Consider the following 72,089-nt stretch of genomic DNA (forward strand, 5'->3'; position numbering starts at 1 on the left):
CATTTCAAGTAAATTTGAAAAGCAATGCTTATTCATTTTTACAAAATGTTAGACTCCACTTGTGACTTTTTTTTGTCTTACTATAAAGCAATCTGTCTTTCTCTTCCTGATTTCCTACCAAATCTGACTAAAGGCATTATGTTTGTATGTTATTGTGTTTTTTGTTTGTTTTTTGTTATATTAATGTGACAAAATGCCATAAAATGCTTACATACATTACATTTAACAGTGGAGAAATCACATCTTTATGCGTTAAAAACATTTTGTCTGCACCGTACCAACAGTGAGAGCTCTAAATCATGACATATGTTTCCTGAATTTCTACAGAAACACTGAATTGTTCACCAGTCTTACTGAGTCAAAACAAATCTCTAGTATGTCAAGTTTCTCAGAGTAAAGAGTGGTCCATGAGGATGAGGTTTGTCTGGACTCCAATCTCTGTTTAAATCATCACAACTTCAAAAAGAGAAGAGTGTGGCTGACAGTTACCAGCTCCATTTTCCCAGGATCAGAGAACATAGCACACTTCTTCAAATAATCTGTTTGGTTTTATTATCCTAACTTTCAAACCATGTGATAAGGATGTTTTATTATTTATCTGGCCTCTAGATTTATGAGAGATGACATTCACACTGTTTACTTTGGCATCTGGAGAGCAAACAGCCATGCACATGTATTTTTTGCCTTGACTTCCCTCTCTGGTCATCCTAAAACTCACATCAAACAAACTCCTTCTATCAAAAGTTCAATATCAAGACATTTAGCAGTTTAGCATCCCTTCACACTATCTGCTCATGTTTCATATGAAATGTGCATAAAATAAAGACAAACCTCTATTTTTATTTCTTTTTCTTTCAAAAATACTACACCAAATGCTCATTTTAGGGGGCGCACAGTATATTTGCTGCCTTGCATCCAGCTCAACAACTTGTCTGCTGCCATAGCAACTGCGGAGGAGCACCGAGCAGCGCCGCCTGCTTGTGCAATGGATGTCACTCGTGGCAACGACCAATCAGAAGTTCCCATCCTTTTGTACGAGCGGTGTGAAGATGGAGGGATGGAGTGGGTGGGCTTCCAGCATCATGCATCTGCCAGTAATAGGACACACGGATCGTCAGTCTTAGTCATTCTGGTCGGGGATTGGTCGAGGAGCTTTACTTTCCAATAATATAGTCTACTGCTTGCCTGGCTTGAACCGAGGCTTACAAGGGACTATGCAGTTCTACATCAAACTGTATAAAACTCTCATTATGCATTTGCCTGTGTTGTTGCAGGGGTAAATCTTTATTATTGGTAGAGAATATGCACATAGCTGCACGTGCACGCGTGAGGAAACGAGGATACCCTGCTGCCGCCGCTGCAAGAAAAAGAGAGGGGACTCTGCCGTGCTTTCATCATTATAATCACCATCCTAAGTATTAGCTCTTAACATTTTGTTTTTCGGTGTTCAGGCGAGAAGTGACAAGAATATAGACCCCTCCTCTGCAGGGCGGAGCGTGCATTTTCATTTCGTATTTGTATTTTTTTTTCTTTTTTTCTCTTTTCTTTTTTTTTTTACTCCTGTTCCCTGCTCTGACACGTCTGCACTGAGTGAGTGGCATTGGCACACTGTCAATCGCTCACTACCGCTGCCATCAAACAACATAAAACACACACAGGCAGAGGCTGGAGCTCATAAATTTCGGCAGGGCAAGATATTTTTTGCGCATCGCCTTTATACAGCGCTGTATCCTAATTAATTTCTTCTCGCTGTTGCTTTTTTTTTTCTAAACAAAAATCTCCCAACTTTTTGTACATTTCATATTTTTTTATAGTGACATTTGGACACCTATGCCGCAGATTGTGTATTTTTTTTAAATAGGCATACTGCCATTTGTCGCGGGAATCATTTCTGCACATTTATAGTTGGCAACACCTGCAAGCCTAAGATTTTTTTTTTTTTTTTTTTTTTTTAATTTGTTTACACGTTTTGGATATTTTGTTGGCGGTGCTTCACGCAAAGGATTTGGACATTTGTTTTGAGAGGGAATGCGCCGGGAATCCCATGAAGAGCGCTGATAAATGAGAGATCACCAAGGAGCGTTTCTGTCTACAGCCTACCACCCGTCAAATCCCAGAGAAAAGACAGATTGGCATGAGGATTCGCGTTGGATACGATGGACAACGACCGTCAATTTTGACAGAGAAGTTTTAAGAAAAAGATCCAGATTTATGCATTTTTCTACAAACACAATTACGCGTTTTGGCACTTTGGACCGCGCGTAAAAAAGCGAGAGGACAGCGAGAACTTGGACATCAGATTTACGCAAAAACATCACTATAGTCTGCTTTTAAAAACAACAACAACAACAAAACAAACAAACGTGTGTGCTCTTCACCGCTGAAGAATCACACCACCGTCCATCCCCCCTTAATCTACGGCACATGCTCTAGCCGATTTCGTATATGAGTTTTTCAATTTGTGTGGCTCAGTGCACAGACTCTTTAGCGGCTACTATGGACGATCAAGCCCGGATCATGCAGTCGATCGGCGGTGTCAGTCTGGCTGGCCACTCGGTACAAGGAGGCATGGCACTGCCGCCTCCACATGGACACGATGGGACAGACGGAGACGGAAGAAAACAAGACATTGGTGACATTCTTCATCAAATAATGACCATAACTGATCAAAGTCTGGACGAGGCGCAAGCAAAGTTGGTTGATTTCTATGTTTTATTAACTTCGCCCCCCTCTCTCTCTCTCTGTTCACTCTTCAACCCCCCCACCAAAACGCTGAACACATCATTATTGAGATGTGGCCCGTTTAACTTCACTCCACCATGCATAACAATAGGCTGGGGTGCATTTAATGATAAACTGACACACAGGTGCATTTACTGCCTCGCAAAGCTCCAACACATGAGAAAGTTGTAACTGAGGGAACAATGGCATTTTTTATTAAAACTATGCCAACGTGAATCTGAGTGAGCGTGTGTTCAAAAAGTTTGTGTGCACACATGTCCTGTGGTAACATACCAGCAAAACTACAGCTGATGCTGAAAAAATAGAAATAATCCAGGTCTCTGCTCATAATATGAATTAATTGTCATTGGGCGTTTTACTTATAATGGAGCATTATTATGAGTCTAATCTAATTAAAAGTTACTGTTATTTTCTTTTTTTTACTCAGCCAATACTAATCCATATACAGCAGCAAATAACTTTTTTGAGTGGCATGTTTGAGTTGGAACATTGCAAAACATAAGGAAGTTATAATTAATCCTCTTGTAAATGTCTGACATGTGATTTATCAGTGAACTTATTTCAGTATTATCTTGTCTTATACTGAAACAGGAAACATGGACTGAACTGTCACAGAATGAAACCAGCACTCTTCAGCGTTCTCTGTGAAATCAAAGAAAAGACAGGTAAGATCCTTGTGGAATGTGTTCAGAAAAAATATTTATATCCCCAAAGGGGGTAAAAAATAAATATTGAAGCCTCGGCACAATCAGCCAGTTTTAACTCCCAATGATCTGGTGGCAGCCTGCATCCAGGCTACAGGGGACCTCTGCCCAATTTAATCAATCAATGCTTTAAATGTGACTCTGTGTCATACTGAAACCGTCCTGTTGTCACAGCTTGCAGAGGTAGATTTTTGTTCGCTGAAGCTGCTCATGTTTCTGCAGGAGCATCTTCCCCAGCAATGATTTCTTGGATTTAAAAGTGTGCTCCAGCTTTCACCCTCACTACCCTGGCACTGAACAGGACGGGGGAATCCCAAAGCATATGTTCTACATAGCTGAGATCACACAGGATTCATGCTTTATAACACACACAAAAAACAATTTTCAACATACGAAGGAAACAACACTTTGAGGCAATTATTTAATTGCAATTGCGACTCCTTTCATATCAATGTTGACAGTGAATTGTGGTAAAATGAAAATAGCTTGTCTAAAAAATTATTGATTAATCTTAACTTTAAAAAAAGAGAGGAAAGTTGCATATTGTGCCCTTTGTAAGCATCAAGTGTCCAGATTTTTATGACAACTTTCAGTGTGTGTGTGTACATATACACAGATATATGAGACATAGATGTATTTGCAGATAATGTTTATAATGTTAATAACTTTTCTTATAATTCAATTCTGCTATACTATATTTTAGAAAGGTCATACATGTGCATACAGATTGCACTTTTGAACCTCTATTCTTCATTTTTCCACAATAGTAACATGATGTATGATAAACTGTGTTGCTTACATTTCTTAAATGCAAACAAACTCCTTTAAGCATAAGCTATTCTCATAGGCAGTATTTTTTAAATATAAAATTTACATTTTTTAAATATGATTGCACTGCTCCTGCAATAAACAAAGCCCAAAGAAACAGTTACTTGAAATATATATAAATGATTGCACATCACTATTTATTTTCCAGACTAAATATATAATGTATATTTCTCAGGCAAAGAAAAAAATAAGAACAGGAAGCAAACAATGCCTGAGAGTTTAGTGTAATTTAGGGAACCTGAAGTCTTGTCAGCTTTGTGACCTTTATGCGGTTTATGAGGAAATTGGCTTGGGGGAGATCATAAAAGTTTATGAACTTCCCCAGCACAGGTGGTGTCCACAGGGGCAGGCAGAGTGTCCACAGTCTAGCCGAGATGATCTGCTGCATGTGCCTGTTGAGTTCAGACAATGCAAGATAGAGAGAGAGAGCAAGAAAAGCAGAGGGTGCACATCACACAGTCTTACATTTTATTTTGCAAGCCTTCATTGATTTTATGTGAACGTTTTTTATTTTCAGTAGAGGAGCATCAGTGCATCTGTGCAACTTAGACCTCAGTGAAAAAATGACTAGATAAGATTTTTTTTATTTTCAAACTTACAGTACATTTCAAGTGTTTCACTGAGATTCATTAAGATCACACAGTGACAGTAATTAGTTTGTTGAAGCTTGTGTGATGGGGTCTGGTTGGATTGTTTCTCCTTTTAAACAAGCTTCAAAATTTAAATAATCCAGTCAAAGTATAATTAAAAAGTAAACATAGATGGCTTAAACTTAAGGTAAATATAATGTAGATGTGTGTGTGTGTGTGTGTGTTAATGGGAATGAACTAGATGAGACAGGAGGAGAGTGAGAAAGAGCGTGTGTGGTGTGTGTGTCTATGTATGTGTGTGTGTGTGTGTGTGTGTGCATGGTTAACCTGTGGTTTAGAGTCACAGCCTCCCCCTCTTAGCCATTGACAGAGCTCAGCTGGTCTGGTGGCCTTGTTGACCGGCCTGTTTTTCCAGCACACAGTGAGCCTTTCACTGGCTCCTGTAGCATCGTTGGCCCTTTCATGTCCGTTCAGATGGCACAGGGCTGGCTGTCTTAGCAGCGTGGGATCCAGCATTGGCTGAAAATGACTTTTAATAATAAATCTGAAAGCGGTCCAAGAATCATCAGCGTAATTACAGCATGCATGTATCACGTTATCAGAATGCATTGTCTGGTGTACACATGAATTACATGCACAGGGGCCAGCTTTAAAGGTGTTGTTACAAGTTTTTGTCGAAGTTTGTTGTTAGAAGTATTCTAGTATTGTAGCGATCAGAGATGAGACAAATATTGGTCAATGTGGCTTTCTTTATTTTTTTTAGAAAGAAGAGTTGAAGAAGTGCATTTTCTAGTAATAGTGTGATATTTGGAAGACTTCTCAGAGTGTTTTGAAGTTTCTGGCACTCTTCTAACTGTTATTGTAGAGCTACAGCATATTCTGCATTGCTAATGCCCTAGAAGTATTAATTCACTTTGATATGCTAATTAGAGAGCATTATGCAAGAAATGAGATTAAGTGGCAGCATGAAGTCATTTGCCTGTCACTAAATTGAGTGTTTTTAACAGGAGGGTTTTTTCCCCCCCCCTCCAAATTTTCTTGGTTTTGCATTTAGATAAGCTAAATGTGAGATTCAGTTTGGCAAGTGGTATTCTTTGTCCTTCAGATGTGATGTGTTTTTCTTTTGCTACATACCTTAAAAAATGCCATTCAATTATTCACATTTTTCTTGCTGTTTCAGGACAAAGGACACATTCATGTTGTACCTTTTTCCCCTTAGGCTGTATAAGAAGACAATGAATGCATTCAGTGAAAATTGCCCGTGATTCAGATGAGTTTTGCAGTTATTCCTCTGTGCTGGGCTTGTTTTATCCTGCTGGCTACTCCCTTGTCTTTCTCTCATGCTTGAAAGAGAGGCTCACAGCAGCAGCAGCGGGAGCGGCAAGAATAACAAAGGTGAAAGATTACCTCCATATGGTATTTCTGACCAGGAAAAGAGAGGTTCTGTAGCAAGACTCCTCTTTGATGTGAGGTTTAATCAATAGAAAGAGATTACAGAAAACTATTACAGGCTAAATCACGGAGTGCCACAGAGAGGCTAAGCCCTCTCCACAGCTCTCTCAGCTGCATAGCGCTTCTTTTGGCTGCGTATTGACTTGTTGTTTTCCTGACCTTTGACTCATCAGGTTCAGAAACGGGGGGTCTGGAGAGGTAGGGGAGAGAGATAGAGAGAGAGAAAGAGAGAGAGTGGCAGATTCAGGCTGATAAACGCTCGATCCACTGTTTCAAGCAGTGGATTAGGGAGGGACTACACTCACAGTCCGAGCCAATGTCGACATTCTGTTGCACATGTTTGATTTGTCTTCTGTAAACCGCTAAACATGTTTTCGTGTATGTTTATTGGCTCGTCCATGCTATATGTTACGTTCGGCTAGGAAGACTGTGTTAACTAAATGCAGTTCAGGATGAGCCTGTAATTAACCACATGCAAGGCTGACTAAAAGCATTACCTGGAGTAAATAGAGTTAGGACTGAGGAGGTAAGCATTTCTGAAATCTACAGGGAACATTAATTTCAATGTTCCCTGACAAACTTAATGAGCCTTCTCATTCCAATTGGGTTATTATTATTAATACCAAATGTATTATTATTATTATTATTAATTATTGTTATTATTATTTATTTTTTTTAATTATTATTATTATTATTATTATTATTATTATTATTATTGCAGATGTGACTAAAATAATATATTTTTAAAGCCAGGGAACAAAATTCAATATTTGTTAATATTTGATTTTATTCTTCCTTTGACTTTGTGGTTTTATTCGTGCTGAAAAAGCTCCAGTAAATCCATGGCAGAGAACAGAAAGCTATTCAGCAAGAGAGACAATTGACTTTGGCTGCTTTTTGTCTCAGAGAGCCCCAGTGATGCGGCTGCAGTGACTAGATAGTGTTGTGCCGAATGGCTCGTGCACAGCTGGGTTCCTGACTGGCTCAATGGCAGGGCCACTAGTGCTTCCTCCTTTAAAGCACAAGGGGGACTGGGAAGATGTGGCTATTATCTAAGTAGCTCCCAAATACCCTCTATTTGCCCATCTGCAAAGATGAAAAGGAGGAGAGCCAGACAAAGAGGAGAGGAAGAAAAACAAAGAGTACATATCAGTTTCATTTGGAGGGGGAAATGCTATTGTGCTGTGGAGGTAGATGCTTGTGCACCGGTGCTGCCTGCTATCTGCACGGCTCCTCAAATCGTTTTTTTTTTTTCTTTTTTTTTTTGCACGATGATTCAGTGCTGTCCCTCCATCTGCACCCACAAGCACCAATCTTGCACATGTCTCTCTCACCCCCCCCCCCCCCCCCAACCCCACACCCCCTTCCCCACCGCTCCATTGCTGCAAGCGTTTTCCGCGGGCTCCTGCGCGATCAACAGCTCATAATTGTTTTTTGCACATACGTTATGCAAATGAGTCTTTATGGCAACTGGCATAACAATTAGCATCCTCCAACAATATTTTAGTAGGTTAATTGCGAAATTTCTGAATTGTACATCTGAGTTGTTAATTAGGCATGACAGAGGTGGTGAAATAGTTATCTTCAGGCGGTGGCAGCCAGCAGAGGCTGCTTGGGATGCAAAAAGGAAGGATTGATTGAAATTAGTTTACAGCAGTAGGAGTGTGGCTGGTGGAGACTCTTTGCATGCCCCTCTCGCTTTTGACATCTGTCTGTCGCTGAATGTAAAAATGTAAACCTGAAGCAGAATGATGACCCATGTAGAAATGGATTGCACTTTTGTGTTGATTTGAAGAAATTCTTGATATATGAAGAGATGTGAACCATCCAACTTTATTATTGTCAGGACGCTGTCATGAATTAGGAAGCAAGGTTTTATTTTTTTTCCATTTAAGGAGCTACACTCTTGTCAAAACAGTGAAAGACCTTTGACCTGCCACATATACTCATATAAAGTTTTCAAGAATTGAAATATTGCGTATTCACGTCTTGAAATGAAGTTAATCTTAATTACACGCACTAGTCAATATTTGACACTTTTTTATTTGATTTGACAAAATTACAAAAAGTCACATTTATATTTTCTAGGTAATTTTCCCTACATGAAACATTAAAAACAATTCAACCTGCATTTATGAAATTTGAAATTTACTCATGATTATGAGAGTGTACCTTGCCACATAATTGTGCAAGGAATACTACCAGCTGTCAACTCTTACTTTAAAAAAAAAAAAGAAAAGTTTTTAAACATGAACGTTTTCCCAGTGACTCCTGTGTCACGAACTTCATTACTATGTCAGTCGATGGCCGAGCAATGTAATGCCATAGAGCCGGTTATTAGTGTAAAAAGGGTTAGAGTGAAAGACTGGTGCAAAGCAAGTCCTCTCTCAGTAATGACTCTGCTATTTATAGGTCCCTATTTCATTAGCTCTAGTGTTTCAGGGAAGAGTTTTCCTCATGGGACGATAGACACCATGATGTTCATTTACTCTGTACACATTACATGTGGACAACTAAATGACCTATCATCTGTGAGTGCAGGGACACTGAAAACAATCCCACTTCTACCACTATTTTTTCTGCTTTTGCTCAAGCAACCTTTTCTGAGTTTCATGTATTTGATAGACTGTTATTTAAATGTTTTGTAGGCAGTTAAAACGCCTGTATTCAACTGTGTGTGGGTGTTACTCCTACAGGTGATGGATTTCTGTAGATCAAGCAGTGAAAGAATTAGAGGCAGAAGTCTGTAAATGGACACATTTTAAATCTCATGTGTAATATTTTGACAGTGGCAGTCTGTAGCTTGTTACCAGTCTCTGCTGACAAAAACAGAATGATGCATTGTTGTCACCTTTTCTTTTCTTTACACGATTGTTTTGCAAAAAAACTGCAGAAAAGGGGAAAATCTGTGCCGTCTTTTTCCTCATTTGCAAGCTTGGAAATGAAGCCTCTCTTCCCATTGTTCCATATGCCATTGTTCCACATGTTTCATACATTAGAATGATATATTGAAGGCAGAAATGGGAAAAAGACTGCAATGCAATGAAAATTTAATCAGCGTCTTCTGCTGCTTTAATAAGGCAAATAATTCTTATTGGCTGCTGTGTTAAGATTTCTAATATTTAATTCATAACAAACCTTGCATTATTCTGCTTTAGCCCTAAGACAAGCTCCACTCTGCTGCCTGCCAAAAGGCAACTATGGGGAGGGGAAAAAAAGACGTAAAAGGAACTGCACACTGAGCATTTTTCTATATTAGATGAAGCATAATACTATTATATTGTTTTGATATTGTCTGTGAATTTAAATATGCATTTAAAATAAATTTAATTAACCGTGTTACTGGAGCTAACAACAGGGAAAGTGTATTGACTGCTACTGCCGATGATCAATGCACAATAATACTGACATTCCTCTCTTTGTAATTTTGTCAGTGGTCAGTAAAGTATGACCATTGGCTAAGCTTACCATCGTTTTATTTCTGTAAGTCCTTGAAGTTCTTTTTTGTGTCTGAAGTAATGGAAAGATGGCGTGGGGCCAACAGCTAGGTGCTGGCTCATGTTACAGTGGAACGGCGGGCCCTGTTTTCGTCTCTCGGTGAAATGGCTTAATTGGTGTCAGAGCCCCAGGGATAAAGGCCTCTTGCTCTGAAACACAGCCACACAAGCCCTGTCTTCCTTCAACCAGGAGGAACGGCCGGCATCTGCTGGTGAATGAGGACTAAGCCGTGGCATAACAATACCAAATGATGTTTGGGATGACAGAAATTAATATGCGCTTGCTCCCAGAAAGCTATGATTAATGACGGCGAGCAGGGGAATGCTGTCCCTCCTTTTGCTCCTCTTTGATGGGGATTGAAAAGCGAAAAAAAAAAAAAAAAAAGAGGCTGGTTTCTCCTCTCTTTAGAAAGTGGAGGTCATCCAGAGTACATTACTGCTATTCTTCTTTTGCTTTTTCCTCAAGCAGGAGGCAGGAAAAGGACTGTGAGTGTTTGTAATGAATTTTGGAATGATTCACTAACATTGTGAGCGACTGTATTGTCCCCCATGGCATGTGGCTCAAAGAGACACACACACACATACCTGACTACCTTTGAAAAGATATCCACACACTAGCTCATAATTGTAACTGCAATAATTAAAAGTCTGAATATCACAGCGATAATTACACATATATTTTAATGATCCATGCAAGATCATTTGAAGTGATAATTTGGACTGAAAAAGAAGCTGTTCTAATTTTAATAATGGAGTCCTCTGTTCATATGGAATTTTACACACACACACACACACACATTGATTCAGAGCCAAACGTGTGAACAAAATGGTGGTGTGCTGTTGCCATGATAATGATCTGTATCTGTTGTGTCCTAGGAGGAGACACATGAATATTTAATTGTGTCTGCTAGAGAGATCCCAAGACCCTTCTGTTCATTTCTTACTTTCTCTAATGTGTTTCCACCATCCCAGGTACTTCCTCTCTAAGTAATGGAGAATTAAAGCATGCATTAAAATGATATAAATTGCAATGTAAGGGATATCTAAGGACATTTGTCTCCGCACAATGCGGTTGAAAATTCAAATGGCAAGTTTTGACAACGGCCATTCTGCTGACACGGTGTATTTGCCTCATGTTGGCTTCCCAAATAAGCATTTCCTCTGTCAGAGTGATTGATACGTATTAAGCATGCACTTTTTACATCACGGTGCTCTGGGAGATGATGTGAGTGCAAGGATATGAGTTTTAAACAGTGAATGAGTTCCCTCTCATATTGATCTATTTGTGTTGCCGGAGTGGCAGGTGCTATACGAAGACTGTGTCAGCTTTGATTGTTTGTGTCAGTGATCCGAGCCGACACTGAGCTCTCACTGCACTTGCTTCCTCTTGATGAATGGCAGCACACTGCACAGATCCTCAAAAAACTCATGTCTACGCTGTCTCACCAACCCTGTGAATCAGCATTGGTCCTCAGAGGTTATTTATCACTCGCGTTCACGTAGATTTTCTTTTTTTTTTTTTTTTTTTAAGGCACAATTGTGGGACATACCTGTATTCTTCACAAGAAATGTCCTGAGGGTTGTTTTTGGTGTTGTGATACAATTATGTAAAAGCTTTCCATACGAATGTGAACACTGGTTTGTTCAGGGACAGGAGGAGGTGTGGTTCTTCTCCTTCTCTAAATATTCAAGAGGAGTTCTTAACGTGTGTGTGTGCATGTGTGTGTGTGTGCTGGCAGGCCTGCTTGGTTGTGGCATGAAGGTGAGGTGCGTGTGATGCTCGGAGCCTCTGTAAGTATGCAGAGCACGGCGGGCCTCTCGCGGGTGCTGAAGGAGAGCATGGAGTGGCAGAGTTAATTTATTTAATGACTGAGCGTCTTATATCTCCCCAGCCCTGATTAGAATCCATGCTTGATGAGGGAAGCGATAGAGGGGTGTGCACTGCCCCTAGGCCCTAGCACGTACATTCATGGTTTTCTTTCTCTTGCACCTTTTTTTTCCAACTATCCTCAATTCACTGGCTTTTGCACAAAAAGAAGAAAAATAAAGAAAAAGGAAGCAGCCTATAGGATAATTTCCATCGCTGTCTGTTGCAATATTTTATATCTGTCTGTGTGATCGTTTTGTTGCACGTTGAGAGGAAATGCAGCTATGAGGCTGATTAAATGTGTGTGTTTGTGTGTGCGGCGTGCTCTGTGATAAAGACGAAGTGCTGTGGAGCTCTATGAACGTGGGAAAGCCAAACAGAGTGTGTCACTTTGGCAGCACGGGCTGTCAGCAATGGGGAGCTGCAGTTGTAAAAACCATGACCTTCCTCTTTGCCAGCATGTCTCTTGCAGAGCCAAAGCGCTGCCCTGTAGATCTGGGCTGGCTGTGGGAGGGAATACAAACACAGAGAAAGGACAGACAGTGGAAAAAACCGGTAAGAGCCATAATTGTGACGGGGTTGGGGGGGGGGGGGGTAGGGGGGGGCTGAAGTAATGAAATACTTCTTGGAGCTATCATGACTGAGAAGGTGAGGGAGAGAAAGCGAGAGGACTGGTGAAGAGGGAAAATATACTCCTCGGCTTCTAACATTTCCATGAGCCATCATCAGTAATGCTGTAGCAGCCTCACAAACCAGAAATTATTTCTTCAGGCGTCGCTGTCAAGTGTTATTCAAATAACACCAGCCTCACATTTGAATAACAGCCGACATTTTGAATTAATTAATCAGACAAGATAGTCTGGGCCTTTTCTCATTAGTCTACAGGTCAGGCTGGGGAAGATATATGCGCTGGTGATGATATACTTGTCTTTAATAGTGATTTATGGAGATTTTGGATTGTACTCGATTTGTCAAAGGGTCTGCTAGCAGAAAAATAGGACAGTGCATATTTCATTACCTAATCTTTGATACATTCCATGATGCTAAAAGATACAATCCTGTTGTTTAGATACAGGAAGCTCTTTTATATTCACTCTTGTTGAGTGAAGAGGCACATGCACATGCACACACACACACACACACACACACACACACACACACACACACACACACACACACACACACACACACACCAGCATGCACGTACATACACACACACATACGCAGAAACACACACACACACACACACACACACACACACATTTAATCTCCTCTCATAGACCTCTCCCATTTTACTTTTCCTATGCAATTAAGCGAGGGCTGTAAATTATAACTGTGTCGTACTTTAATTATCATGGTGTAAAAATAGAGTTCCTGTCTTTGAGAGAATTTCATTAACTTACTCAATATTCCATGTCAGCTTAAAGAATCACAAGATTGCAGCAAGGTTTGCTTTGACACAACTATACTGTTTACTCAGATGTTATTTACACTCAGTAGAAAAAGGGAAAAAAAAGAAGCTAAAAAAAAAGAATTAGGTTTGTATATAAATACAAACTACATTTCTTTTTCTAAACTGCATTTGTGGATTCACCTCAGTAAAGCCTGGTGTGATAATTTATTTTGGGTTCATATGTATGGTCATGGAGGTGTAAATGAAAGTGTATATTTTTAAAAGGATGCTGCTGCTAATGATGTAGTGTCACCTGCTTTATCGAGTGTTAAATATTAATGAACACATTCAGTTTACCAACATTCCACTTTTTTTTTAACATACACAGGTTTTAATTATCCAAAGTAGACATGCAGCACATGCAGTATGCATCTGTGATTTTGTGCTAGTCAGTGTGTGTGTGTGTGTGTATGTGTGTATGTGTGTGTGTATGTGTGTATGTGTGTGTGTATGTGTGTGTGTATGTGTGTGTGTATGTGTATGTGTGTGTGTGTGTGCGCACAAGTGTCAGGAAGCTGCGAGCTGTTGCCATTCCGGTGAGCAGCCCACACAAAATGCACCAACACCAGTGTGACAAAACATTCAAATAAATTGCTGTCAGGCTGCCGAAACACCAAGTGCAGCGATTTTTATCTGACATGTGGAAGACCCAGACATGCAGTCCTGACAAGTAACGGCGTAGCACCTGTGAGAGACGGGCGATAAAAATCAGGATATGCCTGATCCTCGGCATAACAATGCCTATCATTACTTGATATTATTACTCTTCTTTAAGAGGGAGTTCAAGATAGAAAGATAGTGTGAACGTGTGGGCTTTTAAGGTCTGGATAATAAATGATCTTAGGATGTTGTTTGCATAGCTGCACTTAAAATTTAAAGTTACATTGAATATATATATATAAACATATATGTGTGTAATGTCACATCAACAAATACTGAAGCTATAGGTTAGGACATTTATTTATTCTGGTTCAAGCATCATTATTCAGAGGTGTATTATGTAGTAAACAATAAAATGTGTATATACAATATCTATAAAGAATTTTTTTTAAATTACAAAACTTTTCATTTATATTTTTTCCTGTATATTTTACTGTTATAATGCTCAAAATCTGTAATGATGGATTATACTTTTCAGTTTTCTGCAGTTTAAATAGAATTTAGTCTGAAGTCGATCTGTACGATGACACTGATTGACTTTGTTTTCCTCTTCAAAGGAGCATGCAGGCACAAACTAAGAGAGCCTGTGTTGCTTCACTTATTTTCATTGAGTCTACAAAATTGACTCAGTAATTCTTAAATCCAATTGAGAAGCGTAAAAAAAAAAGCTTTTTAGAAACTGCGAGACAAAGGACTCACTGTGGAATGCGCCATCCATTCTCTACTGTATTGTTATTTTCTCCCTTATAGGTTACTAATGAGGAATCGGCCCTCATTATGATTTTAAGGATGAGAGAGGAAAGCTTTTAATTAATGATATGTAAATGGTTCTGAATTGATTATGTTAGAATATCAAGAGAGATGGGTAGAAGCTGTGGTGTAATATATTTTAATTAAGAATTAATTAAAAATGATGGCAATTTTATAGGGGCTCACAGAAAATAGAAGAATTTATTCTCTGTCACAAGTAAATCAGCCCTTGATTAAATAAACAGACACATGCTGTATTCATTCAAGAGTTATATTTATCCTTTGCCAGGAAGGATTATCCCGAATATATATAAAAAAAAAAAAAGAAAGCTCAGTGCGGTATGTCAGTGGTCGACCACAAGCTGGGTTCTCTGGGGTTAATGGTGATTTATCTCATACCTAATTCATGAGATCCTCCTGGTCTGTGTTAGGTGGATCAATAAAGCTGTGTTTCCTTTTTGAATTCAGTGTCTACAATTAGATTTGCAACGTGGAACACAATTATGAGTAAGACATGAATGCGTGTTTTTATCACTTGTGGCAAGTGAATGTGCGCCCCAGATATCAATCTGTTTATGAGGTAAAAAGATTTGTGTGAAAAAGATGAGTTGTGACTAGACGTGGACCCTAGTTAACCTTTTTAATTGCTATCTGCTTTCTTTCATTCATTCTTCAGGGCAGAGGGAAACAGAAGACGTTAGCTGCATTAACGGCGTGCGCCACTATTAAAGGGAGAGAGGTCTTTGTTTTCTGCTAACGGTGGCATGCATGCTCTGTGCTAAACTCCGCGATCAATGGCAGAGGCTGCTATCACAGCACTCGGAGCAGGCGTAGCTCAGGGGGGAGGGAAGGGGGGTCCCTGGTGGTTCATTTTGATTGGAGCGCAGAGTTTTGTGTTGAAAGGCGAGGGAGAGACAGGCTGTTGGAAGCAAATCCCCCTGGATCAGTTAGAGCTTTGCAACAAAAACACCTTGATATTCCTGGGAACATTTGCTTAGGAAAAGAATTAATTTAAATAAACGGGCAACCAGAGAACGAAATGATCTAAAGCATTTTTGAAGTTTTGTGTGTTCAGAGAAATATTTTGTATCTCAGGCTTTAGAATTAATTTAGAATCCACATTTCAAATCACAGTAGATCGCTGCAGTGTAAAAAGGGAACTGTATTTTTTCAAGATGTGGCTGCTTCCATATTCCTAAAGAGCTTTTTTTTTTTTTTTTTTTACAAATCACAATTTATGGTAGAAGAGGGTTTTGAAGATGGTGTGTTGTTGATTATACTATAGGTTGAGTAGCAGATAGGCGCTGTGTATGTGTGTCTGTGTGTGTGTGTATGTGTGTATGTGAGTCTGTGTCAGCGGAGAAATTTTATGAGCTAACCAATCTGTTATGGGCGGCAGGGAGGATGAGCTGCTTGCGATGGAGGGAGTGTTGAATGGGTTATTAGTCCGAGTCCCCCCCCCCTCTTCCCCCCTCCATACCAGGTCACATGTAAAAGCTTTAAGGCGTCATGAACAGTCACATGTACACACACATCAAATCTATGCGAACACACACACACACACACACGCACACACACGAACATACATGATGTGCAGAGGGACATGCGTTCAGCAAAAAACACGGAGGGGCACAGACGTGTGCATGCATGCATATATAGAGTGCATGAGCGCCAATGGCTGGCAGAGCATCTTCTTTTGACACCTGCAACTAGTTGCAATACATCACTGTCAGGATCGCTTTCTCCACCTATCCGCATTTGCACGTTACTTATCCGCGGAGGCCTTCGTCAAAAAGTTGAGCAGTCTTGACACCATCTCCCTTGTGGGAACAGCAAAGGTGAAGTTATGCTGGAAGGTGCCATGGCGAGTGTCATCACTGGGCTTTACTCTCTGCACCCAAGAAGAATCCTAATGACAAATGAAGACAGAAATTATGGTTTAACAACAATAACACCTTTTATGACATAGTTAATTCTGTAATTGACAAGTGAAGTGAAATCTGAACACCAAAAGCAAATATCTTGTTTTGTTGCTAGTTTATAGACTAGCACTTGCTGTATTCATGAAAAGAATGCCTATTGTAGGAATGACATAATACACAGCCACACTGAGGGTTTATTTTGTTTAGGACCTCATGTAAGTGGATGTATGTGTGGTTGTGTAATTGACTGAGTATGGCTGTTGAGGAGGAAGTGAGGGCATGGCGCCTCCTGTGTGAGCTCACTGTGGAGATTAGGAAAGTCTGCCAGTGGCACTGGTAGTGGTGAGCACCAACAGCTCCGGCCACGACAGAGAGGAGTAAGTGGGAGGGGGGGCAGGAGGGGGAGGGAGTTGGGGAGGGTCAGCATCTGAACTGGCTGATGGGAGCCAGAACATGAAACAATGCCGGGGGAACGTCTGGTGGGTTCGCTGCACAGAATTACAAGCGAGGGAGCAGGCCTGCTGAGGCAATTACAGCTTAATGGGGTCATTTGGAAGGCAATTGCCAGGGGTTAATGTAGTATGGAGAGATGAGGTGAGATTGAAGTGAAATTTTTGGCTAGAAAATGTGTTCAAATGAAAAGGGAGCAGGCAGACAAGTCGCGCACTGATGGGGTGGGAGGTTGATTGGGGGAACTGGAATGCAGGCTTTTGCTGCCACACAGATCGACGCAAAGCCTGATCACTTACTTGTATGTACACCGGCGCAGGCAAACACACGCAGGCGCACACCAGCATGTCCACGCAGGTGCATTTGTGCTATTCCGCCTCTTTACCTCTTCAACCAAGGCCATGCAAACTTTTCTTGGCCTCATCTCAATGGCTAAACCTTGAACAAGGGCTCCACTGTTCCACTTGTGTCACTAAACGCTGTCTGTTTTACTCACAGACAAAATCCAGTGGTGGTTTTCTTTCGTCTCGAATTACCTGTGATATAATTTCCTGTATTAGCAATGACCAAACCTCAGAATAGAAGATATTAAGATAGTAAATAGAGTAGGTTGTTTTTAGGTGATGCAGAGGAAGATGTGTCAGAGAAAGTACAAGAGGCACCTTAGAGAGCAGGGATAAAAAGGATCATTATGCGCTGTTACGTTAGCCAGTTCATTACCTTAATTGCCCAATATAATCTGGTGTTGGAAGGGTGCACTGGAGCTTTGGGAAGGAGTCTTTGCCAGGACCTCCTAGCCCAGGTCTCATCTCCCTGATCCCCTGATCTGTAGCAAGCAGACCAATCGTGCTAACGCTAAACTTTGATCAAAGCCAAACTTATTTAAGGTCAGCCATGTGAAATCCCCTGGGAGCCGCCGTGTGCGCCGAAGCGGACTGCGATATAGGAAGTAGTACAGCACTGTGCCTTGCTGCTGCTGCCTGTGACCGTGCTGGATCACTGGACAGCAATAGCATTATCATCAGCCCTTTCAAGTCTTCAGCATTTTTACGCGATTATGCCCAACAGTGGAACTTAACATCATCCATGGGTGGAGATTCCTTGAGAGTGTGCACACTCTCTCTCTCTCTCTCTCTCTCTCTCTCTCTCTCTCTCTTACTCTTCTCTGTCTGTCTTTCTCTCTTCTCCTCCTCCTCCTCCTCCTCCTTCTCTCTCTCTCTCTCTGTCATCTCTGTGAAGTCTGTGCCTCCCCTCCCTTCCCCTCTACACAGGGTTTTTGGCCAAGAGCCGGCCACTTCACTGAGGCAGATTTTCCCAGGCTCCCCAAAGGCTATTTTACCAGGATTCCCATTAGGTCTTTACCCATTACCAATGTTCCAAATCATTTACAGAAGAATCTATTTACTTTATGTGGTAATGGATTCATTTGACATGGCTTGCTCTGAAGAAACTGAACATTTAACATGCACTTTCACCCAATTGAAACCCTTACTGTAGTCTTTATGTTTGGTTTTATTTTTTTATCTGTTTTAGTGGCGATTGCCTCACACATGCCTTCAAATCATCCTCACATTATGCTTTCCATCACAGTACAATATTGCACAATGTAGAGGTGATGGAGCATTGTGTCAGTGCTGCAGGAAAAACAAGTATGATGCAACTATGTTGTCATTTTAGAGTGACAAATAGACAGTGGCAGACCATCAGAAAGGGGGAGAGAGTGGAATGGTGTCGCTGACAAACTGCTATGACCTTTGGGTCCTTTGGCCTCCAGAGTGCACGGCACATACAGTGTTTACCTCAGGTCAGCAGCAGTGTGAACATGCGGGTCCCCCATGGAGAAAAGCCCGGCCTGTTACGGTCATCACATTTGAATCACTGAAATCAATAATCAGTGAAATAATCTGTACTAATCTGTAGATTAGATGCACTTGTCTGGTATAGAAAGAGAAGGGAAATGCAGAGTCTGTATGTGCCTATTTCTGTCATATTTTTCCCCTTTTGTCATTCTAAATCATATTTAACTCACTAACAGTCCATAAAGCAAAGCCTTTACAACAGCAAAAGGGAAGCACAGCCCCTAAAGCTATGCCCCTATTCCATGTCACCAAAGCATCCCATCAAAGCCTGCCTCCTTCCTGTTGTAAGGTAGAAAAAAAAATCAATGCTGCAATCTTTTCTTTTTGCCTCCTCCAATCCGTAATTGAAATGGAAAATCAAATGAACGGCAAGCAGATAATTGTTTTATCAATATTCCCTGCCTGCCCTACAAGGGTCAGTGCAGAATGATCATGAGTCGGGGATATGACGAGGACAAAATGTGAAATTGAACAGCTAGGAGGCAATAAATCAGCCTTGACAACTAAGAGTGACCAGCATGTAGCTGCAGCAGGCAGCTCTCCCTTCAGAATTTGTCCTAAAGCTGTCTGCACTAAATAGGGAATATTCATCTCATTATTGTTGCACTTAATATTGCTATCAAATATTATTCTTAGAGTCCAGACGCGAAGTCAAGGTCACTCGTGCTATTATTGTTGTCATTGTTAGTGTGTGATGTTGAGGGTATAATAGAGGGCAAAGTCATATGGTCTGCAAGGCTTACAGAGGCAAAGAATGAATTTAGTGATTTGTTGGAGTAATAGTAATAGTAAAACAAGTAATAGGCAGTTTGGGTTCCTTTTGACACATTCATGACTATCACTGCTGCTTTTAAATAGCTATTTAATTCCTAAAACTGACAAAATCTGTACAGAAAGACTTACTGCCAATACCAACATAGCCATCATCATCAATAATAACATTTTCTGACAGATAACCTGCCAGGTTCCAGAAACAGATGTTCAGGTTTCACTGTCAAACTATTGATGTTTAAATGAGTTGATTTTGATATAATAAATGAATTAATAACTGATAATACATATGGTGACTGTTAACAAATAACTGACACTGAAGATGATACTGGCCTGAACATGAGTCTAAACATTCTGATTTCTTTTTCTTTTGACCTTAGTCTGACAATTGGGGAAAGCTACACTTCACAATAACAAACTTCACTTTACTGTGACATGATGCACAGAAAAGCAGCAAATCCTACAATATAGAACCTGCAACTGGATGATGATGATGATCCTTTATACTTAAAAAATAGCAAAAATAAGTATTTTCAGTAGATGCCTTTCAATTTTCTGTCAATCAACTAATCGATCAATGACTAATTGTTAACAGCTCAACAATAATGTGTATCTTTTGGTCTCTATTATGTCTTTAAATAAACCCATCGTGCCAGTTTTCTAAGTCTTGTAAAAACTGCAGATAAAACTGTTGCCAGAAAATCGACATCCTAAATCATGTGACGTCCCTTTTCATCTGGCTCATCCAGTTGCAAGGCATTGACAAAAATATGAAATTGATTTGGTTGAAGGGTGTTAAAGAGCCGACAGGAGAATGTCACAAACAATGAATGGTCACAGCTTGGAGGAAAATCAATGACAGAGGTTGAAGCCAGTCTAGAGTGCTACTTGGCAACGTTACACTGTTCCTGGAAAAGAGCTGTCTTCTGGCCTTGGTTGTCTGATCAAAAGGAAAAGTTGATAGGTTTAATGAAGGAGGATACAATAAATCTGACAGCTGAAATATAGATATTGCAGCAAAGAATGTTTGACTTGACTGTAGGTGGCAGCTGTATGCACTGTTTGAAATTTATTTTAATTTGCTCATGGGGAATGACTACTTATATCCACACTTCATATGTATATGTGGGATTATAATGTAGTATCACAATGACTCCCTGGTTGTTTGTAGGGCAGTAGTTGTCACCTTGTAAATGTGTACATATGATTATAGTGTTATCTTATCAATGTTACATTTTGGAGATATGCAATGGCATGGCTCAATAAATCACACTGGCCTAGAGTCAACAGATGAGAAAAATGTATCTCCCACAAGTTATGTTAATTTTACTGTGTAGATTATGATCCTTGCAGGGAGAAAAAAAAATAATTGGCAGAGTGTCTTTGAAGTGGACAAAGTGATGAAAATCCCCCCTACTTTGTTGGGATTGCAGTTGTAAGCTTTGCACCATATGCTACTTTCCTCTTTAGCTGGGATTATGCCATCATTATTGCTGATAAAAGCTGTTTACTGCCTTGGCTCCAAATCGATGCTCGGGGCGCTCTGAAACTGGCATTCCCTCTCCAGAAGAGTTCATTCCATGCCAGCTGCTCAGGATTCAACCCCTTTGTTTAAGATTTCACAGTTTTTGTAATGTTTATTTTCTATTTAGTCCCCCCCTCCTTTCCTCACACATGAGGTTTTTCCTGCATTAGCATATGTTTGCAACAATTTGACATTTACATTTGATTTGCTTACAGTAGATTGAAGGTGTCTCAGACACGGTTACACAATACTCTTTGAGCTACAGTGCCTGGTTAACATAGAAGAGAATGTAAAATAGAAATAATAATGCCTGTTTAGAGATGTTTTCGGTAGCTAAATGCAATTATGGCATTGAAAAGGCTGTGAATTTGGTGTAATATCCTAAAGGCTCCCTTCTCGCAGTGCTACTAATCAATGGCATAATCAGTCAATGCAGATTCAGCTCGACAGCTGTGTTAAGATAACAACTGGTTCTCATGACTATAGCGGCCCCAATGACCTTGGGTGCCTCAAATTAATAATGTAAAATCAACACAAGACAACCACCCCCCTGGTTCCCATGCAGACAATGATGAACTACCTTTTTGCCTTACCATCAAAGGCCACTCAGACTAAGCCATGTTTCAAGGCACAGTCCATAACATTTTTTTCTTCCTTTTTTTTTTTTTTTTTTTTTACTTAGGCTCTATGTCCCTTAAATAATGTCTCTCACTCTTCCTCCACAGCTCCCTACTACCAAGGGAAATCATACTGATCAATATTTCCCATTTTAGAGGAACTGCAGCAAACATTCTCACAAGATTTACTGTAGCCCTCTGTTAGACTTTAATCAAGCTATAATTTAGATCCAAGCGAACAAAACGCTCTGTTGAAAATAGAAATTCTATTTGCATTTTTTATTCATTTTCTCTTTTATCAGGCTTATTTCCTAAGTCTCCATTATTTAATTTGTTTTTAACATAATGCATTGTAACACAACCTATCTATCTATCTATCTATCTATCTATCTATCTATCTATCTATCTATCTATCTATCTATCTATCTATCTATCTATCTATCTATCTATCTATCTATCTATCTATCTATCTATCTATCTATCTTTTTTCTTACATTTACTTATTTATCAGCAACTGTGCGTGTTGGTATTCATGCATGTGCTTGCATGCATTCATAATGTCTTCACAGGGCATAAATCAGAACATGCTATCTCAGTACTTCTTTATATTGGTCAAGGGCCATTGAGCAAAACAGCTTAATGCGCCCTTAACCATTTCAGTCGTGGCAGGAAGTGGAAAGACTGCTGACTGGCTGACACAGGGGCCAACACCCTCTGCAGTCTGTTGACTGTTTAATCATGAAGTGTGTCTGATTTTGCGAAAAGCGCAGCAGGCATTTGTCGAGAGGCGTGTTTATAGCAGGCTACATATATTAGCTTGCTAACGTATTTTGCTAAGCAGACTGTGAGGTAAACATAGAATTTGGATACATTTTAACCATAATACAACAAACTAACCTGAATGGCAAAACATCCTCACTTGAAACATGGTTTATGCTTTATGTACCTTCTTTACCATGACGTTACTCCTGTAGTAAAGTCCTCATTTTGCTATCTATCCAGCTATCTATCCATAACTATCTGGCCACATCCACCCAACCTTCTTCCTTATGAGGCAAAATCGTCTTATCAAGTCACCGTACACTGACATCATCTAAACTGCATCACTTTCCCAGGTCATAATTACTACAGCCATTACAACATAACTATACTTGTTTTAGTTGGCCTGAATATTTAAGATCTATATTGTTGATTTTCTTGTGATGCCAGTTCCTGTGAGGACAGGCTGGGTAATGGTTTTACATAAGTTTGCTGACAGTATGTGACACATGATGACATTTCACTTGTAGCCTTAAATCATATCAACTACTTCTAAAAATTGTCAACAGTACAAGGCTAGTCTTTTACTAGCAGACCATCCTTTGTTTTCAAATCACAGCATTAAATGTCGATACAATGTGTCTTGACCTGTGAAAAAAATGAAACAAACTAAAGGAGAGAAAAACACTGTGATAAATGAAATGTTTATCTGCTCTTCTAATGCCAAGGTTTTGGCAGTTGATATTCCTTTCATACCTCTCGGGTATTGTGTAGCTGCTCCTCGTTCATGCATGACTGTCGGCACACAAACTCAAGCTTAACCCCATCGAGGGAGCGCTCCCAGAGCTCCCAAAGGTTTGGCCAGCTCAGGCAGGATGTGGGGCGACTGAGTGGAACTGAAGAGAATCCACAATTAACAGGCAGTCATTATTTCAAGGGATATATAGACGTTGCAGTTCTTTAGTTAATGTTGTGTGCACTTGCTACATTAAGTCGTGAACTTTCAAACCAGAACAGCCACCATGCATATAACAAGTTTTGATTGGAACAGAGTGCAAGACATTTGGGTCTCCTCTATGATCCCTGCTTGAACTTGCTGATAACTGGGTGACCAGAGTGCAGACTGTTGTTGACTATTCTCCATGGCAGGTGGTGACAGAGCATGTGTGGTCCCCATCACAGGTGTGTGCAATTAGCCTGACAGCTAGTCCTGGATTGCCATGAAATAAGACCCTCTACTGTTTATGTGACTGGGTGCGTGTGTGCATGTGTGTGTGTGCATACATGTGTGTATACTAGTTACCAGCAAATATAAACTGCCACACTGCCACACAATCCTTTCACATAGCTCTGTGAGGCAGCAGTGTAAGATGATGTTATACACAGTGTAGATCCAAACTGTCTGACTCTTGTTGCGAACATTGGAGAATCTGTATGTCATTTATTCAGCCTCCTGTAATGGGGAATGGACTTGGAAGAGAAGAGAGGGTAATGTATTGGAAAATATCCCTTTCAGCACCTCAGCATTACTTGTCATAGGTCAGGCTTAAAACGTAGCTTGATACAGTTATTAACTCTAATCCGGGCATAAACACAAATCCTCAAGCACCAGCCCAATTAATAATTTGCATAATTAACATGCATTTTAAATAGAGGCTGGTCTTGTCATTGCCAAAGCAGGGATGGGGGTAATTAGGGCTAACGGAGCAGCGCCTAGGGCCCTTACCCGCGGACGTGCTGCAGTCGTTTCCAGCAGAGGGATTGACAACTGCAAGACAAGCTCTCTCGGCTTAGAGCGAAACCCCCTTTGACAGAATTAATAGTTGACAAACTGCTCCTAAAGCCCTGGCATTGTTTCTGTCAGTTGTTTGGTTTGATGTCACTGTTAGACATTATAAATCAATAGTGTCAGGATTTAGTAATGTTTATAGCCAGCCATGGTTTATTATTTCATGTGACTGTCATGGACAAATAGTATTTATCATAGCTGTCTATAAATTACTGCAGACAGACTGTTGGTTTACCCAAACCCACTCTGCTCTTACAGAGCCCATTCCGACGTCCACTTACATATTTAGAGTAATTTATTTTCTCAGCCGTAGGCCCACATTAACCCTCTGCTTTCTCACGTTCCTCTGAGACTTATTGTGGCTTGATTGCTGCGCGTCCGCTGACACATTAACACATCAAAAAAGCTGATCAGAGCTAGTTTAAAACTGCTTGTCACATCTATTTCAAAACTCAACATATATCTATGAATTTCTTTTCAGATGGTTTAATAAACAGAATTGACAGCCGCAATGTTGTATATTTTTCCCTGAGCAGAAAAGGGTGATTACTTATAGCTTCAGAAAGAAGTCATTGTTACACTAAGTTCACTCCTGTTTCATCAGTGTCACACTTTCACGTGACAAATTTATAGCACATTCATCCAAAGAGCCTGCTTTCAACGTTACAAAATGGTCTTAACCTTTGCAATAGTGCCACACTCATCAAAAACAATTAGAATCATCAGTTTTAATGAGATGATTGATTAGTTAGCTCTCGCAACACTTTGTCAACACACAGCAAGAACACAGTGGCTGTATTCAGTGATTGACTCTATCAGGTAACATTACTTACATTAACACATGGATCTGTCTTGTGTACATTCTCCATCATAATAAATACCTAACAAAGAGATGTTATTGACCTCTGTGCTTTGTGCCCAACACTCACCATTCAGGTGTATAGATGAGTTTTATGAGTTTTTTTTTTATTCAAATCAAAATGAAAACATGCTGCTCCCATAACAATCATGTTTCATTTCGTATTAACTTCATTTTACTTCTTTAATATCTTTTTTTAATGCTGCCAAAGGATTTCAGTGAAAACTAAAAAGAGAGAAGAGAGGGTAAGCTTAGCTGAAGCAGTTGTATTGATCAGCTGTGCCATCGACTATAAGGTCCACTTTCAGCAGGGAGGTCATTAGTTACTCCTGTGTGCTAATTCATCCCTGGGTTGAGGCGTATCCGTTAGAATGCTAATTCACTACTATGATCTGACAGCTGGGGTAAAGAAAGGGGCAAGCAGGCTGCCACAGAGAGGCTCTGGGAGAGGAGAGGAGGGGGCTGCAGCGGCCTAGTGGTCTGGTCTTGTGTTTTGAAAAAGAGGAGGACTTCAGGACATGGGATGTGGCAGAGTGTGCACAGGAAAAAGGGGTGCGGAACTGACCCCTGCTGTCTTAGCCCCTAGCAGTAATGATGTAAAAGAAAGATGACATTTGGTGTCCACATTTAACTTGCATTTGCAGTCCACTTGAGAGGTCCAGTATGCGTGACCTACCTTGATTAAGCCTGGGGCTGCCTAGGACTGTACCCTTTAGACTGAAACAAAAAGTGGAAGCTCAGAGGAGAAAGCTGAGCCTGTATAATTAGGCCAAGTAGAGCTGCGGGAGGCAGCCAGTCTCCGCTTTGCCTTTTGTATATTCATGACCCCCCCGACTTGATTGATGGAAGGATAGCATTTGGTGACACTGTCATTTGCAAGTTGAAAAGGTAGTGCAGTGGCTGGAGCGGCGTTGTGGCTGTGCCTTAGAAGGGGCATCGAGAGGAGGCTCATTTCTATGCTGATGATATCCAGCCCCCTCTCATTTTCTTTGTCTCCGTTAGAAGGACATCTGCTGACAACACAGAGTTGAAAAAGAACCAAGTTGAAAATGAAAAGGGGGGAAAGAAACATACATCTGTGTGTTTGCATGTGAAAAGCACACGGCTGAACCGCAATTTTAATCAGTGCAAAAGTTTGCAGTTTGATATCTGCATAATTGTGTCTTACATTTCAGTGAAATGGAACATTTTGAAGCAGATGGTTTAAGAAACATATTATACAGTAATAGGAGAACTCACACAGACTGCTTTTTGATGTTACGGCTTTGAACTTGTGTTATTCTAGCTGTCAAAAGATATAATCACTCAACATTAAGTATAGGTTGCTTTGATTTGGAAAGATCAAAATCATATCTTGCTATTATTTTTCTCCTATGCATGTACTCCACCCATATCTCTATATAAGGCTATTTAAAGATATGTTGTTGTAGGCCGGCTAAAGTATTAGCATTCATGTCTTTGCCCTTATTATCCAGAGTACCTTAGTGGCTTAGTATTCATGATTACATGATTATACACAAATTAATCACTTAAAAAATAATAAGTATAATATATAATATATAAAACATTGTTGTTAAAGTAGTTGCAGATCACATATATGCTGGAAACATTCTTCATGTCAAGTTGACAATTTGTACTTAAAATAGCATTTGACTTTCAAAACCATACCATGCAAAGATGTCTTAAACTGTCCAAATATTTTACAAGCTGTACTGAGCTTTGAATGTTTAAGGAAGAACAAGATTGGTGACAGAAATATCGGCTTCCTAGAGACGCTTTTGCTGTCCCCTCAGCACTACAACCCACACTTATCAGAGCCACAATTTATAGCTGCAGTGTGAAGTGTTCGCCTGCAACTCCCATCTTTGTATTTACACCAATTAGCACATAAACTCTAATTACCGAGATCAAGGCAGCCGGGAGTCCATAAATGCAAAGCGACATGGAGAACTAAGTCAGCTGACAGAGAGGGAAGGTGACAATAAATAGGGAAGTATCAATTAGGCATCAATGACGCGATGATGCATGTGCGCGCTGGGAGGTGTCACACCGAGGGAGGTGGGAGTGTGAAATGTGTGGGGGCAGCGGGGTCCACAGAAAGTTGCGCAGGCTGTGGGGTCTTGTAACTCACATGCTGACACAGTGCGCGGTGACACGTTGACTGTAGAACACGTTTCCATATTAACACCACAGCACAATCAGGCACTTCTCTTGTGTCTCAGTGAAAAGTAGCATTTATCACAGCGTTGCCCTGCTTATAAGGTAACAATTAACACATACTAATTTATGGGGGCACGTTGCAAAGTCAAATCGTAGAAAGCTGAGTTCAAAATGGGAAGAAATGATTATGTTATGGTGCAGGGTCATTAAAGAAGTGCCATTATCGGAGGACAGATTTAACAGACTAAAAACTCAGTCACACCTGGAGAAAAATAGAGGCTTCTTAATAATGACTTGAAATGGATCATAGACCACACTCGAACCTCAGGTTATTCCCAATAAATTGAACTTGATCAAAGACCATAGCAGTAAAAAAGTATGACTGTGCACATTAATCTAACAAACGCATAAAACAGGACTGGCTCAGCTCTATAAATTAAACTGGGGCTGCAATAATGCTGATCGGGAAAAATTCTGCCAGCATTGGCTCAAGCCGTCTCTCTATGTCTGAAGTCTTGTTATCCCCCATGTCTTGATCTGGAATGGTGTTATCTTGTCCCTTTTCCTTGTGCAGCTTGGATTTTGCAGGATGGCCCAATGATGGATTTGCAAAGAGGCTGTTTACAAGAGAGTGTAGCTCATTACAGAGCTTCCAGAAGGTCCATTAACATAAATGTTTAAATCACACACACACAAAGTTATGCACCCAAAATGAAGATGTTTCCTGCATTAATTTACCACATCTGCATTTGGTCCAACAATTAGTCCCCTCTCATCCCATTCAGCTCTCATTCAGTGTTTATAGAAAAACAAGAACTGTAGCAGCACACATGGTGCACAATGGGACCAGGATTCAAAAAATAATTGTCAGTCTTGTATGTTATGACAAAGTTTTTGGCTTTGCTCTGAGGTCTTGTAGAACCAGACAGTTTACTTCTTCTTTTTTCCCCTCTCTCTGTCAACACATGGGTTTGGCTCCTCCACTGATTTAAAGCCTTGTAAAAATGTCTGATTTTAAATACTGTTTGCATGCAGCCCCCCTGGAAGACATTTCATACTCAGCAGATTTACATTATGGCCATTATTATGATTTTATGACGCTGTAGCTTTTAAAAACTATTTCCCCAAAAATGCTTGGGAATCGTCAGAGTATTGGCAAGTGTAAATATTTGCCTACGCTTTGTTTGAGTTTCTCTCCCACCAAAAGCGGAAGGTCCCAGACACAGACGTCGCTGGTCCCTTTTTTTTCCAAAGAGATAAAAGCTTCTCCCATTCGCAGTTAATGACATGTTTCGCCTTGACCCAAAATCAATCTTTCAGGTTTAAGTGGACTTCCCAGAATTTAGAGAAACAATGAAAAGTAAAGTGCCACATGAATAGATTTCCTTCTAGTTTTCAGGGAATGACCTTAATCATGACAGATTGGTGTAAATCCTACCAGAGTTTCATGTTCCTCGACTCTTTGCTGTGATAGCAGATCAGCCAATGGACTGATTCATACACTACTGACATCAAGGATAAGATGACAGCAGTAGATTAAAGTGGAATTAGCCTCTACTTATCCTTATTCCTCACTCAGCTTCATTTCCTTCCATTATCTCAGTGCTGTGTTACAAGACGTCACACCTTTTTATCAAAAGTTATTGTTTACAGCACATTTCATAGACATTTTTCTTTGTCTGCTTGGTGTCTCTGAGATTCAGGAAGCACTACTAGAAGCAACAGAAAGTAACTGAGACGAATAAAGCATGTGAATTGATTCCTCCATCACCTGGAAAGGCTGTTGATTTTGGGGAGAGTTATCGCTGTTTTCCTAAGTGTGGCATGGAGATTTGCTGGAGGGCTGAGTGATCGATTCAGCAGCCTGGAGCATCCTAGTGTGTTTATACATGGCTTGTATGGCAGCTTTCATAAGACATTTACCCCATGATTTGCGATGAGCTTATGTGTGAATAATTAATGGCAATTAATCCTTAATTACAGTAATTAGGCAAGTCACAGGAAATTAGGCTGCAGCTGGAGAAGCCCGTGCCTAGGAAAGGGAGGACTGGGGCTGAGAGAACGTGCCATTTAGTGACAGTGGAGCCGTGGTACAATGATTGTGTGGCAGGCTTGCACCAGTGTGCTCGCTTGCCAGCAGAGATAAGACTATAGGAAGACACAGATGCTGCTGGCCTGTAAGCTCCTCAGTAGTAAGCAAGGCCTGGAAAGCAATTACAGGAACAGAGCACCAATACACCCCAATAAAACCCACCTATAAAAGTCCCACTAAGGTGACCTCTGACCTCAACACCACTTAAATTTCTTTGTTTTCTCAAAATTACATGCTAAGAGGCAGTGAGACACTTCAACAGGTTGTGACTGATGAGCCAACAGTAATTGGTTAATGCTACAGATCGAGCTCCTTCTTTCGCACTTTTATAAAACTAGATTTACCGCTTATTGGGCCCCCGCGGCTGCACACTTTAGCACCCAATGTGCTGTTAACACTAAGTTTATGAATCTGCTGTGGCTGGAAGCAGAGTCAGTCTAAGAAATATTCATTCGTACCTCTAATAAAACAATTAGCCTCCTTAGAATTATTAAAGGAAACTACAGACGGTGGAGTTGTTTGGTTGCCGATTACATTGTTTGGTAATGGTAGGAGAGATTAGGTGAATGTTTTCACGGCAAAGACAGAGCAGAAGAATAGGGACGGGGCTCTCTGTGTCTCGCTCGGAACTCATTTGTGCTTTTCCATGCTTGCCTTGATGAATTTCCGCTTCTTTCTGCTCCTGTTGCTTTCAATTACACTCTTATTCACAATCCTAATTGATATGCCAGTCTCAGTAGATGAACCATGGACTTTTTACAGTCCATTTTTCTATTCTTAGATCAACGTTTCCCCATGACAAAATGGAAATATGGATACCACAGATGTGAATTTTTTTTATCTTTTGTTTTCTTCAGATGGTATTTTACAACATTATAATAACGTATTGCTTGAATGAAAGCATACAAATATGATATCCTTTTAATCTATCAGAATTTATATCTTATGGGAGCCCAGAATCATTGTTTGAAATATATAAATTATTTGAAATAATCCTTTTGAAGTTTTTGTTGGCCGTCTGCTGTTATGGCTTTCCACAATCGTCACCTCCTTTCATGCGTTGCATACTTTCTTCCTCGCTTTTTTTCCACAGAAGGACTTTTAAGCTAACAGGGAATGTAAGTGAGTTGAGGAGGCATCCAACTGTGATATTACATTAACCCATAGTGCTTGGCCATGTCTGTCAGTGACTGCAGAATAAAGAGAACATGCTCTGCTCTACTCTTTAGCCTTCAGAAGTGCTATTAGAAATAATGAGGATTTATAGTAAGATAAAAGATGCTCTCCTGAATCCTGAATAGCGGGCCACATTCTACCACAAAAAGCTAAATAAGGCTCACTATTGATGCATAGAAACTGTTGTAATCTGATTAGTGCATGCATTATATTATATATTACATTCACTCTCAATTCTTTCTTATATTGAAACAAGTTATATGTTCAAAAGCAAATATTGCCCTTTTCTATGATATGCTCTCATACTGTATAATAAAATAAAAAAGGCCCTTAGTTTCTCCTTTATGTATACCACAAGCAGGAAGCCACTGAGTGGTTGGGTAACAGTACCTGAACACCAGCAGGTTCCTCACTAGCACAGGGAGACGCTGCTACAGTGACAAGGTCAGCATGTTGTACAGGCCTCGCACATACATTCCTCACTATAAGTAATATAAATGAGGTTGTGTTAGCCGTAAACTCACAGCATGTTGCCTGTAAGCTAAAGGGTAACTACACAAGAGCAACGCCTCCAAATCTCCTCGTGAGCAGGTCTGACTGGAACATGGGAGCCTGCACAATGAAAGATGGAGCCACTTTTTTGAATCACATCTCCTTCATGGATTTTTTGAGTAAATCACAGTCTTTCCAAATAACTTTGCCACACACGTAAAGCAGAATAAATACACCCAAATTACTGCTCAAATTTTCTTCACAGTGAATGTGACACAGTTACGACATTAGCATGTATCCGCAAACCCAACCAAATTTGTTGAGCCTACAGCTTTAAGTGGGAGCAGCAGAGTTTGTGTTGTTAGGGGCATTCTTGTATCTACAGTGGTGTTTACTCACATTGGAAATTAATTATTAATGCAGAAGCACTGAGAGGTTACAGCGATATGGCGCTCAGGCTTTCCAAGCACTGTCTATATATGAACAGTCAACATAGTGAGAGCTTCAAAGGAGCCCTCTGAAATGTTTCAGACTCTCATGGAGAAAGCTTATTACAGTTGAAATGTTTTTCTAGGAGCCCCAGATATTCTTTGTGAATGCTATTGCCTCGAAAATACGGGGTATTTTTGTTTGTCTATATCAAGAGACGTGTAAACAAAGAGACAGTCAGCACTTGCAGTTTACTTGGCTTGAGTATTGCAGTTCACAAGCGAGAACTTGTTTGTGCAAAATATAAAAAAAAGTGAAGATTTGACAAAGAGCAAAGATATAGGATTACATTTACCAGTCCAATTTTTTCTTCTTCTACCATCACGCGTAACACAGTGCAAAGCTAATCAATTTCTCCCATTAATTTCAGAGATCATATGTCCAAGCAGGCGCAGGCTGTGAGGGTTTTGATAATGAGTCCAGAGATAAACATCAATTGGCAATCTGCTCCATTTAAGGCGTCTTTGTTGCCTGCAGGGTCCTCCTGATGACACCTCTGTGGATCTGCTAATGGAGGAGGACCTGTAAGGCTATCCCCTGGCCTTTGTCTGACCCCTTTGTGGAGCTGAATTCTTCAGATGTTTGCAGGATCAAGTCACTTAATCTGTAGCACAGACTAGGGCCAGAAAAAAAAAAGGACAGGCAGAGCATGGGAGAGGGAGGAGGGGGGAAAGGATAGCAGACAAGCGCCTCACTCTGTCTGAAGGCAGAGCATTCAGCGCACGAGGTAAAGAACTGCAAATGTCTGCCTGTTCTGTTATGCGCCATTGTTTCATACAGAGCTCGAAATAGACAGAAACAGCGTAGCGGTGAGTTCTGGTAGGCGATGCGTTTTATTACTGCTAGACCTAGACTTAGACATTAGTGAATATGGCTCATTAAATGGCATGGAATGTTACCATTTTACATAATTCCTCCTGTATCGTTGTTGTAAATGAAATCCTTTTTTCTGTCTCGACTTCACTCCAGTCACTCTAAAGCCATTACAGCTTTGCCATCAGGCCCCAGCACTCCTTGAAAGCAGTCATCTATAATTTCAGGTCTGTGTCACATACAAAAAAAAGTGAGCTCTACAAGCCTAATGGTTTGTCGTGGTTGATGTGGAAAGGATATAGTGCAAGTAGGAGGAAATCTGAGGAAATATTTGAGAATTAGGCAATGATGTATTCAGATGGCTGGAGAGACTAGGGTGGGCAACAAATATAAATAATGTATGTGGCGGGGCTCTTAAACATAAGCTGGAATTTGCTCCCCGTATTTTTTGTTCTCAATCACCTTGATGAAACAATCCCAAAGCGATGGCTGTGTGAATGAGACCACTGACAAGCTGATTTTCCACCCCTGGCATGAGGCTGCTTTCTCCACTTAATGTTCTTGGATAAAGTGTTACACAGAAGTAAACTAGAAGAGCCTCCACTCCTGACACATGTGACAGTATTTGCATCAATTATGCAGTCTACGGCTGCAGCAGGAGGGAGCAGGGAGAGAGAGGGGAGGAGATAGCGGAGAAAAGGGTTTGTGACAAGATGCAGAGGCAGAGATGGGGAATTTCTTTTTAAAATGCATTCTTTAGAAAATAACATTCAAGATCATTTACATGAAAGCAGCTGCAGTGGTGAACTCGACAAAGCAGCAACAAAGTCTGTGGAGCGTTTGACACTAAAGACTTTGGCAAAGAGAGTACAGTATAACGGATAGTTCTTTGTCTCCTCTGCATTCACTGTACGCTGAGTATCTACACTGAAGAGTGCTGGAGGAGACAGTGAAATGAGGAGAGAGGCTCGAGTCCCTTATTGTAGGGTGTTTGAAGCTAAAGAAGCTAGATAAACAGTGCTCTGCAAAAGGCTTGACTTGAGGCTGACTGAGTGAGTGACAGCACATGATCTTCTGTGTATCAAAAATCCAAGAATACGATTTTTTAAGAAGACATTGCCATAATATAGTAAGAATAATGTGCTGGGATTGCAGAAATGTGTGTGACAAATGCAATGTGTAAATCCATGATGTTGTCGATTCCCTTCAAAACCACAGTAGTAGAGGAAGATGCCTACTGTTTGGCAGTGAGAAGAACTTTTTAAACCATATCCCACTTTCAACAGACTCCAGCACAGCATTTTATTTTAGTATCCAGTAGTTAAGCACACTTACAAATCTGCTGTGCCATGGTTTCTAACGTCTCATACACATGTGAATCCACAGTGGCACACACACACACACACACACACACGCATGCACACACATACACGCAGAGACACATCACTAGGCCTGTCACTGCCTTTTATCCATCGTCAACCTTCAGCTGTATGGTTTATCCGTAGTGACACTATAGCAAAGTGCTTGACTGCTTTTTGCCAACAGACTGCAACACTTTAACTGTACTTAGTCATGCATCATTATGGCAGACTCAAAGCGGTGTGTCTGGGAACGCCTGCAGATGGTGGAGGCTGAACCATTTGGAAAGGAAGGCTCTGTGACAATGATGCTTATTGCATGAGTAAGTGTGTATGGACACCAGAGTGTATCTGTGTACTAGTGCTGAATAGAAAAAAAAATCACAGTGTTAATAAAAAAAGGTGCACTGCTGTTAATTCAACAGGCTTGAGAAAACATTATCTGTGTAGTATACGGTCTGTTTGTGAGATATGATATATGAAATCTGCATGCAAGTCTTTGTTAGAAAGAGGCTTTTATGTGTGTATTGATCAGTCATTGTTTACTCCAATCGATGGTGACTGTGAGATGCAGCCTCCACTCAGTTCTTTATAGAGATTTAACCCTCTTGCGTTGCATTTTAACTGCTTTGTTCTCCTCTTCAAACCTTCCTTCTGCAGAAAATGTGATAGCATTACTGTCACTTGTCACTTTCCTTTTATTTCAACAGATGACAAAGCTTTTACATTCAGTATTCTACTCCACTCATGGGTATTTTCAACAGATCTCTTCTGCCATTGAAAGATAAATGTTAACTTCATTCAATAGAAACTCATTCAAGGTTCATACAAAGCTTGGCTTCTTTATTCTTTAAGGAAATGAAGAAACCATTAGCAAAATATTCACTCACGGAGAAAGAGAATCTTATCTTTATTCCGCATGACCATGCAAAGCCATATTCCTTTTGACATCATTATGTAAAACCAATTTCTCTTTCATATCACTTCCGCCGTACTGCATTACCACATCCATACACTCACTATTCTTTATTACAAAGTAGGTGGCCTAGAGGAAAATATATGCATTTGTTCCCTATGGCATAAAATATGCATATAGGTGCCTCATTTCATCTCCAATCTGTGTTATTCCTTTAAAAATTCACCACTGCCTGCAGTCCCTCTTTAATATTTAATTTGACCATTTTTTAATCTGTCTTTATGCGATGATGAAGTAATTGTCAGTTGTCACAAAAATGATTGAATTATACAATGGCACTGAAGTGACTCATAGGTTGTAGGCTTTATTTGTTTTGCTTCAGCCCTAACGTGAGCTTGAGGGAAAGAATATTCCTTTCACACACTAATTTATCTTCCATCTTTATTCATCTTTTTCTCCCAGGCCCCACACACAAAGCAAAGCGAAGTGCAACGTTCATACATCATTCATAGTTTGTTTACCAGTTTTTAGTTTGAAGCTAATAAAAATACTAGAGACGGTTGGTAGAGTATTTAAAATATGCTCCTTTTTCCATTTTGCATAGACTACAGTATCCAAAGCCCTTCAATTATTAGTGAGAACCGCTGAGAAATGATAATTACTCCCAATCTTTTCTTAGCTCTTCTGATCTTTAATGATCACAGATTATCCATCAAGCTAGCTAAATAATTAGAGGGAATGTCTCATGAACGAGCCACCGACAGATGCTCTAACAGCCACAAGGTGAATACGGGTGCGCCTTTTCCTCGCCGAGGTGACCAGAACAGAAAAACAAAACAAATAGATAATGGGGCAACTTAAATGAATGTTGCAGCAGATGAATGATCAGCTCCTGCTAACGCTGTAGCACCACCTCTGCCGGCTTCTCTGGCAATCTGGCCATGTTGGGCCCCCACTGTGGAACAGCATGGCACTGGGAGTTGTGGTAGCCAGTCCCCCCATAGCCCCAGGCTGCCTCTACCTTTGGTATGCTACTCAAGGTTAAAGGCATCCCAGTTGGGTGTTTAACAGTGTTGTGCTCAGATCCGAATGGCTTTTTCCTCCTTTTTCTTGACACTATCTGCACTGTAGAGTGAACCTGGAGAACTGCTGTATCCAAAACTGTTCATCTTTTGAACATTTTTACACGGTGCATCTACAATGTAGATCCTGTCCTCTAGTTCACAACTGTAATATTTCTATAGCAGACCTTTAAATCCCTACACTGCTGTAATACTCTTATAAAGTAGCAGGGGTAAGTGATTTGAACCGTTTTACTGTGAGGATCTGCTGTTTGGCATACACGTGCAGCATTTGCTGACATTCATTTTGAAACCACTCGGAGCACTTGCGACTCAGAGTAACAATGCTGAGGGAAAAGTGCCTGCTGAGCTCTACAGTGAATATACCTCTGACCCAGACTGAGGAAAGGGAGATTTATGAAATCCACATGTTTAATACATTTCATTTTGTCCAAGGGATTTGTATTGCTTACCACAGTATTTTAGGGTTGAAACATTCTGTATAGTCACAGCTTGTATTGTCTGAGGAGAATAAACCCTGCCCAGTTCTGGCTGCTGAAGATTTGTTTTATAGCACCTCCCTTACACACATCAGCCATGCACTGTCTGAGGCATTGCATTTTGTTGTGCTGAGGTGTTAGGTATACACACCCTTAATCTTTAATGCATAATCCCCTGAAAATCCGCTACATAAATGAAAAAGATAACCCTCATATCAGGGTGGTGACAGAAAATAAGATAGCTAGGTAATTTAATAAAGGATTGACGCTGGCCCCGGTGTGATATTGTGTGTGACCTCTGTGTATTCATTGTGCAGCACGGAGCAAACCAGCCACAGCTTGTAGAGGAGTAGCTCTTCCTACTCTGAAAACCCATCCTGGGAGTGTAACATCTGTGGTGACAAACAGAATGCACCATATGGATTAAAGCGCAGGCAGGGTAGTCACTGAAATATTTGCTTTCCCAAAGTGTTGACACAGTATGAAAAAAAAGGAGAACTGTGGCTGTGCTTTCCCGCTGTAATCAGGTAGCAGTTATCGCAGTGAAGTGTTTGCCTACCTAATGGCGTTTCCATTTAGCCTGAGCCTGTGTCATCGGCTTCCCATTTGGAGCACCGGCAGGAAGGATCTGCCTTCTCTAACAGTAACTGCTGGCCTACTGAGGCTTAGCGTATAATACTTCTGTGTTTGCTCTGTCTGTGAGAATCAACAAAAAGACAAACTGATGAATTGGGTGAGAAAGAGAAGCCTTTTAAAAACATGATAACCTGGGTCAGTTGCACGCTGTGGGAAGTGTTTAGCTCATTTAGCAGCTGACCACATGGAGTCATAAATAGTCTTTCCAGGAGACGCTTGTTTTACATCTAAAATGCACTTGAGTGTAATGTTGACAGATATAGCTTGTGACGAGTGATAGTCAGAATGTATGAGCGCCCATAATGCTGCTGTCAACCTCTGGTGCCAGACTGAAAATAAGCAGTTCACCTCTGTTTTCATTCAGGAGAGTGCAGCAGACAGCACCGGCTTCTCCGCTGTATTTATTGACTTGTTTTACTAGCCTGAAACAGGGTGCTTTTATACGGGCCTGCTCAGTCTTAAGACTCTCCAGACATTTACATTATTCCTGACTGAGTTACACACACGTATAAAGGAGCACGTCCGCAGGCTAGGTTAGATATATGCTCTCTTTCCATCTCTCCTACATTCATACATGCACCATTTTATTACCCCACCATTTTAGATATTGTTACACTGTACTTTCCCCCTATTACTACTGCATATTGCCGGCACTGAATGAGCACGTATTTAGGCTAATTAAATGTCTTTCTCTGTTTTAAATGTGTATAAAAAAACAGCATACTGTTTTTCAGGCTTGATAAATTCTCCATATTTGAATGCTACATAAAAAAAAAAGAAATTCTGTTTATGCTGAAGCTGATTCAGTAGTATAAAAGCCCAGCTTTCATGAGGCTCTAAAAATCTTCTTTCGCTGACTAATCTGCACAACTGCAGTGGAAGATAATGAATGCCAACACCAGAGTCACAGCCAACGCTATGATCCCCCCACCCAGCCTAAACCTCCAGCAGTATTTACATGATGTTTCATTTTAGAATAAACCTCTTTTCTCTCCCACTGTGAAGATATTGAACTCTTTCACACAAATGTCATCTTAACCAAAGCTTATTAAAAAGATGGACATCAAAGTTGTGGGTGCCCATTTATCTTATAGCACTCTAATTGGCCACCACAGGCAAGAGAACAACTAACTCCAAAATAGGAGGCGTTGAGTGGTTGGGCTAAAGAAGAGGATGTCTAAAGACCTCTCAGTGGATTCATTGCCAATAAATCCCCTGGAATGAAAGCAGGGCTTTTCTAGGGGGGTATGGAATTTCGCAAATACATTATGAAACGTGATACGCTGAATTAACTGAACACTTATGGACGACGGGTTTGGTTTCTTTGTTCTGGTCTGTTTTTGTGGTTGCATTGTCCTGTGCCTGACCTGCAACTTTAATGTTTGCTTGACATCTTTGGAGTTTTTAACATCATGACTGGTGACATGAGGCAGTACACTCTGAAAAGGTCATACAGCAGAGTAGCCATGAGCGAACTGAGATTACATTTTGCTAACTCCATATATACTGTATTGTTTTGTATTAACCGTTCGCCACAATGAATGAAACTGATTCTTTATCCGGAGTCCCTGCTACTCCATCAAACCGCGCATGCAGGCCTGAGGTGAATAATGTATTATGTTTTCCACTCAAGTGGGCAATAAAAACACAAAAACAAAGTCATTAATTGCCCACATACAGTAACCAAATGCCATCAAGAGCCTGTGCTCTCATTAACCTGGCACCTAATTATCTGCCTCCAGTCTGAGTCCTGACAAGCCCCACCATCTGAACCCTCAGCTCGGTTGTGTTGTGTTGTGTTGTGTCAGCACTCGCCAACCGCAGCCAAGGCACCATTAGGTACAGAGAAGACAAAAGCTTCTTGCAGCAAAGGTTCCCTCTGCATGTGCCGCCACAATGTTCCTCCTGTTAATGCCTTCCCTTCCAATTAAATCTGCAACTGTTAATTATTGTAATTATGAGAGTGAGCTCCCAGCTCTACCCCCGCCTACCCCCCCCCAACCTCCCTCTCCAGCCCCTCCCCTCGCCGGTGTGCGGAGACGCAACGGGAGCTGTTGTTTTGCTTCAGTGGCGCCTCGTCTCTGCTCCAGTGAAGCCCTATCAGGGAATTGGATGCGGAGGGGGACTTGGTACACATGACAGGGGTGACGTGAGGGAGATTGCGCGGTTCATCTTGGATAACTGGGCGAGCAAGTCACAGCCGATGGCCACGCCTCCAGTCTAACTCATTAAATGGTGTGTAAAGTACATGCTGGCAATAATTAGCACTAAATAACCTTTTTCGCTACCTTGTTCGCGGGCTATCACACAACACAAAAAGGTGGAGTGTCGTCTGCAGGTGTACAATAAAACTATTAGGCTGGTCAAATGAAATGAGGGAGATGATATTCCCCCAGCGATCATTCACTCATTTGCTTTGAAAACTCTGGCCATCATAGTTATTTCACTCCTTTCTTATGGTAATGTAAAACTCTATTGCTGCCATGTTCTTTGAGAGACACTTGCGATGGATCTGAAGTGATGTGTTGAGTATAAGGAGAGCTGAAAAAGAGTGGATGGCAGGCCGGCTGCCTGTTAAGTCTCTCCGTGTCTACATCCTCTTTGGCCTGCTTCTGTCACAAGCTGTTGTTTGGTCTGGACCTGATCTGCCCAGCCACTCTTTGCACTGCACTCTGCAGACCTAAGTACTAACCTGCAACATCAGGCTCAGGATGCTTCCAGAAAACGGTGCTATTGTTCAGGTGCGTGCAACGTAGGACGCTGGAGGATGGTAGATGTGTTTTTGTGAGCTGCATGAGTCCTCACAAATGGAAGCACTGAGATTCAGCCCGTCAAGCACAGTCTTCTTCCACTGCTATAACCTCAGTTGCCTTGTAGCAGAGTCCTTACACGCTAGCACAGCTAGCAAAGGTTTCTGGCTTTATAATTTGGAGCTGAATTCTCTTCTATAAAAGACACTAAAGGAAAGAGCAGCTCCTTCTGCTTCAGGCAATGCAGCCTTTTCGTGGATACACTGCAAAATCTAAATGATGGACTGTCAACTCTCTTGCAGAAATGCCACTGCAAAGAATAATCTCTCTGGCAGTGGATCATGGTTGGCTGTATGCTACCAATGCCGTTCCTTTGTTTATGTGAGCATGTAGCCTTCACACGCACACATGCAGACATGAGTGTATGCATGCATGGATACACACACGCGTGCTGTATGTATGCAAAGAGAAACACACACATACAGGACAAAAATGCTTCCAGCCTAAACCCTTTATTTGGAAGCATACAGTGGGATTAATAACCTGAACGACGGGATTAATAACCTGAATAGCATTATTTTTTCACCTCTAGCCTTTAAAATAATGCATGCTTGGCTTGGTGTCTGAATGAAGTTTTGCCTGCGTATTTGCCTGGTTATCGGTGTGTACAAGACCTGCTGTGTGACCTGGTTTCATGCAATCTCCATCTTCTAATTAGGAGGCTGCAGAAAGGCTGGAACGAGAGGAGGAGTGATTAGTTGCCTTTGGGTATTTCATAAGTGGCTTTCAGTGCCACATTTGCATTATTTGCTTGGGGTCTGAATAACAAATCAGCTTACCTTTGCAGTAAATTCAGGCTAGCAGCTCAAGACCATCAATACATGAAAATATAAAATGAAAATGAAGAAAAGAAATAAGCAAAACATGCTAACACAATATAAAGGGATGAAATGAAATATTGAAACATAAGACACAATAACTGTCTCAGACTAGACTTTTAACTGTGAGTCTACCTACAGCACAGAGACTGAAATATTATTTGACTATTCAATTGAGTATATTATCCTTTATGTTCATCATAGTTATGGGATGTCTGGCTGAAAACACATGAGTGTCTCAGTGATTGTGGCTCATTCTGTGACTAGCAGACCATGTGACCCATGTGAGCCCTATATGAGCCCTATGTTGGAGCCCCATGCTGTATGTGTCCTGTAGGGTCAGTCAGTGTGCTGATCTGTAGCGGAGGTCCTGTCCACTCATTTGGCCAGTCTCCCCAACCGCTGCGTGCGGCCACCACCGCCAGGCCTGGTCAGCCATCACTACACCACTTGGCCGTTTGCCCACATTGAGTCTTAGAGGGCAGGAAACAAAGCGGGCACTCACACATCCACGTATAAACACACGCGCGCACACATATCGCACACAAGCACACATGATCGCAGCGAGTGACAGTGGCTCTTGTTTACCCGGCCGATCCCACCCGGCCCCCCCGCCACACTCTCCTTTCATCCTCTCCCTCTAGTCTGTCATGTTGTGTGTCACTTCCCACAAATGTCAGTGCCACCGTGGGACAGTGATTAATTTTGGTGTGCTTGGCAAAATGTCTTCAAGATGTTTGTTTGGGTTGTCTTTTCCCACCCACTCGCCCTCCCCCGCATGTCTTGGGAGTCATGGGTCGAGAGTGGCAAGCCCCCTCCTCCCCCTTTCCTCCTTTCCCACTTGTCCCTCGCCCCCGCTGTCACAGCCCCTTTTTCTGCGGTGGTGGGGGTGGTGGTGGTGGTTGAAGGGGTGGAGGGGGTGGGCGTCATCATCGAGGGACAAAGGCTACCTGAACTGACAGAGATCTTCTTTTCTGACCAGAGCCACTTTTTGTCACTCCCCACCCCGCCATCACCTCCACACGCTGTCTGTTTAGTGTGTGCTGGTGGTGTATGATGGGAGAAGTCTTGACCCAGCACTGGGGGGCTGTAACACTTCACTGTCAGCGCGGCTGATTAGCTTATCACTCACTGCACTGGGAGGAAATACATCATCATTCCAGACAGGGATTCCCCAGTTTCGGGCCTGTTCCCTGCCTCCTTTTACTCTGCATTTAATCACCCGACTCACTGTCCCCTCCAGTATTTCAGCCTCACCTCTAAAGCCATTCCTAAAATGAGAAGTGTACTCATTTCAGGTGTTTTTTTTTCCTTTTGCAATGAAGTTATTTACTATTTGAAATGGAGACCTTTCATGCGTGGACACAGAAACTGTCAAACACGAAACTTTCCCTCCCTGTGTGGAAGAAAAGCAAAGTGAGTCATCTTCTGAATTATTCGTTTCAGCTCACTCGACAAAGAAAGTGAAACACAAATTGGCAAAATGTGCTTTCGCTTCCCCACAGTGTGGTATCAGGTATGGTAATTACTCTGCCATTAACATTGGGAATAGTTAATGTGTATTAATGTGTTAATGGCATGTTAATTACTGTACATGCTAGAGAGAGCCCGCAGGCAGTCTCTCAGATTCTTTGTGCCATGTGGATGTAGGCCAAGCTTTAAAAAGCCTTTAAGAACGTCAATGAAAGAGGATCCTTATGTTTCATTTGTCAGAACAAAAGATTTTCAATGGTAATTTGATCCAGCTCCCCGCTTCTCGAGCTGAAAGTCACTGATCCAGGCGCCATGACAAAGGAGATGATATGAAGTCAAAGGAGACGTGGAACGCGGCTGTAGTGACACTGGCCTCTTTGTGAAATGGATACTCTAAGCCCTCTGTAGTCTCTAGTGTGTTGCTTTGGCAGCGGGTTTTAATAACACGGTGGATTAGAAGCCTTGGATCCTGAGTGCCAAGCCAGAGTTAAAGCTCACCTTGGACGAGCCTCAGTAACAGGCTAGATGCCACGGTCCTCCTCTACCTCCTCCTCCTCCTCCTCCTCCTCCTCCTCCTCTTAGCTGCCTCCCTGCTCACACTGTCTACTCGGCGGCTTTAAGAGAGATGACCTTTGCAAATATTGACAGAAAATAAATTCTGTTTCGATTAGTTAACTTTGGGAGACCTTTGTGGATCAATGCAATTAGATGAACACAGTGTTGATACGTGGCCGGATCCATCCACTTGAGGCACCGGCTAGGAGAGGAGCCGCAGGAGGTCAGGGTTACTTGTAAGGAACAGGAACAGGTTTTGGAAACAGCGGTGGAAGTAACCAAGTCACAGTATGTATTGTCAAACACAGTTAAACACGCAGGCAAGATTAACTTACTGCAACACATTCTGCATAGTCTTTATTGAATACAGCACTGTTTAGAAAGAAAAACTACAGCAAAAAAAAGAATTACAAAAAAATGAATAAATCTGGCTTCATCTGCAGCGCAACTCTTCTAGTACATTGTTTGGCGTCTGGCAGTGCAGTCAGTGCAGCAGAATGAGGTGGAGAAGCCCTGAGCCACCCCTTCCCTCTTCAGCAGGCCACATTAACCCAGCAGGGCTCTGCCTTTATGGCTCTCCTGCTCACACTTCAGTGATGAGAGTAAACAAGCAGCGGGCCAAAGGTCAGCTAAGCCCACAGAATAAAAGAGGGCACAGGGGGGGAAAAGAGGTGGGAGGAAAGGAGAGCGGCCCGAGGCAGTGCTCAGATCACTGTCAGGGTTTCAAGCAGGGAATGATGTACGAGACAACAGCCCCAAACCGGAAATGATTATAAACAGAGAACAGGGAGAGTGTATGAGAGAAAGGGCTGCATTGTCTTTATCTGTCAAATTTGTTACTTCCTCGGATCAGATACCGACGGTGAGACCTGTAAAAAATGAAAAGAAGAACCACCCCTGACTGATAGGGATGGATTAATCACAGTGTCTCCTTTTGTCTCATCCACAGAGGAGAAATGAGGAACAATCATATAGGCAAGTGCTTTTTTCCCTGCTACTCCACCTGTATTGTTGAATGACAAATGAGGCCGATTAAGGACATGTTACATTATTATTAGAATTTCTGATTTTTTTCCCCCTTTTACATCATTAAATGCGTTCTGGTAATTAAGTGAGCCAGCATCGTTAGAGTTCTGTGAAATAACTGGACCATGTATAGATTTTTCATCTCTAGTTCCTATTGCTTGCAGGCTTTACCAAGGTGACACGACTCCCGCACTTTCCCTTTTGCACTGAGATTAATCCCACTTTGACTGTGGAGGTGGATTAGAGCTAACTCGGGTGCCCAAACTTGTTTTAATACCCATATCATCAGACAAAAAAAGGATAAAGATTTGAGCAGGCAAGCAGCATTTCAGTGCTAGAATGTGACTGTGGCTTTGCAAGTTACTATACAGATTTGTCAACCGCACAGCAAATTAAAGATATTATCTCACTCAAGCCCATTTTTGTGGAAGTTGTGTGATGATGCTGAGCTTAGACAGTGAATCCGCAATCTTCAGCTTCTCCAACAAAAGGTGCATGGGAAGACAGAGAGAGAGAGAGAGAAAGAGAGAGAAAAAGAGAGAGAGACACATCATCCCTCCCAACATGTGTGTGTTATAAATGGCTGGCCATAGCTACTGTGGCACAAATACACCCTGGTGGACTCCTGCAGGGCCGTCTGCTTCTCAGGGCAGTGGAGTAATCATTTTTATCCCGCTGATTTCCCAAATAGAAATGGACACGTATGATAAAAATGTCACGGCCACTCCACATGTCAGTGGACTAACAGGATTACATGTCACTTTCTAATGTCTCGCTCTGTTTTCCTTTGCCGTGAATGGCCACATTATTGCACACAGGAACTTTGCGGTAATATATGGTAAGAGACAAGTAGCTCTTTATGGCCTGTGATTATTTAGTTTGAATGAAACCAGTGATTTATGCCCATTTAGCTGAAAAGCCCTGTAAATTCCCTCAGCTGCATTTCCCCTGGATATAGAGTGAGTGGAGTGAAAGTGACAACTGGGTTTGGTGTGGAAATGTACGCTGCTCCCAGAGTTATATTTAATATACCTGACATAAAAAACGTGCCTACCTACTTACCACCACCAGCAGCAGCACAAAGGAAAAGTGCAGCCTGCTGAGCTTGTGTGGAATCCGAGAGCACGAGTAAATACTGAATTAAGAAAATATGAACTGGGTAGTGGCAGGCAAACCACCAGCCATTAGAGCATGTTGAGATATGTAGCCCAGCGTCTGGTCAGTCGACATTTGAAGCCGTGTGCCGTTTTGTTTCACGCTGCACAAACTGGAAGAGAAACAGCCGAGCCTGTCCAGAACGAGGGCTTTGGGTGGAGTTGGGTGCAGATGCAGTGCGATGTGGATGAGGGTTAGTGGAGCAGTGGCATATTGTCCACATGGATGGCTTGGCTCTGCAAGCCTGATGGAGCCTTGTCCAGCATCTCAATGTCTCCAACACAAATAGCCACATTCATCCACTCCTCTCACACCATTACACCTAAAAGACTCAAAGCCAGCCGATCCATAAATAGAGGCAAATTTGTTTTTCAGTGCCACTGCAGCTGAACAAAACACCAACAGAGATGAAAACACCAGAGGAGTGGCTACACAAGATGATGTGTTTCCTAATTTTTCCACTCATTCAGGACTGTGTTTATAAGAAAGATACTGAAAAAAATGGAGTGCTTTCCCTCTAGTATTTACTCCTGTGGATGGTGTGCAGGGTCAGTCGGTCAAAGCGTGGTAAAAGGGCTTCTCTGATTGCATGCCTACTGGCTGACACAATAGAGCCACTAATCTTCTTATTTAGAATCCAGAGGCTGGCCATATCTTAATGAAGCTGTAATGAGCTGTTGAAAATCCCTGAATTGCAGGAGGGATTATTGAATTGAAACAACTCTGGTAATCATAACGTTCGAGTAGCCACTCAGTATTTACTGCCCATTGAGCCACATTTTTATCCACTTATTAGACTGGATTGCTCAAGCTTGTTTTTGTTGTAATTCTGACCCGCAGTGTTTTTTTGTTTGTTTACTCTCTGTAAAGCCTGGCACCGTGGTTGCATTGCCAATGCATCCAGGTGTGTGCGTACTATCTGCTGGATGATTACGACTCGCTGACAGACTGGCGAGACAGAAAACCAGAGGAAATAAACAGCGGGGTCTGATTGCATGAACAGAATTAATGAATGAGCACTTTACATAAATATTACACTGCACTCATCTTTTCTTTATGTGGTTTTTTGTTTTATTTCACTAGCACATTTGTGTTCTTTAGATGGTGAATATTGCAAAACTGGGATTGAAAAAATAATACAAGATTTAAATCTTAGAAACAAACAGAAATGAGGAAAATAGTAGTTATTTTCTGGAGTTCCTGGCATCTACTGTGTCAAAGACAGAGACACTTACTAGAGGTATAGTTTTCTGTTTAGCATCCTTACACAGAGTAGAAGTGCCACTTCACCATTGAGCATTTGTCAGTTTATGGATGTTGCTGTCATGTCAGCCTTCCCGTACACACAGTGTGCAGCGCAGTGTGTAAATAAAAGAGAACAGGCATAGACATGGGCAACAGGAACACAGCACATACACAGGAGGCACCCAAAACATACCTGCAGGGGAAGAATCACAGTGTTGCAGTCTACACAGACATAATGCCCTTAACAATTCAGTCTGGGTCTACTGTTTATTACTTGATCTGCTTATATTTTTCATTATTAGTAGTTTTTTTATCCTCCAGTCTGAAATGTCACAGGATGACTTTATTTGACCCTCTGTCCCTTTTCTATGTGTTGCTGCAGGTCTCAGCATCCGTGGTGCCCAGGAGGAGGACCCACCAGACCCCCAGCTCATGCGTTTAGACAACATGCTGCTGGCAGAGGGCGTGGCAGGACCAGAGAAAGGTGGCGGATCTGCCGCCGCTGCAGCTGCAGCCGCAGCCTCAGGCGGGGCGGCTGATAACTCCATTGAACATTCCGACTACAGAGCCAAACTCACCCAGATTAGACAGATCTACCACACAGAGCTGGAGAAGTATGAGCAGGTAAGAAGAAGTCTCCTTGCATCTTCCCAATAGAACATCATTAGGATTCTTCAGGCGTGCACTTTTGCTCTGAATAACTAAAATAAATTAGGTTCTCCTTTCAAGAGAAATTAAATAACCATATGACCACCAGCTGTTTGACATTTTTCTTGTTTTTTCAATTGGACCAATTCGGTTGAACTTGATACTTCACATTGCTTCAGCAGACAGAACAGCTTATCCCGGCATTACTGTAGCAAGAAAATTACTGAGAGTATGCATGATGGTGGAAAATGTGTTATCAGCTTGGAGAAATAAAAATTGCTGTATTACTCACTGTGTTGTAGTTGATTATAGAGATCCAAGGAGTGCCTTAGTCATTTGTGTTAAATGAAAGTATGATCAGCTCCCTCACCTAGCACTTTGAGCCTGCCATTAAACACAGAGCCGTTATGGGCGAAAATAGAAGGTGTAACAGTGATGCCTCAGCAAGCCAGAGAGGTAAATTAGACTAATTTACTCCGTGCTCTCTGAGAGAGGAGGTGGGTTTGTGGGAGCACACAACACTTCGCCTGGAGTAAATGCATCTTTCTTAAGGGTGTTTCCAGGTTTTAATTATCTAAATGTAAATACTTAACGAATTTTACTCAGAGTAATGAGCTAAAGTGTGCACTACGTAAATGAGTTATTCTAATTAATCATGTATGAACTACTGGTTTAACGAAAAGCTGTTTAAATTCGCTCTGCATTAGGCCCAAGCCAAATTGCAAATTCGCATTTATATTCATAGATGACTTCACCTATTATGTCATCAAAGTAATACATAAACGCCGCACTCTGTCGAAGCTTTTAACCAAAAGAGCTAGCATGCACAGAACTCATTTCCTATATGAAAAATGTATACAACTTTCTACTGCTGCGACGTTTACGAAACTCAACCTCGCCGTTTTTGTCTCCGTTTCACTCGGCAGGCATGTAACGAATTCACTACCCATGTGATGAACCTGCTGAGGGAACAGTCTCGCACGCGGCCCATCTCTCCCAAAGAGATTGAGCGCATGGTGGGAATCATCCACCGTAAGTTCAGCTCCATCCAGATGCAACTGAAACAGAGCACCTGTGAGGCTGTCATGATCCTGCGCTCCAGATTCCTTGATGCCAGGTCAGTGAATCATGTGCATTTCTGTCTGTGTGTACGTGAGTGTGTATTTGGCATCTAGAAACTTTACCTGCTTCCATATGACCCATATAGGCAAATCCGGTGGGCGAGGTCATTTTTAGTCTGTGTGCAGGCATGAAGTTTATTTCTTCCTCACTTTTCTGGCACAGCACACAGTATGAGAACTACAGAGATGCATGGTATTTGCATGCATTATCCATTTTCAAGACAATCATGCCCTCACACCTGAGAGCAGTTAATACCAAATGAAATGGGGACCGAGTCATGTGTAATGGATGGAGGAGAGGTCATCAGCAGGTGTTGTGGATTACTCTAATCACTAACAGCGTGGTGCAGTGGGTGCTGTGCAGAGAGTGGCACAAGTTTGAGCCAAACAAACCAAGTGGAAGCACATTTGCTGCCCACTGCCTGTGTGAAGTGCAGTAAACAAGGCAAAATAAGCAAATGCTCAACAACATGATAAGTAGTGCCCTTGGGAGGGAAGGGGACCCAGATCTAGTTAGAGTTTGCTTGTTTCTACTGGAGATCCCTGGGGCTGTGGCACTTCAGGAACAATGCTCAACTGTGCATGCCATGATTTCTATAATGTACCGAGATGCACTCCGACTGGGCTTTGTGCTCCATCACGGAGCCCACCCATCCGCTGCACTAAACTCTACACATTACACGCTTGGACTAGAGATTGGAGACCAACAGACCAAATTAAACATTGTATGTGTTTTGTGGTTCTGTGTGTGTGTGTGTATTTTTGTTTGTGTGTGTGTGTGCTTGTCAGTTTATTGGTTGGAGTCTGGTCTTCTGTGTGTTGACGAGGCTCTTGGAGCAGGACACGATATTCTGGTCCTGAGGGCCCTTAGAGCCCATTCCTCATTATTTTCACCATTTATGTGTGAGATTGATTGTGCAATTTGTGCGATCCAAATGGATGAGTTAATGCTGGTCCCACTAATAGGCTTGCTCTGCCTTTCTCTCGTTTTGCTCCTCACTCAGGCGGAAAAGGAGAAACTTCAGCAAGCAGGCGACGGAAATTTTGAATGAATATTTCTACTCGCACCTCAGCAACCCTTATCCAAGCGAGGAAGCTAAAGAGGAGCTGGCCAAGAAGTGCAGCATCACAGTTTCCCAGGTGGGTAGTGCTAAACTAATAGTAGCTGGTGGGTAATCAGGGTGGGAAAGGCTGAAGTCTTAGAGGGATAGTTACCGAAGGTCACACCACCAAGAGACAATGTCCTTAGCTAACCTTGACATTGTGACTGCCTAATGATGCTTCAGTCAAGGCTGGTCCCAGTCAGTCAGAGCAGGGCCACAGGGAGGTGAGGCCTATATCATCTTGGCCTCAATCAAAGCACTATGCTGTCCTTCCTTAGCTGCCCCAACGCTGGGTCCCCTGCCATTTCCCCCTCTCATTCCCATCCACCATGTGTGCTCTCTCTGTTGCCTGGTCAGTCGCTCAGGTCATAAGCTAGGAAGAAAAAAAAAGGCATCATCCATTACTGTAAGAAAAGCTGTTAAAGTCTGGTGCTTCAAAACACCGGATGATGCTGAGTATTTAGTTTTTGTATGTTTGTAGTTCAAGTGACCTTGCAGAACTCTGCTAATTCACAGTTATGTTTTAAATTTAACAAGATGTGACTTTCCCACTTCATTTATATATATATATTTTTATATAGCCTAGCTTCCTTGTTGGGTAAACCTGAAGGCAATATCTCTCACACCTAACCCCCCACATCCAAAGTATTATTATCCTGTGCTCTCCCTTTCCTGCTATGAATGTGACTACTATCTAGATTTTTTTATACTCTATTGTTCTATGGTTGTCCTCTTGAGACACAATATCAGAGAAACATTAATCTATACAATAACGATTAATCTGCCGTGTTTTGTTCTGTGTGGGGAGGGGGTGTTGAGGGGTATATTGAGTGTAGTCATGAAGAGTCAGATACTGTAAAAGCCCATTCTTTTTTGCCTTCAGGGGGTGGGAAGCACCATCACAGTATCACAGGTATGTCATAACTTCTCCTGATCCACTGTTTTCATTTTTTTGTACCTCTTTTGTTTATTTATGTATGTAATAGCCTCACAGTTTTTCACTGCACAGAATCTCCCTCCCTCACACTGCTGGCTCAATGCTCATGTTATCATAAATTATAGTATTTGAATTTACATTTAAAAAAAAAGAGTGGATAAGACCTTTTTTCAGCATTCACATCCCACCTTTAAGTCACACAAGTACAAAGACTACTTTTTGATTAATTCATATTTTTAAAACCACCATGTTATCACCATATTCTGTGTGTACAAAATGTGTCACATGAAATTCCACTTTTTTGCTATTGTTTACTACATTATTTTTGTTTGTTTGTAGAGCATTGACAGGTTGTGTGGTCTTTTGAATCTTCAAACTGCGGTCTGAGTTTATTTTAGCCCTCCCCTCCCCCCTTATCCCTCCCGCCCACCTCCGGTCACTGCGTGCTTCATAGCAGTTAAAGAAATGGGCACCGACCTTCACAAATGGAGCTCCACTCTGATTTCTGAGTGCCTCGCTAAACAGGCCACTGTACAAGTTCCCATGAGAACAAATCAGTCTATGCAGAAATTAGAGGGCTTTTAAAAATTCACTTGAACTCATCTTTGGCCCCATTAGCGGTGGATTCCTCGACGAGCGGAGGCCACGGCAGACATTCTTATTGACTTATTCTTGGTGCTTTGGCTCATTTTAAGTGAGTAGCAAACTCCAAGGCTCAACATGATGCTGAGTGCACCGTAAGTGTGTTATCCCTCACCGTGTCCCAGCCCTTTCAGAATCACAAACCGCTCTCTACGGCCACTCTGAGGGCTCGGCAAAGTCATTTTTCAAACACCCCAAACTCTTTTGCGGGCTTTGTTGATTACACAAGCAGTTCATTAAGTAAAAACCATCCGTCGTGAATGGTATGCCAATATCAGTCCGCAGCTCTGCTCAATACATCATCGCTGACGAAACACCCTGCATCATTCTAGCAGGGATCATTTAAAATGCAAGTGATGCACTGTCGACTTCCCCAAGTGCAAGTCTAGATCCCTGCGGTTCAGATGCAGAGCTTTTAGTTTTATTTCGTTCTGACGTCTGTAAACACACAGCTTTCTTTTTTTTTTGAATGCATACATTATTATCTGATTTGTCAGATTTGACTAATACTAAATCCTTCTTGTTTATATCTAATAACTCAATGAACTACTGACATTACCAGGGGGTTGGCTCTCTAAATGCAGGATGCGTCTTATTTCCTCTGTAGCTTTGCATGTGCAGTGCTGAATGAAGGCGAGGGAAAGGATGGATTTGGTTTGTTTTAGAGTTTATGAATGTTTCAGAAGCCACATCCGATATAATCTGTGTGATTGGGACGCTGTGTTCAACATTGAAAGCGGATCCCAGTGCAGATATTAATTTAGATTACCTACATTGATAGGATTTATTCTTCTGAGTGACACTTTTCAATATTTCAGATCATAGTAAATTTAGAGAAACTGAGACTTGAGGTATCATTCATTATTAATGCAGCCTGTATAATTGATGGTATCACAGCTAGCAAGACCTTTTGTATTTGTATTTAAGGCTTAGGGCTTTAAAAGCTCAGATATGTTGAGATCATAGACAGATTGCCTTTCATTGACTAGCAAGGAGTATTGACCTGAAATAGGGCAAAATAGTTTGAATTATTAACTATGACTCCACTGCCTCTCCAGTGGGGAGCTACAATGGCAACGATATCGTGTTCTTGCAAGGAGTCTGCATGGTCATTATACAATCGCTGCCTTTGAGGCTGCTGATGTCAGGTAATTCAGTCTCACAACCTGGTTCTCACCACACATAGGAGTCAATTGAATGCATGGCCTGCCACAAGATAAAAGGGAATTAGTTCTGTAGATTGGGTTGTGCTCCACACCTTACAGCGCCTTGCATTTGTTCAATATTTAGCTGAACCCAAGAATCACTAAAGCCAGAGTTCAGTGGGCAGGAGAGAAATGTGTGTGTAGACCGGAGAAGGGTGGTGTAACATCTAGAGGATTTAATGCCAACACTGCTGAGTCTGTTAAGCCTTGTAACACCATAGAGTGGTTGGATACATTTATAACACACGTTATATCAAAGGATAGCAGAAGCAGAATAAACAAAAAGTTTATCTTTCAGCTGTTCCTACATGGACTAGTCACTGACATCTTACCATTAATCTGTACGATTTTGCATCAGTGGCATGTTGGTTAAAGTAATATTATGTGGTAGAAAGTAAACTAGTTTAAAGTCCTTTCAACTGACATTTGAATACATTTACTTGTGTTTAATACACTTTGTATATTGTTAAATTAAACAGACTGATGAGGTCGGGAGAACATTTTCTATGATTTCCAGGGGTTTGTGGGCACTTTGTAAGCTGTCTAAAAGAGCGAGAATATTGCATCGTCTTTGGCCCTACAATCCACTATAAACAGGTTAAGTAAAAAGGATGATGGCCAGGGCTTTCATTGCTTCCAATTAAACCTTGCTTGTTAGTTTAACCTCTAGGTAAACCCATCAAACAATTGATGTCAAGGAAACCCTGCCAACAGTGGGCCTCGCCTGAATGGTCATTAATTTTAATTGCCTAGATATTAAAGATTTAGAGCACAGAGACGTGCAGGATAGAAATGATCTGATGTCCTGCAAATCCAGTCAGTTTTTACGCCACAACATTGGCGGGCTGCTGGGGATATTAAAATTTAAGCACATGGGTGGAAATTAAATAAAGCGTCATTAGGGGCAGCTGCTCTTTGGCTGGTCCAACCATGGGCTGCAGGGCCTGAGAGGGGGGCAGCAGTACCGCGACAAGACACTCTAATTTATAGGACCATTAAAAGCAAGCATCATCTCATTATTATTCCACTGTTATTGCAGAGCCAGCATTCACACATAAGGTTCATACAACTTTTCCGTCTATGAGTAATGTTAGATGTCATCATTTCAATTCAACAAAATTAGCATTCCCAACTGCTCCAAATCTGAATATACCCAGTTTCATATAATAATTTTCCCTCCTGCCTTTAGAGTTCCATTTCTCTTTGGTAAAATTCCTTTTCCAACACACCAATTAACTCTGACTGCCCCAATAATCTGTGTTTACTGCTTCTCATGTCTACAGGTCTATACCCTCTAACTCTTGTTTTTGATAATTATAAACAAAAGTTGCTCTTTGAATCACTGAGCACACTATATTCCCCCACCCCCACCCCCACCACCACCACCACCATCACACACACACACACACACACACACACAACCCACACACGCACACACACTCCCAGACATACAAATAAATGTCTCATGGCTGTATTAAAGTTTTTATTATCAATATTAAAGCACTTCCAGTAAGAGCAGTGCTCAAACCAGCCATTAATGAAAGGCAATAGTTTATTATATTTGAAGGTTGTATGCATGCTTTAATATGTAAGTATTTTAGTAAAATATTAACCTTCCTATAGAGGGTAAAATATCAACATATATTTCACACTTGGGAAACATCAGAATTTGTATCTTTAACAATAGGCCTTGAAAATTGATAAAAATATATATATATACTGTACATAGATAATACAAAAACTTTAGTATCTATGCAGAAGGAGCCCCTTGTGTTTTAGTTTTGTCTGGAGACAGAACTGAGAGCATGTCATGCTCCCATCCATGAGAAGACACAAGTGGCTCCTGATTATGGCTTAATTAGCTTGTGTACCCAGTGGACATTACTGCAGGGGCTGGGAATTGGGTACTTGATGGACCCAAACATGACATCTTGAAACAATCACACTGTTCAGTGCACGGTGCTGTGGCTGCTTGACGTCTGACTCCTCTGCTCCTCCTCCCTCTGCTCTACCACACAGGTATCCAACTGGTTTGGCAACAAAAGGATCCGGTACAAGAAAAATATCGGCAAGTTTCAGGAAGAAGCCAACCTGTATGCCGCCAAGACTGCTGTAAATGCAGCACACGCTGCAGCCGCTGCAGTGCAGAACAGCCAGGCCAACTCCCCTACCACACCTAACTCCGGTAGGCACTCCTGCATATAGACAACAAAGAAAAAAAAAATATCTGCCCTCTACCTCAGCCTTTAACCTGCTGCCTACCTGCCTCACTCTCTCATGCACCATTCACACAGGCAAGAGTGACAGGCTCTGCTCCCAGCTTGGGGATCACAGTGTCTCTTGTCTATAAGACAGTTGATGCCAAGCAAACTCATGCATAAAGAGAGCGTTCCTGACTTGTGAACCAAGAACACATGTATTTTTGGCAAAATAAAAAAAGCAAGAATTCAGAGTGATACCATGGGATTTGTTTTCCCTTGACTTTCTGTCAACTTCCTGTCATTTGTAATGTAATGGTATGTAGTTCCAGTGAATGGTAGTGCTTTTTTTTCTCTAAATATGGTTAAACATAATTGCTGGGAGCATTTGATATAACTATACCGAAATGACATTATATGTACTTCATATTGAATAAGAGTTATATAAACACACAAAGCCTAAAAGGGCATGTTTAGTCCGGCATAATTAGTAATGTAATGCTGAGTTTGGACTAGGTTGACCTGCGTCGGGATGTGGTAAGCTTATGAAGTGGTCCCTTTTTCTTGCACCCAGGATTCCAGATGAAAGATGAAGAGTTTCAGCTGGATTCTGCAGAGAGCAAAAACACTCTTTTAACCAACATGTTTACTGGTACTGGTCTTTTCATAAGCTTCTTATTGTCCTTGTCATTTACCATGTGATACCTCCCGCCAACGTTAGATTGGAAGTAGGTGATGTGGAACAATTGGGAGCTTAAGCGACCAACCACATATAGAACCAGTCCCTTGTGTCATGTGATTTTCATTTCATCTGTGTCCCCACTGCATCTGTAAAAAGATCTGTATATCCTCTTAAGTCCTTCTGCATATCGTCTTCTGTTTGTTTCTTTGCTCCTTTTCCTTTCCTCCTTCACCCTTGTAGTTGCTTGCTTTATGGGAGTCTTTCTTCAGTGTATTTTTATGTGTCTGCTTGAGTTGGGTCTGTGTATGCAGACACATGCGTGGTATGTGTGTGCGTGTGTCTGCGTTATTTGTGTGCGAGTTTGTGTGTGTGTGTGTGTGTGTGTGTGTGTGTGTGTGTGTGTTTGCTTTCCCTTTATAGCCCTCTCATGTATTCAGCTACTTACATCTTCCCTTTCCAGGTTCTTCAGGTTCTTTTAACCTCCCAAACTCTGGGGACATGTTCTTGAGCATGCAGAGTCTGAATGGGGATTCTTACCAAGGGGCACAAGTCGGAGCCAATGTACAGTCACAGGTAGGATCAACAATCAGGGACAGTTCCTGACTACCAGTGCAGAGAGCTGTCCTTGTCTTGCCTGTGTACTGAGCCATCCACAGTGCAGTCTGAAGCACATTAAAACCAAAAATAGAAAATAAGAAAACCACGCTGCTCATGCGAGGGCAGTTCAAATTACCACAGTGAGGCCTCCGATACCTCCGACTGATGTGAACAAAGTGTTTACTGACTATTTCGCTTTGGATGGAATATTTTGGCAGCCAAAATATAATCCCACCCCACTGCTGTATCATGCCGCAAAAGCAATTTCCTGGTTACTATTCCAAATATCTCAAGTAAAACATTTTTGTGAATGCATTTGGCTTTGACTTGAGCTCTTGGGTTGGTATTGGGTTTTTGGTACTGTGTTTTCCCCCCTTTTTTCTGTATTCTATATTGCTATCTTCCTGTCTCATCTTGTTATTGTTTGTTGTTGATGTCTTCCATTTTTGTAAGTTTAACGCAGCTACGCAACCGACACACAATCGCAACCATGCACTTATGAAAACAATCTATGCTTATTCATGATTTAAGGTAAAAAATAAAAAACTAATTTAAAACTGCCATAGTATATGTGTTATGTTTTTTTTTATGTTTTTGTCACTTTTGCTTTTTTTTTTAATATCTAGTAATCCATAGCCACTATAGAAGATGCCATGGATTTAAGCATGCTAGTAACATTAGTATGCCTTTCTTTTTTTTCTTTGCTTTTTTTTTCTCTTTTCATTAGACAATCTATTAGCTGTGTTGCAAATCTGGTTAGTACATTTGGTGTCTCGGGAGTCCCCTTTTGTGATTTCACACTAGTCAGTATCTGTTGCTTCACCGAGCATGTTTACAGTTAGTGTCGGCCTGCTGCGAGACACCGACTTGACCAGCATGTCCACCTTGTCTGTCCCCTCAGGTGGATACCCTGCGCCATGTTATCAGTCAGACGGCAGGATACAATGATGCTCTTGGGGGGAACACAATGTATAGTCCACATGGCTTAAATGTAAGTACAAATTTTATTGGTTTCACATATTCATCAGTAACATGTAGGTGATGTGACATGTGATATGAGTTGATGCTGTTCTAAAGTGCTGCACTGTTATATTTTTAATCATGTTTAATGACTGTGTAGTACATTATATTGCATTACGCACATACAGGTAGATTCATCTTTGCATGTGTAAAGAAGCACGTGTCATAATATATCAGCCATTGTAAACATCTTGTCACTTTGTCAGCTGATAGGAGTAAAAGTAGCATTTAATAAAACACATTGCGGCGCAGGGGTGTGAAACCCAGAGCTTTACTTTAATAAACGTTTCTCAATACTTTGTTTGACTCGAGCCAAAATGAGATGAAAAAAAGGCTTTCTCTGCACGGTATCTGTTGCATTTAGCTATTTTGAAATGCTTCACAGAATTTTCCATAGCCTTATCTTCATGATAAAATATGAACATGTGATCGCCCGCAGCCCTTTCCAGACATGAATTCCATCTTCCTTGATGAGGTTTGATATGGCGCCTTTTTGTAAAGCAGCACATAATCTGAAGCTATCAGAGTAAAGATTAATTTCGTTGATGAGAGAGGATGAAGAGAGAGAGAAATAGTATCAGACAGCTCTCTCTCTCTCTCTCTCTCTCTCTCTCTCTCTCTCTCTCTCTCTCTGTCTGCTCACTATGTCAGAAGCTCAGTATTTGCTCACTTTATATTGTTATGCCTGTTGGGTAAAATGCACGGTATATTCACAGTCTGATATTATTTAAAGCTTAAGAATCCAATTTATACATTTTACAGCAATTTTACTGGAAATTAAAAATATACATATTCTGTGAAAACATAGTTAATACACATTATGTAAACAATTGGAGAATGTTGCCAGAATTCAGCTCTTTTGGTGTCATTTTGGCTTTGCTGAAGCCTTATTGCTATAAGCTCTTTAGATATGTCAGCTCCTAGCAGGATCAAGTGTTTTTTTCACTTTCTCACAAGGTTTCTCACTTCCATGTGCAGTATAGACCTGTGCCTAGTGGCTCAACACAGCTCTGTGCAGTCCCTGCTATAACAGCAGCTGACGGTAATGAGCTAACCTTCACATGTGAAAATAGAGAATCAGAACAAAATTAGTTGCAGTAATATATGATTTTTGAATAAGTTGAGTTGTTTGCAAAGCTCCTATTTTGTAGCAACAACCCAGAATGTGCCTTATAGATACATTAGCATAGACTAACCTTTAGCTTTGTTGGTGGTGACGTAGAAGGATCCTGTAAAGGCTAGGTCATGCCTGGAGCAAAGCAAAGTCAGGCTGGCTAAGACTGGCTCTCTTGGAGAGGCTCTGCCCTGTCACTTTCACTCAGCTCTCCCCACCTCACCCAGCCCGAGCCCTCCCTCTTCCTGACTGACAGGAGAATATGTAGCGACAAGCTGTCGGCCGCTGCTGAAATCTGCTTAGACACTGATTTCAGGGACCGTTCCCATTGGTCGGGACAAGAGACAAATTTGTTTCCAAGAGTCTCTTTGCTGATGCTACTGAATTGCAACGAGTGCTCAGAGTCTGGACTAATCACACAGCATCACTGTATCCAAAACATTTAAATATCAGCTGACACAGAAGTGCTACCAGCATCTCAAAGTCTCTCCATTTTTCGAGTGTTTGGTTACATTTTGGGTACTAAGATCATGTTGCAAAGAATGTGATTGTAATCTCACCCTTTTTCCTATTTGTGTCTTCCAGGCTAATGGGGGATGGCAAGATGCAACGACTCCGTCTTCTGTAATATCTCCAACAGAAGGACCTGGAAGTGTGCACTCCGATACCTCGAATTGATCCGCTATTAATGCATCTTCGCCTCAAGCTGGGCATGGACTCTTTAACTGGCTGACCAACTGCAGACGATATACAAAACCTTTTCACAACAGATCGATTTTTTCCTGTACCTTAAAAAGTCCTGCAAACACGCCGCACACGCAAATGACATTCTCCGTCATGAACACCCAGTGTTTCTCGATCGTTCAGTGTTTTCTTTCTGTCTCCATAAATCACCATGCCCTCCTTTTGTTTGTTGTAGGGGTAAGCACACACATGCAAAATGATCAAACAGCCCTCAGATGTTTCTCAGAAAACTTTCAGGATAATTATCTCTGCTGAACTCAAAATACTGGATGACACTTGTGTGTATTTTACATGACATTTTATGACATTTTAAATGGCCATTTATCTGATTCTTGGTTTAATTACTATTTTCCATTTTGATAATTGGTTTCTCCTTCAGTTCTAACAATGCATAGATTAAAGCAGCTGTTTATTTGACTGTAATGTGCTTGCAATCTTGTTCAGCAACTCATCAATGCTACTGTTGACAGCTCAATGGCAGCTTTGTAGTTACTTTCAAGATTTATTTTGCCTTACAGCCGTATACATTAGTACAAGCAAATGACTATTCAAAGTCTGGAACATAAAGAAGTGTAATTGATTGCTTGACGATAACATGACACCATTCCATATTTTATAATTTGAAGTTTAGTATGTACATATGTAAACATTTTTTTTTGTACTGCTTATGGAAATCAACAAACCCCCCCCCCCCACAGTAGATCATTCCCTCATGGCACACAGGATCAGGCCCTGTTACATACAAAAAGTTGTACATAATATAGCTTAAGAGTAATTATACATCCCACCAATCAATACACAGCTTTATTACCTCATTAAAACTCATAGAAACAAACAATTTCCAACATTTCTGTAGCTTAGCGTGCTCACTTACTACCTCTAAACAATATCACCACCATAGTTTTTCTTTTGCTGCCCTTATTTAATGTTTTTTATGTAGTTATTTTGATTACATCTTGTAACACTGTAAACTTCCTCATTCTCTATGTAATCTAATGTATATTTTAATCTTTTAATAAAATGCCGTTGCTGTATTGCAGCTTAAAACGACAAAAATAAAAAAAATGAAAATGATAACAATATTAATACCATGAAAAGTAGATGGGGAGGGGGGTGAAGAAGTTGTTGGTCTGTGGCTTTTATGAAAGTGGTGCGATGAACATTGTTGATAAATTAACACCAAACAGTAAAACTGTTGTAAATACTGAAGAAAAAAAAAACATTTTGAATGTTGCTCATCTTGTTACTAAATCATGCAAAAAAAGAAAGAAAAAAATCACTATAAAAACTGTAATGCATAGAGGTTTCAGTATTCAGAACTGTATATTTCCAGCTCTGTTCAACAGGGTTCAAAACTTCTTTTCTCTTTTTTCTATTGTATGTGATTCTGAAACTGAAAAGTCATGACAAATGATTTGTGGCAGTGATTCTAATGTATTAAAGATGTTTAGTGTTACTTTCTAACCAGACTACACCCTGGACTGAAAAGTCTTCCTTGTGGTAGTTGTGTAATTTCAAACATGAATAAACCTTTTGCTTTCATGACAGCAAGTTGTGTTTTATTCTTTCATGTTTGTTGAGTCAGTATGAGTCAGAGGATTGCCACTTTTCCTCCTCATAAACAAGAGAAGGATATATTTTAATGGAGGGAGTACTGCACCTGTCCAATAATATTAACTTTGAACTCATTTAATCCAGCACCACTCAATGATTAAACAACACCTCTTGTGTATTCTCCTTATTCATAGAATGTTATCAAAAATGTATTCATCATTTGCAGTTATCCCTGCATATACAGTACATACAGTATGTGGCTCTTATGGAGGGAAGAAGGCAAGGACTTAACCTGGTTTGCAGCTACTGTGGAGCTGACATTGTTAGTGCAATTAACTGAAATGTCAGGCACTTCTAATTCAGGCTATTTTGTCTGTCTGTTGTGGAAAGGCTGCCTTAATGGATCATTGGTTACCAATTCCACATGGAAATTGACATCCATTTATTCTCATTTTCTCAGCAGAGTTCTTCATTCCTGTCTCCCTCTCCTGTTCTCGTGTCCAGCGTTTGTGTCTCTCAGCCATGGACCCTCATGGATCTTTGAAAGTATAAATACTGCTGTAACACACTGTATTTATACACTGCATACACTGCTTTAGAGCCTTTCCGTATATTTGTTTTGATTTCAACACACAAGTGTAGATAGACAGGATAAAGACAAGTGAGATGTAACAGCATGGCATGACTTTAATTCAAGCGCAATGCACAGACGGTTTCCCGAGAGAGCATATTTGTCCACTCAACCAGTGCAGAACTTCATTGAACACCTTTCTGTGGAAATATCTTCATACCTGAAACCCTTGCCACAGATGTCCAAACTACTTTGCATATCATTATTTACTTTAATTATTATTGATAATGATTAAATCCTGCTTTGGAAAGATTGTGCAGCTTTCTCTAATGTTTTAATTACCACATAGTGGATACATAGAAGCCTGTGCGCTCCATGGCAATGCCATTTAAAAGTATTGTTTTCTAATAGCAATGAAGTGTGCATATGCATACTTATGAAAGCATTTGGAGTCTGTGGTCCAGTTCTGCTGTACTCTGCCATTTGGATTATAATCTATTTGCTCATTCTACCTTTACAAATAGATACATTTGCTTTCTCAAGACTCTAACTATTGGATTTTAAGTACTGCACTCAGCAAAATTGGCCTCAGACCCTTTTAAATAAAGAAGTAACATTTTCTGAGATTATGCCTATTAGGGACTTTTCTAGGGTTCATTAAAGATGACATTTTCTAAGTAAAATTCACCATGAAAAGCATGCATCATTAAATATGGAAATCCAGAATTACATTAGCAATATGCACCAAGCAAGTGCCAATTAAATCAGAGAAAGATATCATTTATATTATTAAGGTAGAGTTCATATTAGATTAAATATAGAATGCATTTTTTTCAGTTTGATTTATTACTTATAGTGCATTGTTCACAGCCCCATGTTATACTATTTTTCAGTAGAGAGATTGTTTATATTAAAATGTAAAAGGCTGTAATTGAATCAACGCTACTGCTAAATTTAATTGGTTGGAGGTTCAAACAGAAATTCAGACGCCATATATGTATTTTCCATTTTTAAATGTGACTCTATACAAAGTAGGATATACACACAAAACTATCACATCAACAGTGTCTGCAGCAACTTTGTCATTCACCTCAGATTTGATGGAATAATTAGTATTTTCTTTTAGAACAGCATAGGTCAGTCTGAGTGAAGTCATATAGCACCTAATAGATTATAGTTCACAGGAAAGAAATGAATGGGACGGAAGCTGATTACAGATAACACACAACAATTGTTCATGTCATTTCACAATGCTAACAGCTAATGTGATCAGGTCCTTCAGCCATCAGGATCGCTTATACTCAACTTTAAAACACACACTGCATCACAGACTTCAAGCACAAAGCATACTGATTCCCCACGAAGAGGGTAAAGATTTCAAAAGACAGTTGCAGTGTTGACAACCACAGGGAAACCTACTGTATATGCTATCAGAATCAAAAGCACTGTGAACGCTACCTCTAAACCAGATTGAATGTATATTGATGCTCAGCAGGGTGGGCACTATGTAGCAGAACTCAGACAGACATTATACATTGTTAGCTCAATGTGACAGTGCACTTAAAAGTACTGGGTTTAATTGCATGAATCTTTTGTGTGTTTGACAATATAGGTAAGATATTCAGGTTTTCATGATTTTGAAAACAGAAATAAAGCCTTCCTACATGGTCATACTGTAGCAGTGCTTTCAGAATGAAAGAGAAAAGTTGCCTACCAATGACACAATACTACACTTTAAATCAGCTGTCTGCCTCTCGGAACTTCTATTTCCACTAAAATACTAAATGCACCTATTTTATTTCTTTAACCCTATTCAATTTATTTAGCTTAGTCTGAGGAATAAGAATGTTGTATAAAACTCTATAAAAATGCTATGTAGCCATGAACTTAATTTAAGTTAAAACACACAAATATGAGAGTAAAATATGTTTCTCTTTCACTGTAAAAAAAAATAAATAAATAAATAAAGAGAGAGAGAAAAGCAAATACGTCAATTTTGCTGAGGCTATTACATTTTCCATTTCAATTACCCAGTTACTGAAACAGGTGTTTATTTTGGGAGAATCCGTTTTGTGATGCTAGATTTCCCATAATTTCGATTTAACAGATTTGGATAACTTGCTAATCTTTCTCTGGAATATCCCACTGTTTGAATTCTTGCTTCATTAGATGCTCATCAAGCTGGATACATGAGCCTGAGAGTAGTGTACAGTAGTTTGATTTACAGAGTAGGAGTATAATGGACCAGAGACTGCCTGCACTGATCCCCTCAGCAGCGCTGACTTCTATTAAGGGATGAGTCCTGTGTGGCCTTTGAGCTTAAAACAGTGGAGTTAATTAACATTTGATCCAACCTCTCCTTACATCTTTAGAAGTTCATTTTCAATTTCATTTCAACCCATTCACCCATTTTAGGTGCTTGAATATTGCTTCATGATCACATGTAGCATCGTCTCTGAACTGATGGTGGCTTATCATACCTTGTTGGGCAAAAGCAGGCATGTGAAGGCTTGTGACAGGAGACAGATGTTTGCCTTACCTCTTAGCAGACGCGTGTCAGCAAGCAAGGGCTGTCTTTGTGCTGCTCAAATATCCTGACACCGAGTCACTGAAAATAAATAAAAAACTGAGAAAAAAAAACAAAAACAGTATCTTTCTTTCTGTCTCTGTCCATTTATTTCTCTTGTTCACACACATATACATCACACACAAAAAATTCAATAATTGTATAATGTAACTTTATTAAATCAATGGCTGCAGTAATTTAAAGTTTGAACCTTTCAATTTGGCTCCTTGAGGATGTCATTAGGCAGCTGAATGTCTCCACATTGAGTGAACTGTACAATGTTGAAAGCAGGTGGAGGTGGCTGAGACAGATAGATGTAACGTTATTGAGGTTATGGAGCTCAGGTTCATATAAAGTCACAAAAGGTTCAAGTGCTGTAATATAAAACTGACTGTGTTAACAGCTCTTAAATTTGATCTATAGAGGTGCAGCATCTGCTTTGGATTAAAATTCCTGCTTGATCCTTACAGTTTTTAAATAAAACAAATTGTATGGGCCATTTTTTGTGATTTGGAAACAGAGATATATTATATACATTAATATGATGCAAATATGGCTCATTGCACCCTGCTAACATGTCAAGACACTTAAAAGTGCCATGTTACACAAACACTCTTCTTTTTCCATCTAAATTTGTGTCTAGGAAACAAATGATGTTTTTTTCTCTTTCTGGAAAGAAAGATACAGCATCTGAACCAAATTGTTTAACAAGAGAAGACAAAAAGGGTCATTGAATAAGTATAGCAGACAACAGACTAAATGTATTTACAAGTTTTAAAAGAAAGCATAAAGTGACATGTCTTCCAAAAGTGATAGTATGTTTATGACCCCCCCCCCCCCCCCACACACACACACACACACACACACACACACCCCTAAAAAATAAGATAAAATGAGCTGTTATATATCCCCTGCTACATTTCCACACGCTGGAGGTGGGATGATTCAAAAGAGGATGACAACACGCTGAGAAAGATTATCAAAAGCTTCTGCAAGTAGTCGGAGTAGTTTTGAGCTGCTGAAGAAACTCTACAGTCAGAGTTATATTTCAGGTTTATAATCTGGATGAACCTCATTGTTCACCTGCATTACACTTTGCTGCTGTAAACACAGGAGTTGTTTCAGCAATAGGTTTACACTTCCAAGAGTCTACAAAGAGGAGGGAGCGGTCATTTGTTTTTGGTGCAACTACAGAAGACTCTGAAATGAACACACTGTGGAGTTGTGTCTATAGTAACTCTTAGTGCTTCTTCCCAGCAGCACAGATACCAATCATTTCTTAGATGATAGCAGATTTGGATGCTTCTGTGTACTGTATTCCCAATGTGTTCTCTGTGTCCGAGCAGTTGAGCTAGGCTAGCTGTTTCCCCTGTTTCCAGTCTGTGTGCTAAGCTAACTAGCTGCTGGAGCTTCACATTTAGGAGATATAAGAGTTATATCAATGTGTTCATCACTGAATCCTTTCATCACGTTCATTACGACTGTTTAGACCACACATTGTCCAAAAGTACATGATGAAAATGAAATACCACTGCACAATACTGGCCTTCATAATAAATTTGTGAAATGTTAATTTTTATTGAAATCGATCCAAATCTGAGGTTCCCCGCCCAGCTGCTTTGATTCTGGCAATTACTTGAAATAACAACTAATTTTTGCAACACATTTTCCCTCCTCTATGCACTATCTAGCGCAGAGTGGCTATAGGCTACATTGTGTAATGGGAAGTCATTAGCTTTTGGTCTGATGCAGTTTGTTCTCAGTCCCTCGCTGCAACATTTATATTTCATATCTTATGTTTCACACTGTATTAACAGCTGTGGCTTGTTTTTGCCATCTGCAGACAATTACTTTAGTTTACTTGGCTTTGTAATAATAACATGTTTTCTTCTTGCAACTCTCTCAATAGACAACATACTGCAAATTCTTGACAGGTGCTGAGGCATTTGCTCGGGAGACATGGTGAGGTGGATTATTACTGCATTATTTAGTTCTCCTGAAATAAACAAACACGTTCCCTTCCTGGCATCATGTGCGACTACCAAGTCAGCATTGTGCTCTGCATCGCTCCAACTCAGAGCAGCCAATTATGATTTACGTCGACTACCAAGAACCTCTGTGCCTCTTTTCACCTCCAACAAGACCCACTTAGTATTAAATATTTTCCCTTCCAAACCCTCTCATTTGCTCAGTATCTCCTCCTTTTATGACCTTTTTACATTCACCTTGCCTTGTTTCACCTACTTGCTATCACCACAGTGGCTCAGGTTCCGCTCCACAGTCTAGTTTCAGTATAATAACTTGACACTTCACATTGCATTAGTCTTAGTCCCGACAACAAGGTTATGTGACCTATAGTGTCAGAGAGCATACACCATACTTGCCTGGAGTAGCTATTTATCAAGACAGCTTTGGGCCACCTATGATTCAGAGCAGAACAAATACAGATGTGAGGCGGTTATACTGAGGACATATTTGTCCAGCAACCAGAGCTTTAGCTTTTGCAAACATCATCACACAGTTTTCTCTCACAGGGATGTGTGTGAGACATTTCATGTCAGGATTCAACAGGATTGATAACATTGCATAATTAAAATCATAGATGTATGTGTAATATCTGAAATTCACTCAATGTGGTGCAAACTTTGGAATCTAGTTATTGGTCATTTATTTTGTTGTTTTATATGAATCAGTTAATGTTAGATCCTGGTCAGTTTCATTGATAAGATGTATGTTTTGATCACTGTACTTCTACTGTTCACTGTGTAAACAAAGCATAGTAATACACTGTAAATTATTTGTGATTTTCAGCATCCATCCTCAGCTATTGATTAAGAACAATAATGAGCAGAGAGACTAGCTAAGTGTTTCAGGGCATATACTGGGTGGAGGGGGAGACCCTGCACTGCAGAGAAGAAGAACCCCGAGGATGTTATTAAGGAGACCAGTAACCTCACTGGTGCAGAGCTCGAAAAAGCTGCCCATTGGCATGATGTCATATTTTACATGCCATCAGTCATTCTACCACTGCTGGCCATCAAACCTAACCAGCATACAGATATTGACCATTTGAGAATACTACCACTAAGAGGAATGTGTTGTGTTAAAGTGATCTCGCACTCCATGTGGACTGCCTGGTCACAACTTTTGGCTTCTGGTCACTTTAGTCCACTGATGTTAATGCCCTCCACCACATGTTCTTGTGCATATGGCCCTCACAATAACTTCTCACAGTATAAGTTAAACTACAGGTACAGTAAGTCAATTAATTTCATATATGAAGTTGCACTTATGAATCATTTGGACTGTTGTTTGTTGCTTATTCTGGTCTTTACTATCACTTTTTGACAGTACCTAAAGCATGTGTTTGCTGTGGGTTTACAAGTGCATCATGTTGCTGTAGTGTTCTCAAAGCAATATACAACAATTTAATTTTATGCATACAGAATATAAGCAGCCACTATGGCCATGTGTAATTACAGGATAAATGTCTGTTTGATTTCACTTATGTCCAAAGATTTTCTTAATTCCATTACCTTTGTAAATGTGAGATTGCTACAACTCTGACCTTAAAGCACCTGTAATCAATCATTTTTATTAATGACAGAACATCTTTCAGTTGCAATAAGGACTCTGAATTCTGTCTTTATATCAAATCACTGTTTGTCATTGTGTATTGTTATTTTTATATATTATGTAATATGTAATGCTGCTGACAATGTGTACTGGATGTGTGTTTCCAAATCCCAGCCGGTGTTAACTTGACTATTTGCATGTAAAATGAACGGTGTTTAGTGACAAACCCACCCTTTATGATGCGTTTAAGTGTCTGCAAGCTCATAGTTTTGGTTTTTACTGCCTGCAACTTTAATGGTTCAATCTGGCCGCCCTCGTCAGCCTTGTTTTCAGCTCCAGCAGAAACCAGTTTTTTGTTGAAAAAGCTAATACCCATTGAATGCTACCTGCACAACACCACACAGTACACAGACAAAGTAAGCAACAAGCGTAGTGCAGCATTTAGTGTATGAACATCAGGCTTAAATACCTCATGTAAAGGAAACATGATTTTAAATCAATACTAATACTAATCCATAACTGTCGGATGTGTAAATAGGAAAGAGATAATATGTCAATGTTATGTTCACGGTTTGTTTTTGCTGCCCCCATGTGGTAAAAAAAAAAAAAAGTTATTGCAGCTTTAAATATTTCAACACCCAAAAAATTTAAGAAAATCTATTTCTATGTGACACTACATGTTTGGAACAATACATACTGCATGATCTTATATAACAATAAATAGTTTTTATGTATTTCTCATGAATTATATTACTATTTTATATATCTATTCTGTTCGTTCTTCTCTGTGCATTAGATGATTACAGTAAGTGATAACCAATCAAGGTAAGAATATGCTTTATTTGTAGCTAAGACTAATTGTATGTTGTTAACAACAGTATATATTATTACCACAACCCTTCAACTTACTGGAATTGGTTTGTCATAATAAGTCAGAGAGAGAGAATAATTGTAAGCTTACTGGTAAACTAGACAGTGTCATTCACTTGTGTACATTTGAATTCATCAAACCCCCTTTTAGACTTTTCACATTTCTTTGTATTAAGCCTTTGCAAACAGCCAGTATAACTAGTGTGTGGCTACTATACACTATGTTGATCTGTGCTACAATGTGCACCACTGTGCTGCATAATTAATTTTATTGCACGAGAAGTAAACCCTATCACTCTTCCACACAATCGCAGCCTTAGTAAATGTGTTTATCTTGTTTATTCCTCTCTCTCTCCCTCTCTCTCCCTCTCCCTCTCTCTCTCTCTCTTTCTCTGGGTCTCTGGGTCTCTGGGGTCCGAGCGGCCCCTGTCTGCTTCCTGGTGGTGTCTGGGAGCCCAGGTCTATGAGGCACCAGGATCATTTTCCCTCTGTAGCTGTTGTCACTAGCATGGACCCAGCTAATTCATCTTGCTAATGGCAGGTGGGTCAGTTGAGCGCTATAATTGTGATTTCCTTTTTTTTCTCCTTTCTTTCTTTTTTTTTTTTTTTTTTTTGTAGCTGCGGCTCCTTGATCTAATAAAAATAGCAAAACCAGCTTTAAAAGAAGACAGCTCTGCCTGCCATCAACATGTTCACCCTCTTGTTATACCATATCATTTGGTAGATATGCAAATTCAGCTGTGTTTTCAGTTAAAAGCAAAGAATCACAAATTGTCGGGATTTGAAGTTCAGTGTTTTTATATGCTGCAGACATTTGGCCCTCAGTTGAACAGATTCTTCCATTGAATATAAAGACTTGTATTCCAAACTGAGATCATTGTGATAAAAAAGTGAAGTTGTTTTACAAAATAGAGACAAAATTCTAACAAATTAGAACCAAATTTGATATGAATTAGCCCTTAATTGTGTTTGTATTTAAAGAATTTACTGCTGTTCATCAGACAAGTGATGCGATATTTTTTTCCAGAATGAATATGATGAATTCTATGCTTTTTAAAGAGCTAACTGATTTTTTTCTCAGAGTTACCAGAATGAAGTCAGCAGTCAGTTGGAGTCACTGGGGCATGAATCTCCAGAGAGCAGTGGACATGGAATGAGCCCGGGCTGATTTCAGTCAGGAGGAAGGTCGTCACCACACAAATGAAAAACATGAGAAGTGGTTCAAGGTCTAATCAAGTCCTCAGACTGCACTCACTGGGAGCAATTAAGTTCCTCCCTCTCCCTCAACGTAGGTAACCAGATCCTCCTATTGACATTCTCAATAAAAGGTCATTTATTGTATGGATAAAATGATCAGCCTCCATTGTCTGAGAACCTCATAGCGTAAAATGAACTTGAAAATTGTGGTCTGAGCTACAACCAAAAAATTGTATGTATTTACAAAATTGACAAGGACATAAAATCAATGAATTGATTCACATAAAGGAACAGGAGCAATACATTTAAGAAGCGGTCCAATAATAAATGATGGTGCTGGTGTACTTGGAATCTACATTCAGGATCTTCACTGCGTGAATTTCAAGACCTTGGCACAGAGTCCAACCCAACCGCAGGAATTCATTACCATCATTGCTAGTCTGACACAAATTAAGTCCTGGTACTTTCTGTCTTGCCTCTCAGACCACAATACTTCATCATAAGTCATCCTTAATTTGTATGGTTGTCACAGGCACTTGTTGTCAAGTCTGTTAGCTTGCAGCTCCCTTTGTCAAAGCCTGTCAGGGCTGCACAGACTGGCAGGGAGAGAGCAACATGATTTTCACACTCTGATCCCACCTACAGTATCTACACAAAACTCTTGTTTGCCTCTTAGCCGAAGCGTAAAATATACCCCTTACTGTCTCTCTTCACCTCTCCATTTTTCAGCAAGTGTGACGTCATAGGGGTAGGTCAAGTATGTACCATTATATATATCTATGATGCCACCACATATGTATTGTTAAACTAAGAGATATTTTAAAAGCAAGATTTATTGGTGGATAGAACATGTTTCCTTTTCTCCATCTTTCACCCCCCAGGAGAAATCAAACTGTCTCTGTTTCTTTTCAGAGCATCTGGCTTTTTACAACACATCCCTCTTCAAATTAAATGTAACTTCAATGCTTTATGAGGAAATTCCCAGTAAAACTGAATAAGAGTGAAAATGATAATTATTAAAATAAGTAATTATTTAAATGTGAAATTAAGCTCGGCAAATGTCCCAGCTACAGAAAATACAAGAAAATACATAGATGTAGTTGTGGCTTATGGGTCAGACTCTTCTGCAGGGTAATAATGAGCAGATATAAATTCTCTTAAGTGTGTCTAGATCATCTTAAGCTCTAACACAGTGAAGCAGAGTAACACATATAATGGTCTTTCTTGTGGGCAGCTCTTGAGGGTTAACAGCCTTATGTCCCTAGTCAAGCACACATAATGGAAATGTGATGAGAGGGTTGGGAAATCATCCCTTCTTTATTCTGACCAAAGAATGGACACAGTCAATGCTCAACATATGAGAATATTAACAAGTCCATTACAATCTAAAAAAAAAGAGCTTATCACATCACACAGTAGGTAAGGTACGATCTGTACTCCAGGACAACGTCAACAGGAAACACAGAAATCAGGAGCAAAAAAGAAAAATTGTAACATCTGCTAGTGGGGAGTCAGCCGTCATTCCACTGCCACCCCTCCATCTCTGTTAATTACTGCCACAGCAATACACAACAAATTCCCCTTGGCTCTTGAACAAAAAGCAATAAACATTGTATCACACTGACTCACCAATTGGCAAACAACTGCCAAAGAAACAAGAATAAAAGTAACCAATTACACGGGACAAGCCATTTGCCTTATTGGTAAAACTTAAAATCTTGTGACTGTTTTTGACCTCGAGACATTGAATAAATGTACTCCCTTCATTTTCATTCTGATACTTTGATACTGGCTGTTTATAAGTATCCACACAGTGATTCAAATATGATGCCTGTTCACTTATGATGTACAATGTTATGAATATTGATACATATATTTGATGTTTCATTATGTGCAATATGGGTACAATCTTAAAGCGATAATTGAACAGTTTTAACATTTGGGGCTATACTCACTTTTTAAATCCTTCCATTAAGTAACATGAGAAGATTGATGTTATCCTTAAATCAGTCCATTACTATTGATATAAGGCCAGTAGGCTACTTTCACAGCTTACCGTCCTTTATAAATGTACACTTTATTTGTTGAAATCATCAGTAGAAAAGATTAACTGCAACTATCTTGTTCTTTGGTATAAGGCTGAAAGAAGAAAACATTTCTGTTATAGGTATGAGTAAATGCAGGCAGTAGCTAAAGACTATGATGTTGAAAACTGAAAACTGTAAATACTTTCTGGAGCTTAATGCAATGTATGATTTGAACTGGCTGCCACTCTTATTCACACCTCTGACTGTTTCATAGGTACTGTACTATTTTCAGCTGTCAGTGCTGAAAGTACAGACAAAGCATGATTTCTGAGAAATGAAGTTGAAATTATTAAAACAGTATGGTAGGGTCTCATGTGGCTATATTAAGTGACATTGAGAATATTAATTGAAATGGGATTACACAATGGTTAAAAAAAACAAAAGAAAGAAAAAAACCCACCCCCAGCTCCTCTAACCTTGCAATTACATTGATTTTCCCATTTAAAGAAAGTGATAACGTTCATTTCCCAACATGTCAAACTACTGCCCTAAGACATGTATAACATCTGTATTTTGATTTCATTTTTATCTGTCAATGTATCTTTCACATGTGCAACTGAATTGAAACTCTGCTGCTTATTTTCAGCATTTAAATATACTGTATCGTATACTGAATATAAAGTATTTTCCTCCCTTGCAATGTATTGTTATTATGTTACTTCTGTAACATAATAACAATATGTAGTTTGTTACTGAAGGTATTAGGCATGTAACTAAATCAGAGCAGTGCAGTTATCATGTATTCTATAAAAATGATCCACACTTGCCTAGTTTTAGATTATTATGTTTCTTCACATTTGATTTAGGTAATTCAGAGACAATAGAGAAAACATGACATTCATTTTTTATGGACATGAAATGTGCAAAATCTTACAAAGCGTTTATTACAACAGCGAAAATGGTTCCTAGAGCAATAAAACAAAGTCAGTATTGCATGTGTCTGCCTTCAGTTGTTGAATTAGGCTTTTACAGACACTGCTGCTTGGAAATAGTTCATCATTTTCTGATTTTACAACAAATTCACCTGTATACAGTATGTATGCTTGATTTTACCAAATGTAACAAATAGAAAAGCAGAATGGCACCACTCAGATTTTGGAATATAGCAGCAAGCAAACAGCAGATTTTCTTCATTGTTTTCTATCACTTCAAAACACAACCAACAGTCCAGCAGGCAGTGTTGGGACTAATACAGAGAATATCGTGTACTTTTGGTCTGAAAGTGAATTTGGTCCAACTTCGACGTGCAACACGCTGTGCTCTGGCTGGGTTTTTTGTGGTAGCACTGTAGCAAAGAAATAAATGCCAAGTTACTTGTTAGCACTGTGGTGTTCCTAACATTTGCAATCCTTCCAGTTTAATCACTGGTTAAGAGCATGGTGCCTGTGTGCGTGGGATGCAGAGGAAGACAGGTCATAATGGAGTCAGAAAGAGGACCATAATTACGAATTTTGTTAGCGCTGGACCGAGCAAGCTTCCCCCTACTTATAGCCTTTATCCTAAGCTAAGCCAACCATCACCTGACTGTAGCCATATGATTACATTTTCATCTAAGTCTTGAAAAAATGTACATATTTACCAAAATGTCAAACAATTCCCTCAATGTTTCACCAGGCATTTCATCCACATCTATGTTTTTTTGTTGTTGCTTTTTTACTAAGCTTGTAAGTATCACTATCACCACGATGCCTGTGGTATTCAGCAGAGGAAACAATGAGGCTGAGTCTTTTGAATAAGTAAAGAGACACTATTACTAACACATTCATGTTGGCACTATCAGCAATGAAT

The 72,089-nt window shown here is 40.5% G+C and overlaps 1 protein-coding gene across 6 annotated transcripts; it reads left to right on the plus strand.

Annotated features, from left to right (window-relative positions):
- Positions 1–1,580: 1,580 nt before the first annotated feature.
- Positions 1,581–59,416, plus strand: pbx3b (pre-B-cell leukemia homeobox 3b). 6 transcript variants are annotated; one of them, XM_053326006.1, is made up of 11 exons: positions 1,581–2,693; positions 3,334–3,407; positions 46,252–46,493; positions 47,444–47,634; positions 48,643–48,778; positions 49,625–49,654; positions 53,545–53,710; positions 54,298–54,375; positions 54,866–54,978; positions 55,904–55,993; positions 57,722–59,416. In XM_053326006.1, exons 1-11 carry the CDS (start codon positions 2,446–2,448, stop codon positions 57,812–57,814), a joined length of 1,461 nt encoding a protein of 486 aa, XP_053181981.1. In that variant the 5' UTR covers positions 1,581–2,445; the 3' UTR covers positions 57,815–59,416. The 6 variants fall into 6 exon arrangements, with proteins under 6 accessions (XP_053181981.1, XP_053181977.1, XP_053181979.1 ...); XM_053326002.1 differs by lacking the exon at positions 54,866–54,978; XM_053326004.1 differs by lacking the exons at positions 49,625–49,654; positions 54,866–54,978.
- Positions 59,417–72,089: the final 12,673 nt, after the last annotated feature.

Source organism: Scomber japonicus, chromosome 9 (assembly GCF_027409825.1).
Source record: "Scomber japonicus isolate fScoJap1 chromosome 9, fScoJap1.pri, whole genome shotgun sequence".
Classification (NCBI taxonomy): domain Eukaryota; kingdom Metazoa; phylum Chordata; class Actinopteri; order Scombriformes; family Scombridae; genus Scomber; species Scomber japonicus.

Bases quoted from the DNA above. Each gene is read 5' to 3' on its own strand.
- pbx3b (XM_053326006.1), top strand. From the start codon at position 2,446: ATGAGTTTTTCAATTTGTGTGGCTCAGTGCACAGACTCTTTAGCGGCT. The intron at 46,494-47,443 runs GTAAGAAGAAGT...TTCACTCGGCAG, and splicing joins AGCTGGAGAAGTATGAGCAG to GCATGTAACGAATTCACTAC. The intron at 49,655-53,544 runs GTATGTCATAAC...TCTACCACACAG, and splicing joins GCACCATCACAGTATCACAG to GTATCCAACTGGTTTGGCAA.